Here is a 60238-nt window from a genome sequence, read left to right as displayed (position 1 = left end):
CAGAAATAAGGAATTGAGAACTAGTAACCATATTTAGCATTGTACACAGCTGTGTCAAAGAAAAAAAGTATGTGTATTAAAAACAAAACACACTGCTTTCAACATTTGGAGTAGGAAGAAAGCCTTAAAAGTAGCCTGATTAGCTTGTGACTGTATATATAAATTATAGAGAGGTCCACCTGGCACCTACACTGTACTCCTTTTGTCGCCAGCTGAAGAACTTTTTATTCTCTCAGTATTTTAACAATTAATTTTAACTTACACTTAAATTTTACTCTTTTAATTCTGTATTTTAATCTTATATCAACTTCTGCTGCGTGGTTTTATACTGGTTGTGCTTTTTATACTGTATTTTGTATTTGTGTTTTTAGATTGTTGGTTGTTTTATTATGTTCTTCATGGTTTTAATTTTTGTGAACCGCCCAGAGAGCTTTGGCTATTGGGCGGTATAAAAATGTAATAAATATACAGATACATTATACGCCTCCTTGTAATCTACATAGTGTAGTTCTACACTACAGCACTATGTATACTTTCTATAAGAGTGTCCTGAGAAGCAGACAATCAAAAATTCAATGTAAGATAAACAGCAAAGGAAGGGGGGAAGAAATAGAGGCAGGGGCCAGGGTTTATTCATTGTTAATTTATAAACTGCTTTTCAATTATGAAATTTTTCATTTCATATAACACTACATGTTAATATTAATTATAATGATTGTTACCCAACAACAATATTCTTTCCCTTCCTCCAAGGAGTCCAGGGTGACTTTTCCCTCTCTTCTTAAAACAGTTCTATTGTATTTAGTTTCTGCAGCCAAATTGAAGAAACCTTTACTTGTAAGAACTTAAACATGACAATAACAGGAAAATTGGTTTTGTACATTTTGCTTTATTTTCAGCATTAAAAATCTAAAGGAAGGTTTAGTAAATTGCTTTTCTTAGGAGCAAGCTCAGTGCCTATATTAAATTCATAGTAGGCCAGAATTAGAGTTCCACCCATCCTGATAGGCATAAGCACATACACATTTGTCTGAGACCTGAACATAGGTACTCAAGTAAGCTGCTATGGTAATGAAAGTGTTTATTTAATCAATTTGTACCCTTTTCTATAAAATAATAATACCTCTGGCCAAACATAGAATGGGATGAGATCAAAAGAACACTGGAGAAATAATCTAGACTTAGCAGGGTGGGGCAGGATTGTGCAAATAAAAAGTAGAGGGGCAGATTTAGCACATTCCAGACTTTTCGCTTGGGAGGTGTATATAATTTATCTTAAGAACCAAAATCATAGGCTGTCTCTTGTGGAAGACAATATAAAGAGCTCAGTTACAAGTTTCTCTACACTTAATTTCAATATTCCATTTACAAGCATTTAAAATAGCCATCCATTTATAAATTAAACTATTGTGATAGCAAATATTCCCTAACATTCTGTAATGAACATCAACTGAGCAACAGTTTTGATTGTGCAAATGATCTTCATTGTTATGCACCAATGTTTTACAATACTTGTACTTGAAGCACAGCATGAGTGTAATAGATCTGAAAGTAGCAGTTTTTAGTTGAAATTGCTATTATAGAGATTCAAACTTTTACATGCTACAGGCATAGGGCTGGTTTAGATGTGAGATGGCTTGCAGCATATCTGAGTTCATGGGGAAGGGCCATTACTCATTGTTAGAGCACATGATTTGTATGCAAAATGTTTCAGGTTCAATCCCTGACAGTACCAGATCAGGATGGAAAAGACTCTTATCTGAAACTCTGGAGAACTGCTGCCAATCATTGTAGACAGTATTAAGCTAGATGGACCAATGGTCTGACTCAGTACCAGGCATCTTCTTATCACAGCAATGTTTCTGTGATCCACCTGAGCAGCACATATGCTATTTGGCTGCAACAATTCTGATAACATGGCAGCACTTCTGACTTCTTGCCATTGTCAGAATCAAGGCAGCCAGATGTACACTACAGCAATATTGTGATCTGCCTTGCATAATTGTGGAATAAAGCTGCTTTAAATAAAATATCCATGTGGAGGTATTAACTGTACAGATGATCATGAGAGGGCTATCTGAACACAGCACATGCATCACAATTCCTTCTTTTCCCTGGGTTGTAGAGCTGCTGAAATAATCATACTATTGAACATCAAAGAACAAATCAAACTTGTCCCAAAATGAACAACCCGAAAAAGGTTTACTTTAAACAGGAAGCATCTGTTTAAAATGCTTGGTAGAGCACATGCTTTGCATGCAGAAGATACCAGGTTCAATCCCTGACCTCTCCAGGTAGGACTAGAAAACCCTGTCTAAAACCCTGTGGACAGCCTTTACCAGTCAGTGTTGGTAACAATGAGGTAGATCGCACAAAGGTCTGACTTGATAAAAGGCCATTTCCAACGTTCCTATGATCATGGACAAAGGTTTCCGGGCCTCTGAATCAGGTATTTTTTAACCAGTAGCCAGGAGAAAAAAGAGTATGAGGATATCAGCAAAGGGGTTTGAAGTCACAACAAATGTATCATACAACCATCTCTTAGTATCGCTGCAACAGTCTTAACAAATTCACATCATTTCTTCAGTGTCTTAATAATTTCATCATTTTCTGTTTGTGATTTTTTTAATAATTGCAGTTTATAAGACATGAACAGTGCAACACTGCATTGTTATATAGAACACTGATTTAGCCAATAAAGCAGAGGATGCAATGGAAATTTAAAAAATATGTAATACACAATTTATTATGAGTTGCATCAGGGAATTCAGGGAAGATTTTTTTTAAAAAAAAAAACATGATTTAAATTAGAATCTATAGTGCTTACAACGGATTTCTGATACATAATATATCTCCAAACTCTTTATGTCTTCTAAAAGAACTGAGCAGAATAAGTTTGTTTAAAGACCTATCCAAGGATACGTAGCATAAAGAGCAAAGATGCACCCATTGTTTACGTGTAATGATCAATCATGTGCACTAGCTATTTTCTGTAGTCATGTCCAATAGAGGTTTTATAGAATTATAATGTTCTCCTAATCCATATGCATGTCTCATATACCTAGAAGCAAAAATGACAAATGTTATAGAAATTACAAAGATTTCTTCCAAACTAAAATATTTATTTATTTATTTAAAACATTTATATCCCACCCTATATCAATAAGATCTCAGGGCGGCGTACAGATAAAAGCATATAGTATAAAACAGTAAATAGTCAAAGATAAAAACAAATTAAACCATAAACCAAGTTAAAATAATATATAATTTAAAAGCAGTAAAACTATTAAAACAGTTAAACCAATGTGCCAACTTAGTGAATTCAACCATTAAAAGCTTTGTTAAAAAGCCATGTTTTCACTTGGCTCCGGAATAAAATCAGTGTTGGTCCCAGTCGGGCCTCCAAGGAATGCCCTCCATTCCACATTTGGGGTGCCACAGCAGAGAAAGCCCTCTCCCTTGTCCCATCATAGCAAATGTGTTATGCTGGTGGGATGCACAGAAGGGCTCCTCCAAATAGTATATATATTACACAGAGAGAGAGAGAGAAACTAACTATGGGAGGGTTCACATGTCATGGCAACCCTTGAGTTTTTTAAACCCTGGGTTACCATGAGCAAGCCAGCATACTAGTGCATGGAGGTCAATCACTCCCACTTGGCGCATCCTGCCATCAGGAACAGCTAAATAAGCCATGAACTCTCTGTCCCTGGTTTAGTTATATCCAAGCTGGGAACTCTTGGCTTGTCTCTCCCTTAACAGCCAGAGTCACAAAGTAACCCAGGGTTTAAAAAAACCTTTGGTTGCTTTGACATGCAAAGCTGGCCTAAAAATCACTGCTTACTAGTGAAAATGATGTAACTTAATTTTATATTCATCACAGTTAATCTTAGGAATAACATTGTACATCTAATGAAAAACGTCAGTTCTCATCAGCAGAGCTAAACAAAAACCTCATCTTTTTTCCAGCACGTATACACAAATTATGGATACTGGAAATCCCTTCAGTTCCCCACCCACCCAATACTTTTTTTGTTAATTAGAGTTCAGCTTATATAAAAACAACTCAGGTACTGTACATGTTCTAGGAAATTTGCAAACAATTGCCATGATTGCTTTGTACTTTTATTACACCTTCACAATAACATAATAGATGGGTAGAAACAAGCCATCTACAAGTAAGGTGTTGGATTTGTTTCTCAGTGCCGGAAAGGCTGCAACCTAAGGCCAAGGAAGGCATTTCCAACCCAGAGAAAGCCCTGTACGGTTTAATCTTAAGATAAACTAATGCTGCATTTCTTACTGTATGTGTATCTCTACAGAGCTATAATATCAAAGTATAAATGAAGTTCTTAAAGTGACTTTAACCCACCTCCAGTTACATCAAAAAGCATTTTCACCTCTTTCCTTTTCTCTAAGCTTTCTTACAAGGAACAAAGTGAAAATGACTAATTTAGTAGAATCTGGTTTTGATATTCATATTATCAATGAAAATTTGTTACACTAACTTGAATCCTTTTTAAAAGGACTTTCCAATTCAAGTCAACAAGCAACATTTAAGGAGCAATGTGTGCACGTTTAGACAGAAAAAAAGGCCCTGCAACTCCCGGAATTCCCCGGTCAGCATCAGCAGAGCCCCCTTCTGCAATATTGTCAGGTATCAGCCACTTACGGAGCGTCCTTCAAACACAAAACTCCTTTGAACCCAGGCATTCAAAGTATCTACTTACACAAGTATTAGTGGTTTCCTACTGTATTCTTCACCAACAATAATAGGAGGTGAATCCATCTGAACAACTTCAATGGGTGTTTTCAAGATGTGTGACAGAGCCCTGAGCTGTAAGGCAAAATTTCATTTCTGATTTGTATTTTAAAATCTTTCCCTTAAAAAACAGAGACGATTCTGAAGACTATGGACTACATCAAACCGTGTTGGGGCTACACCTTCCTCTCCTCCTCCCTGCCTTCCTAGTCTGCTCCAGAAATCCCCTCACCCTCTGGAACAGTTTTGGAGGTACCCAAGGAGATGCAGTGGGGAGAACCTGTTCTGCCCTTGGAGTCTGCTTGTTGAATACAACTGGGGTGTCTGAGAAATCTGCAACAGATTCTAATATTCTAAAGTATATCGGCTTTTTCCAAGTCATGCTCCTTCCGTGGACTTGAGGACCAGTGTTGTGGGAAAGGTTTGCACTAATTCAGTTTAGTGCAAGGAGAATGAAATTTTGGTTCCAAAAAATCCAATTCCATCAATTAGCAGATGATGGAATGAAATACGTCTGGCCATGAAACACAGACAGGACGGATTTAACAAAATCCATACAATCTTTATTAATAAATAAATAAATTGTTAGCATTTAAGACATTAGTAAAGCACACGATACTATACTTACTTCTAACTGACCACCCCACGCTGCTGTGTTTGCTATATCGTAACAGTATTTTTCAAATTCCTCTGAGAGGAGAAAAAGGCATTGAATTAACTTTTAAAATCTCAATATTGGAAGATAAGGAAGCTTTAAAATGTAAAGGTTACAATAGAAATGAAATCCTCAAGAGCAACAGACGTTTGCATTGTAAAACACAAGGCAAAGGGGGGGAAAGGCTGACACAGCATTATCAAGTCATAAGAAACTAATGGGAAACTAATTTTAAGATGTCTTAAAAGATTTTAATAACGTATTGGTTTTATGTTTTTAATCATTTTTATGTATTTTTAATTTTTGTATTCAATGTTGTTCCCCGCCTCGATCCAGAGGGAGAGGCGGATAAGAAATTATTATTGATGATGATGAGGAAGATATGGCCTGGTTTGCATGATCATGGAGGAGAAATAAGCCACTGTGGCTTATTCCTCTACCACCACCACCCCTGCATGCAAGTTGCATGCCAAGGGGATTGGCATAATCACCCTTGGCAGCATAGGTTATTGCATGGTGCAAACCTCACGACGTGGCTTATTTGTGATATTTACGTAACACTAAATATAATAAAATCCCCATGTAGATCACATATAAATATTAAAATCACGTTCAAAATACAATATTAAAAACACAACATGAAAACTATTGCAATTACAATAAAAGTAATAAAGGAAGCAGTAAGATGGAGCAGCATGATTAATTTAATTACAGTGCAAGGAAAGCCTGGGTGAACAAGTGTTTTCAGGAGGCGTCTGAAAAAGGCCACATTTTCTGCCTCCCAAACTGCATGAGGGAGGTTTTCCAAAGGGTTGGTGCCACTCCTAAGAAGGCCTGTCACCGGGGCATTGCATGGTGACATTTTGTTAGTCTCGTAATGACTAGCAAAGTCTGCTTTGATCTTAAAGCGTGGTTCAATATGCATAAGGGAAGGAGGTTTGCTAGGTATCCTTGTCCCAAGTTTAGGGCTTTGTATAACAATAACATATCCTAGCACATGACGTGGTAGTTAATAGGCTGGGGGGGGGGGAGAACCCACTGTGGCTTATTTCCCTCTCCATGACTGTGCAAACCCAGTCACAATAAAAGCAAGGAATGGCTAGATTTGACAATCAAGTGTGATTCTCCCAAATTGCTATTTTGGAATACTTCCCTAGTTTACACAGATACAGTACAGGAAAAGCATTATTGCAGTCAAAGTTGTTAAGTCTTAGATTCTCAGTTGTTACCTAGTACTTAAGGTTAGAAATAATGTTTTTGTCTTATTAAAATTGGATGTTCCACCACCCCCTGCCCCGGACAAGGGTTGCAGTCACATAAACACTTATTTGGTAAGAACATCCGATGGAACTTACTTCTGACCAACATGCACAAGACTGAGTAACATGCGAAGCGCTAGTTGAGGTCCTTAAAGTTTTCAAAACACACCCATATAATATAACTGATGCTTGACTATCAGCAGTTTTGACATCAATATTGTCTCTAGCAGTGGCAGCTATTACTCTTGGCAAACATGTTGGTACTAATGGAAATAGTTTACCTACCTTGGCTGTACAAGTCTCCTGTATTTGGATTTGTCAGAAATGGGAGGAAGTCATCTCCATGACTTCTCATGTACTCTGCAGTCTGACTTCTAAGAGTTGCAACACTCCAGGAGTTTTGTTGCTCCTTGAGTTGATCTTCAATAGCTCTGTACATGCAATGGCCATCAGATGGGATCTGCTTAATTTCCAATTGCCTTATGGCTAAAATGTGTGCAAGTTTCTGGCTTTCAAGGTGCCTAGCTCCTGTTAAATTTTCTATTTCAGCTTCTGCTATTCTTTCTTCTCTTTCCTTCTCCAAGGCTGCTTTTTTATCCTGTTGTTTGAACGTAACACACATTGCAACTACACATTTGACCACATGGTAAATATAGTAAACATTCTTAAAAGGTCTCAAGTACTTCTGATACTCTTCCCAATTCTACCAACAGAATTGTGCAAAACGAGCAAAAAACAAGACGGTAAAGTTGCATAAACAAAGGAAAGTACTGTAATGTCTTCCAATATATCATCTGCATAGAGTTTTTCTTTCAAAAGGTTCCTGTAAATGGTGTAACTAGGAGGAATAAAGTCTTCTGTTCTTGAACTTAAGCACACATATCTACTTGCTCACTTAAACAAGTCCTTTTCAATTTATCTTAGAGCATTAGCTCACATCATGCTAAAAACAATTCCCAAAGCTAATGGAGATTTTCAAAAGTTACTGATGTGTTATAGCAAATATAATTTGTAATAGTTTTGTTCTGTTATTATTAAATGACAGGTGCATGTAAAGTACCAAGCAGAATTTTCAAGAAGTTTGCCCACCAAATATTGTAGACCATGCAATCAGTAGCACTCTCACAGGTAATTTATGAAGAAACTAATACACTGGGTTGGATCCAGAGTAGCGTTTAGCAGAGTTTCATTTGCACTGGAGGAAGGTGGTGAGGTGATTCCTCCTTCCCTGCTACTCTGAAGGGCTGGGGACCCAGGGATGCACAGGGAGAATTGGAAGATTCTTTCCCACCCTCTTCCTCCAGCACAGAGCCTCTGTAGGATGCTAGTATCTGCTGTGAACAGAAGGAACCCTGCTGTCATTTCTGAACGGCCAAGTTAGAGCCAGTCCACTGCAACTCATAGTAACAGATATCCATAGATTAATTTTCTAACAGATGAACAAATTCAAAGCAAATCCTGCATAGCTTTCTAATTGTGTGCGTGTGTTTCCCTGTCCCTCGATGCTTCTGAACTTCTCCCTGTCTCTGGGAAGCTATGTTCAGCCACATGGCTCAAATAAAGCCAGTTGTTGGGACAATTCAGGGAGGGAGGGTCAGGACGGTATCACATCTCAGCGTCACTGTGCAGACACCAGATCTCTCACCAGAGCGGACATCTTGCTCTTGGCCTTTCATATTGCTCACAAACAGTATGACTAAGGAAATATCCACATCCAAAAGAACCTTACCCGTCTCTTCTGTGCCTTTGATAGCCTAGGAGGCTGAATCTGTTCTGTGCCCTCAAGCTCCAATCTTGCAATATTTATAGTTGCTGAAAAGTCCTAAATGACAAATAAGAATTACCTGAAATGTGGGACCAATAGTTTCTTGTTCTTGTCATACTTCAGTTTCAGAGTAAATTGCAATGCAGTCATCTGGAGACTCATAATGGCCATAACTCCTTGATATTTCATACCATTCTTTCCACAGTCTATCATCCTCTATATATAATGTTTTTATGTAATTACATTCCAATTACATTTGGAATTTAGCTTTAGAGACCTCTTAACATTTCAAAAGCAACCTCAACAAGACAACTATTGTACCATTCCAGAGGTATCATTCAACCTACATAATTAAGCCTCCAGCAATGGAGGTGGCTGGCTCCGATGTCAGTGGGGCTCTAAGTATATTCTGGATTTCAATAAGAACTCTAAAAAAAGCTTTCCACGGTGCTAAACCCAATCCCTAGAATTAGTTCAGCACTTTGGATAGTTTCTCTAGTGTTCCAACTGAAACCCAGAGCAGGTTCACAGCCCCACTGGCATTGGTGCCACCAGCCTCCACTGGCCTCAGGTGTCCAACAGGTGTTACCTTGGCCTAAAGATGGTGTGAGCAATGTTTTAGGTAAGCGGCGTGTATGCACAAAATCCTGTCTCAGTCATTTACCTTAGCCACTAGCCAAGTCCCAAACACAGGATTTATGAAACAATTGGCAGATACTGCGTACAGTCTAGGGGTTACATATTGTGCAGGTACAGGAAAAGCAGTCATACTGCATTCTGACAACACAAAGGTCTACTGTTATCGGTCAAAATATTGTTTTGATTCCTTTATTTTTAAAACTAAAACTTTATTTTTAGGAGGAACTCAAGGCAGCTAACAAATAAGACACCACACACAAACAAATATAAGAAGAGCCATACTGGATCAGACCAAGAGTCCATGTAACTGAGCATTCTTTTCATACAGTAGCTAGCCAGCTGCCCATGGGAAACCCACAAGCAGGACATGAGTGTAACAGTACTCATGTTCCCCAGCGACTAGTGTACATAGGCATTCTGCTTCTGATACTGGAGGTAGCATATAGCCATCAGAACTAGTAACCATTGATAGCCTTATTCTCCATGAATTTGTCCAATCCTCTTTTAAAGCCATCCAAATTGGTGACCATCACTACATCTTGTGTAAGTGAATTCCACAGTTTAACAATGCGCTGTGGCAAGAAGTTCCTCCTTTTATCTGTCCTGAATCTCCCACCAATCAGCTTTCTCCACGCTGTGCATAGTTTTGTACACCTATATCATGACTTTCCTTATTCACCTTTTCTCCAAGCTAAACAAACCCAGCTGTTGTAACCTTCCCTCATTTATACAACTCTGCATTCTTAATAAGGACCATAAAAACACAATATTAACATAATAGACTACCAACAACAATTTCTAGGGACAGCAATCAAAACCAAGAAAATACTTAACATTAAAAATAAACCAGGAAAATATTCAGTCAAAGGCTATTTTAAATAACTCATGCCAGCTGCTTAACATAATAGAATGATGAGTGAGGCCTGTTGCACTTCAGTTGTGCCACTATAGAAAAAGCCCTACACCTGGTGGTGCAGCCAACCATGTTTCAAAGAGTCAAGGGATCTGAAGCAGAGCTTGAAATGATGATTAGAATGCTCAGGGAAGACCATATGGAAGAAGGCGGACCTTGAGATATCCACGTTCCAAAGCATTTAGAACTTTAAAGGTTAACACCAGCACACAGTGCAGATCAAATAAAACATTCATGATACGGTCAAAATCCCTGGCTTTGGTCAACACCCAGGTCACAAGTTGTAATTTCTGAACATTTTTTAAGGGTAGCCCAATGTAGAGATTGTATTATAACTGTCTAACCTGAAGGTATCTAGGACATGAATAACTATGACAAGATCCGACTTTGTCAGGAATGGTCATAATTGGCAAACCAGTCAAAGCTGGCAAAAAGAGTCCTTTGCTGCCGGCACCAGGACATCTATCAGGAGTGCAGGTTGAAGTTGCACCTCGCAACTATGGACTTGATATTTTAGCGGGGAGTAAAATGCCATCCAATTCAGGCTGCACACTCAAACCCAAGCAAGATGATCTTCCTATCAACAGTATCCTTTTGTTTGGATTACGTCCCACCTTGTTCTGACCCATCCAATCCCCTACAACCACTAAACAGCAGTTCAGCACTTCTACTGCCCCCCTAGAATCAGATGAAAATAAGTGAACCCTCTTACCCAAAGGGTAACAATGGCTTGAGGATTGAAACGCAGTTTCTTAGCTAATTGAAAGAAAAGCAAGGTTTACTGACAGGTATTCAGTGCAGTTTCGGTGGACATTATACCTAAACCCAACAAAGCCCTCGGGCTTTAAAAATAAAGCTCACCTCTACACATACTTTATTCTGTTCAGGTAACGTCTCCTTTAGCTTCTCCAGTTCTTCTCTGTGCCTCCGTTCCAACTCAGCCTCCAGTTTGGTGACATCATCCAACAGTTGTTTTCTTCTCTTTTTGTCATTCTTTGGAACAGTGTTTTTCATTCCTTGGATTTTTGCTTTAAAAGCACAAAGCAGTGAGACAAGTGGTAAGTAAATTATTCATAATTGAAAACAACAACTTAGCACTTGAATTTAACTAACAAAACTATATTCTACATGCATGTTAAATGGATGCCTATTCTAAAAATATATTCCAGAAAGTATGTTTCAAGTGAAAGAAAAAACAACTGCTCCAGCCACTTTACTGTTAACTGTAATGTTTATTATTATGAGCCTCGAACATTGGGCTGTTTAAATCATGACATGACAAGTGCGGGGGGGGGGGGGTGTATGTGTGTGTGACCACCCATTCGTGGGTTGTCACAAGGTGCAAATTTTAAACAACCCTCACCTAACCCATAATCTGTTTAAGGGTGACACAAGGATTAGTTAACCTTTCTATAACCCATGTCCGCATGACACGACAGCCCCCAAGTGGGCAGACACATGGCACTTGCAGGCACCAAGGGTCATCATGGGTTAAATGACATCCAAACCTGGTCAGTGTGACCTGATTCACATGTTCCACTAGTCCTTTAACACATGGTTAGTTGTCCTACCAAGAGTTTGTCTGGCAGTCAAACAAACTGTGGCTTGTTTTCTCAATCGCTGGGTTGTTTGTTACCCTCCTACTTTGCCTGCTCCCTGTATCCCATATGCCTTGCAGTGCTGTCAGAGTAGCATATGGAGCAGCTGGGTTGTTGTTTTTTACTGCTCTTTCCCGCCACCACTGTAGCCCTGCAAAACAACCTATAAGCAACCCATGGTTCTTGGATCACATGTAACAAAAACTCATGGCTTAAATAACACCAAGTTTACAACTCAACAACAAACCATGGGCCCTTTTTCAGGATTATTCATTGTTAAAAATATGGTTTGTTAGCACGGCTGGGTTCACACATCACAACAACCCATAATTCAATAACCCATGGGTTAAATAAACCATGAGTTAGCCAACCAGGTCTATATGGAATGTAATCATTGCTTTCTAAACACTGATTAAAAACTTAAAGCTCTTTTTTCAATGCTGGAATGAAATCTAATTAACTATTTTCAGTTATACAAGGATAGACTTCTTTTTTAAAAAGTTCTAAATGAAATTTGCACTTCCACAATTCAAAATGGATTTCATAAAAAAACAGTTGCTTTTAACTCTTATGCAGTGTTAGAGTGCACTTCAACTTCTTACTTTCAATGGGCTTAGGGGTGCCTAAGTTCACATAGAACTTGAGTGCATTTGAGTTCCTCAGCTGTGAATACACATATACACCTGCTCAGTTCCATGATGTGAAAAATATCCCTTTCTTTAATATGAACAAATTATTCAGTAGAAACTGAGGAAAAGTGATAAAGATATCCATGTTACTACCAGATACTGTAACACAACAAAACCCTCAGGATGAGTTCTTATGTCAGTGACCATCCAGGACGATTCATGATGCTACAGCACAGTCTCCTCCTGCACGGTCCCAGGCTTTTCCCATTACCTCAACAGAACCTGGAGGGTCAATACAGCTGCAACTTTCACACCATCAAGGTAATGTAAGAACCCCTTTGCAAAAGTGCTCAGAATATATCCAAAGGGACTGATTGCTAATGTTACATGAATGCAAATCAAGACTTCCAATCCAGAACGATTCCTCTAGAAACTGGCAATCCATCACATATACTGCAATGTCAACAGAGCATGTGACCCAGTATTAGGGACCCAACAAGGAAGCATGATTCTCCTTCTCCAATGCTGCAAGCTGGATTTGCTTGGCACCAGGACAACTGCTCCCATGGTTACAGCTGTACCACATTTCAGTCCCTTCCTCAATGTAGTGCAATTGTACCACACAAGGGGCAGAGTGCTAGTAGCACGTTGTGTCACATCCCTAAAGTCAATAGCAGCCCAGCTTCCCCAATTACAGACCCAGGTTTACAGTCTAAACATGGCAAGAGATGTATCACGCATGTCTACCAGAGGACACGTTTTTAGCATAGTAGGCAACCTAATGCCCTCCAGATGTTTGGACTACAACTCCTATAGCTCCTGATAATTGGGCATGTTGGATAGGGTTTATGGGAGTCGTAGTCCAAAACAACCACAGAGCACCAGGTTGTCTACCCCTGGCAGAAGCCTCTCAGCAACTGTAGTTAAGGCAATAGGAGAGAGTCAAGGAGCTCATGTCAGTTCTGCCATTTAAATCAGTAAGCAGCTTCTGGTGCCTTAAATATTAAAAGGGTTGTAATAGCATAAGCCAGCCAGCCAGCCCCAACTTGGTGCCTTCCAGAAGTTTTAGACTACAACTCCCAGCATTCCTATTATCCACCATGGCTGGAGCAGATAGAAGTTGCAGTCCAAAATATCCCAAGACTTTTGAGGGCCCTTGGGCAAGACACTTTCAATGGCCCACCTCCCTCAGTGTGGGGATCACCTTCTCACCACCACTGTGGCCAGCTACTATTGCTCCTCATCTTTCTCCAGGGCCGGGCAAAGCTGGTAATAGGCCCAGATGGGAAATGTAGGCCCCATTTCAAACTGCTCATTAAGTATTTTTAATCATTCTAAATACATATGAACTAGAACGATTTATAAACATTGCTTGATCTAGCCTTTTGTGATTGATCTCAGCCCCATTCATGTGCTTTTGTCTCATCTCTGCTGGAGATGGGGGGTGAAGACACCTTGGCTTTTTGGCTGTCTCAAAATGGAGTCAGTACTGCTCCCTCACAGGAGAGCTACTTTGTAACAAATCTTTACCAAAGGGTCCCCCTTTGCCTCTACTAGGGGGACTTGGAGTAGCCCCCCCCCCTCAAAATCGTAGTCCCATGCCAACTGGCCCCTCTTCTGCCCAGCCCTGTCTTTCTCAGCATTGCTACCCCTTGTGTGTGTGGCAGGCAGAAAGCCAATTCCACCCGCAGGCATCTCCTGATCCTCCTCCTCACTACCACCTTGGACTGGGCCAGAGCAAGAGGCAGGTGAACAAGCAGGTTGCCATGGAGATGAGAAGGCGCAGCTCCTGCCAGTGAGCCCCTGCTGGGTGTGGGCCCTCGACAGGTGCCCAACCCTGCCTACCCTTGATGGCAGCCCTGGGCACCTGGTGGAGAGGCGGGCATGAGCTTTCAAGGAGGCAATGGCACCAAAGCTCATGCCATAATAAATCTGGTCATCTTTAATGTGCCACACAAGCCTCGTTTTGCTTCTTTCTGGTGTCGGCATATAAAATCCTTTACGTTGCCCCTCCTTCCTCCTCCTCCTCCTCCTCCTCAGAACATAAGAGACCAGCTGGATCAGACCAAGGGTCTATCTAGTCCAGCATTCTGTTCACAGCGGCCGGCCAGCTTGTCACTGGAAACCCACAAGCAGGACACGAGTGCAACAGCAGCCTCCCTCCCGCCCCGGTTCCCTGGTGTACATAAGCGTACTAGCATAGAGCCACCTGGACGAGTAGCGTATAGCCCTCCTCCTCCCCCTCCCCCTTGGCCACTGGCCAAGCCTTCCACCCATCCCTGCCTTTTAGGGTCCTGCCTCAGCAGCCTGCGCTGTAGTCTCGCCCAGCCCGGGTCAACCTTCCGCCGCCCTCACCCTGCAGCTCGCGCTTCTCCTTGCGCTGCCGCCTCGCGAGCAGCTCCAGCTCGTCTTCCTCCTCGTCCTGCCGCCCTGCCGGCGGCGGCGGCTCTTCTTCGCCGGCCCTGTCCATGGCGGCCACGGCAGCTGCCTCCTGTGCCGGAGCGCAGCCAAGCTGCGGCTGAATCACGCGCAGTTCCAGCCTCGAAGGGGGCGGCGGTCAGTCCAAGACACGCCCCCGCTCGCGCCTAGCTCTAGGAAACGGTAGATATATAAAAAAGGAGCCACTCTGAGAGAGGCAGGGAGACAGATAGGCGGCCACCCATGGAGATACTGGAAACAAAACTTCCGAGTTCGTTTTAGCTCTATTTCCCCCCCCCCCCCAGTGGGGGAATTGACTGCTGCCTGCAGCTCATAACAAAAAACAATGGAAATAACCAGGATTTCAGCATAGCTGTGATTGGGCAGCAGCATGACTAATCAAAAAGAAAGATGCGATCCTAAACAGCACTAGTCTCATTGAACTCAACGAGACTTACTTCTGAGTAACATGGTTAAGACTGAGATGAGAAGACAGCAGCAAAAAAAAAAAAAAGTCATGCTGTAATTCGTTTCCGATTCCTTACACACACATAGAAAGACGCAATCATATGCATGTTTAGCCAGCAAAAGCCCCACAATTGGCAGGGGCATGCTGGGGGTTGTAGGGTTTTTTTCTGTCTAAACGTGCGCCTTTAAACATTTAAAGAAACTTCCCCACTAATGCAGTCCTTAATCCTTGAACGTTTTCGGGGAGGGGGAGAGATTGGGTTACAACAGCACTGCAGTGTAGCCCCCCTTTTTTTTTAGTTTAAAACTGCATATGAGGCTGATCTGAATTTCCAAGTCCTTTCACTCTGCAGTGAACATACTTAAACTGCTCTCTCAAACAGACTCCCAGTTTAAATCCAGATCCTGGGCTCTGTTGTATGCTAAGGCTTTATATGTGAGTAAATGCGTCCTGCTGCTAGAAGCTTTTTTTAAAAAAAAATCTCGCTCAAAACAAGACTTGCTTTAGAAAGACCAAACTGTCTATTACAAGTCTAAATTTTCCTATATTTGTGGTGACGAAGGCGGAAATATGGGGGTCGAGCGAGGAGGCAGCGCGCCACCCAGTGGCTCCTTGGAATATTTCGTCTCCAAGTGGTTCGCCGTTTTCGTTTTCTGCCTTCTTAGCTCATTGAACTGCGTCCCCTGACCCGCGTAATTTCTTATCAGGAGGTCTATGTTTTAGTAATTCAAAACACAAGCAATTTCTTGTTGATGTCTGTCTGTGAAATTCAATGGTCACTTTTAGGTCACTTACAGCACTCTGACCAGTTGAAATGTTCTAGTGGCTACCACTCTGGATATCCTAAAAATGCAGTAAATACCTAGGAAGATGTATAGCAACAGACTGTGGGCAAATGAGAGATACTAAGATCCACAATTTTCAGCCTATATAAAGCAACCTTTCTTCTTCCTCTGCTCCACTTCTCAGTCGTGTCTGGAACATGGGCTCATGGATCCTACATGTGGCAAGAACACCTGTGTGCTCTGGAGAACCTGTGGATTCTGCACTTCCAATTAACAAAATAGGGCTAAAACAGGACATAACACAGGAGATCTGTGATTGAATCTCCCAGTGTGTTTAAACGCAGTAACTTTTCCGCAGACACTGAGAGCCCCAATATTGTTTGGACTAGTAGCTCTGGGGGAAATTTGGGATGGTTTTTTTTTTTTAAAAAAAAATCTTTCCCTGTGTCCTTTTTCCATACGTAAATTGCACCTTCCAAGGGGGAGGGTTATTAATCCTTAGAAAGAAAAAAGCAGCACCAATGACAGATCTACAATGCCACCTTTGTTTTGGCCCTCAATCTGCTCTGACATCCAAATGATAGGATTTTAGGAACGTGAAGGCTTTTTAGTCCAATTTCTGTACTGAAAAGAAAAGACTGTTTACCTACATTTTGCAGACTCTGGTATAGATGGCAAGGTTTGTGGAATACAGTCAGTCAGTTGATTTTATCGCATATAACCACATGATCTTACAATTTTGCTAATAATTTAAAAAAGGCAGTCACACACACACACAAAAGGCTGAACATGCCACTCAAATCAGTTCATCATATAAACAATCTACAGCAACTGTTTCTAGGATCTTTGTTCTAACCTTTTCAGAAGGAACTGAAAATAAGCCTACTTCATTAGTTATATAAGGATCTGTATCTACAAGTAGTTTACAAATGTGCTCAGCCAAAGTTTTATCAGACATTTCTCCCAACAAAAGTTCAAAAAACCTTTTCCTGGGACTGGCATACAGTTCATGGGAAAATATATAATGAATAACATCCTCTATTTGTGGAGACCCACTCATACAAAGACGCATACAAAGATGTTGAAATATGCAAACATTTATATACCCCTCCCATCCAAATATATAGAAAACATGGTCTGGAAGCGTAATTCTGTAAATGCCCAAGTAAGTCAAGGAATTAAAACAATTAGGGAAAGATAGCTCACCCTTGCAGGAGGAAGAGTTAGACTGCCTTTTAGAAATGTATTCTGTACTAGTGTAAAGCCCATGTCCTGATGGGCACTAGCAGATCTGCTTCTTTCATACTTTTTTGCCCCTCAGTCCCCTTTCCAGAGAGGTTCATGAGTAATGTAAATGTGGCTCATGTAGTGAATCCTCCCTCCGAAATTTGCATGCAGTGTAGCCCCGCCTCCATCCCCTTCCTCCTCCCCACTGGAGGTGACAACCTAACTGTCCTCTAGCATGCAAGGCCTGCCTTCACACCACACTGATTGGCTTGGTAAGGCTGTCTGTCATCCTGCTGGCAGAGGGGCTGTCCTGCCTGTTTGACGCAGAGGAAATTAATTGCTATTAAAACTCGGGCTTTCAATTTTTTATTTTTTTTTTGGAATTTCATAATTTTCTACACATCTACACTGCTCAAACTTCAGTTTAAAACAAAAATGAGCAAAATTGGCCTGGAAGATATTGAATAATAAGCCTTACTTTGCTGTATTCTTATATAGACAACCTCTGGATAGTATCTTTTACCCAGCCCCAAAATATCTGCACTACACGAGGAGTCCCTAATAAGTAAGAAACAAATAAGCTTAGAAAAATCATATAGGAAAAAATAGAAAATATTAGTTTATTGAGAGTGATGGGGAATGTGTGAATAGATCTTCAGTGTTTGAGAACAGCTGATTCTCTATGGGAGGTGCTTAGGTGTGACAGTAATGCATTGGGCATGCCGAAAGGAAAAATGAATATTTTTAGGTGAAGACAACAGTTTTTCCCATCTGTTACACTTTATGTTTCCAATGAGAACACTTTAAGCCTTGAGACTGAACATCCATGTATTGTTCTAAAAATAAGGTTAAGAAAAATAGCAAAGGATTAGAAAATAAATGACAAGAGACGCCATATGGAATTGATCACGGGAACATTGCAAGTGCTCATGTTTCAAGATAAGAAGGCTCCCCTTTGTGTAAATGAAGATATTGACGGCTATAATAACTGCTGTCATGTTAAATCTGCCATAGTAAGAGGGATTGTGTTACAGCAGGGTATGCCAACTTTGTAACCCATATGGTCATTCATATAATGCACAGCTTTTACACTGTTAAATATTGCATTAGAAGAAACATTAGGGGCATAAATGATCTCAAAGATGTGTAGACATATTGGGCCAAATTCTTCCTTGTTGTTGATGTAACTGGAAGTTAGCCAGCAGGTTATACTGGATCACATTTAAAAATTGGACCAGGCATAGAACACTGGGGTCTTGAATCAGGGACTCTGGCAGGAGGGCAAAGATGCTTTACTCTCTGACATCAGGGTCGTTTTCAGGGAAGTGGTTCTAACCTTTGTTGTGTTGCAGCACCAGCCCTATAACAGCTAGGAGTTTGGGAGGGGGCTACCTGAAAGACTGTCTTCCCCCATACAATCCTACCCAGATTTGAAGATCTTCAGGGGAGGCCGTTCTCTAGATCCCATCACCATCAAAGGCACTTTTGGTGGGATGCAAGAGAGGGCCTTCTAGTGGCAGTTCCCAGGCTCTGGAACATTCTTCCGAGGGAGGATAGGTGCCCTTCCTTCTGTTGTCCTTCCACCAGCAGGCAAAGATAGTTATATTTTTAAGTCAGGCAGGGCTTTGACATATTGCTGAAGGGTTGTATTTTTAATTGTTTGGGTGCTCTTTATTTCTTTTAGTGTGCATTTTATTTTATTTTATTTTTGTTTTTATGTTACATTTTAAATAAGATGTTTTTAATCTGTATTTTATTGTTAGACACCCTGAGCACCATTTTTTGGTGAAAAGGCAGGATACAAATTAATTAATTGAGAGAGCAGTCCTATGGCACCTAGTCAGAGCCTTGCCGGGGGGGTGGGGGTGCGCACAGGATAGTCCAGATTTCTAGATCTGAGGTCTGAGACAGTGCTCCCACTGCAGATCCAGGAATCTGTGTTCTCTGTTGCAGCTGGCATGGAGAGAACCTCACCAGATGTCTCTTCAAGGTTGCAAAGGAACCTTGGATAGGAGGAAAAAGGGGCATGCTGGTAGGCAGAGAGGAGTGGACTGGAGAAGCTAGGATATGATTTGTCCCAAGACCTCCCCAGCCTTCTTCCCTCCTGCACTGATGTGCCCCAGCTAGATGGGCAAAAAGCCCATCTAGCCAAAATGCAGAGGGGGAGGAGCGGGGAGGTAAAGCTCACCTCCACCACTCCTCCTGCTCTCCACAGAATGCCCATAAGCCTCTGGGCTCAGAATCTTATGAACATCATCCTACAACTCCCAGCATGCCCCAGCAACCAAGCTGGCTGGGACAAGCTGGGAATTGTAGAACTTTTTTCTGTCTAAACATGTATTGGATTGCAGACTTAATAAGAGTAAATAAGGATGCATAGGATTGCATCATAAATAAATAATGATGACAGTACTGTGACTGCATCAGCCCAGCCTCGTAGACCAGGTGACCTGAGGTACCAATAGGAGGCTGGACAATCCTATATAACTGTTGCTCGAGGCTTGGCCCCTTGGTGCTGAGCAATGTGTCTGTCTGGGACAGTGCTAAACAAATACCCACCTGTCCCACATCCTGACCACCATCCTGTCTTAGACAATTTCCCATCTACTTCTGGCCCTTTGGATCCTTGTCTACCTGGATCCTGACTCTGGCCTAACTGGACTATGCTGTCTGCCTGGGACCCTACTGGGTCCAGTCACCAAGGAGACTTGGATTCAGATGCGACACCCTGGAGATACCCTGCCCTTTTCCAGGCTTGGGAGATGAGTGGACAGAAGTGTCATGATCATGCCTGTTCCCCTCAGTGTGGGGGAAGGAGTTTCAGGCTATCAATCAGAATCAGATTCTGAACCAGAAGAAACAGGACTAGAAATGTACCAGCCTACACAGGAAGTAGGGATGGAGATCCTTCCAGGCCCTTCAGCAACCAAGGATGAATCTTTACTGGACTTTATCAGTGAAAACACTAACAACTCAGAGTCTGTGGGAACTCAGCAATCCTCAGAGGGAGAAAGGACTTAGCGGCGAGCGGCAATTAGCTCAGCTAGCTTCTCACCAAAGGCTTCTTCAGAGGAACCCTCCCTGAAGTTAAGGGGCTTGGGGGACACACACATCCATTTTGTTGAAAGGATAATTATCTAGCTTAGTTAGCCAAGTTTTAGCCTAAAGGAAAGTTCCTAGTGTTTACACTCTCTTCAGGTGCGAAGAGATGTTGATTTGCTGCATTAGTGTGCTGTGGTTAAGGAGAACATAAGAACATAAGGGCCATGCTGGATCAGACCAAGGTCCATCTAGTCCAGCATTCTATTCACACAGTGGACAACTAACTGCCCATGGGAAACCTACAAGCAGGACACAGGTGCAACAGTACCCTTCCACCCATGTTCCCCAGCAACTGATGGACATAAGACTTATTGCCTCAGATACTGGAGGTAGCACATAACCATCAGGACTAGTAGCCATTGATAGCCTTCTCCTTCAGGAATTTATCTAACCACCTTCTAAAGCCATCCAAATTGGTGGCCATCATCATATCTTGGGGAGCAAATTCCATAGTTTAACTGTGTGAAGAAGTACTTTCAAATCTTAACAGAGAAGGAATCCAGGTCACCTGAATTGTCTGTTAGATCCACCAGGCTATGTCACCTTCCAGTATCCTACAACAAGCATAAGTTCTAAATTCTTTTATCTGCCCAGCCCTTTAAAAAATTAAGCTGAAGCAATCCAATATACACTTCAGTCCCAAAACTGCCTGTTTCTACAAATATGTGTTCAGGAGGAATTATTAGTCAAGAGATACATCAGTACAACACCGCAGAAGACATGATGTCGTAGTAGGAACACAGGATGTGACATTGACATTGCTGGCAGATAATACACACATATAAGTTCTGAGAGCCTTTCCAGGGAGTGGTTTTCCTTTACCTTGCAAGTCTTGTGTATTTTTCCTGTACTGAAAATATATTTCCATTTGTCCTTAATCTTATGGTTTTTTTCAATTCCATAAGGACTCTTTATCTACTCACTTCCATTTGTTCAAGACAGTGCAGGAGATAAACTCCTGCTAAGACGGGGCATTGTATAGCACAGCATGACATACTGGTACAAGCCTTGCGAGGTACAACAGGCTCATTTTCCTGTATGGTTTTCAGAGCCATGGTTAATGCAGATGTTTTATCACAGAGGAATGTCTAGGCCTGTCTTTCCCAATCTGGTGTCCTCCAGATGTATTAAGACTACAACTGCCATCATTCCCCACCAGCATGGCCAGTAGGTATAATGGGAGTTGTAGTTCAATACATCTGGAAGGTACCAGGTTGGGGAAGATTGTTTTAGGCTGAGAACTGATGGATGACCAGATCATCATGATCCATCCTTATCTACATTTGGTGCTTGAAAGATATTTAACATATAAAACAAATGAAACAATCCCTCTTCTTGTTGGTCAAAGCCAGCCATGAGAATCTGCTTGGTCTATTTACTTCAGGGCTCTTAAATAGTTTGAACAAAAGAAGACATGATCCTGGCATGATATTATTTTATTTATTTATTATATTTATTGGCCCCTTTATAGCAAAACTTTCAGAATAAAAAACAAAAACCACACGTTAAAAAGTCAATTTTCATTCTATTTTAAAACTGTATTTAAAGGCTAAAGGAGCCTTTAGTTCTGAAGGTGTTTGACCTACTTCTAAGTTAAAACCTGTGTATCATTAAAGAGCCACCCCACAATATAATTTTCAAGGTGTCCAGTTATCAGCCGAGGCACATCCAGAAACCGTCTTCTGTTTTTCCAATAAAAAAGTGAATAATTCTTCTTTTTAACTCTACTAAAGTATGTTAGGATTTTCACTCTTGATGTTCTGTTCAGCGCTCCAAAAGATAACAGTAACTTCAGCCCAGAGTGTTAAAACTGCAAGAAAAAACAGGTATGGTACTCATTTACCAAAATGGCATTCCTTGCATTAGAAGGAGGCTTTTATAATCCTTATCTTACCAACCTCACAACTTGCAAAACTCCTAAATCTGCCAATCATTTTAATCCTGTGTGCAAGGAGCAAGAATTTCCATCATAAGTTAAGTGACTCTTCCCTGAAGATACGGCTGGTACCCAAAATAGTTATCTCTTCATTACAACAACGCAATCAGCTTCTGCAGCTTCTCGTGACTGATAGCCAGAATCCTTTAAAACCCACTCTGTTGTTTGAGTTGCTTCAAGTTCAGATTATTAGAGCAAAATGAATTATTCACAGAAACCCCTTCTTTTTCTTTCTCCACTTCACCCTTGCCCTGCCTTTACTTGCCTCATCAAGCCAGCCTCTTCTCATCTGTCATTTGGACAAAATAAATCCCTTTGTGCTACATTTCAGACTCCTTTGCCACAACTACAGTCTAGCCTTGGAGCAGTACGTATGGAAGCATTCCAGTAGGTGCATTAAGGAAATGTGGCATAAGCTAGACTGTGTACACAGCATTAGGACTAGAAACTTGTCTTACTTAAGGAACAGGAGGGCCACTTCCCTGATTGTATTTTTAAATTACTAAAATGCATGTATTTTTTTTGATATGGACTGAAGCAGTGGAGTTGCCAAAGGAGGAATTCCAACTGTCAAAATCTGAGTTTTATCTCCTTTTTGCTCAGTCATAGTCCTGTGTTATGCGCATCCATTAAATGTGGCTTCGTTATGTTCAAGCATGATTCCAACCATTTCACGATGATGGTTGGAAACCATCACACCTACTTTGAGGATGGATTGTAAACAATAAAATTCAATATAACAGCAATATAAGCGCTAAACATGCTGAAACCATTGGCTGTTAAGTGATGGATCCCAGCCTCTGTATTAGCAACATCCCCCTGGTTGCCTTCAAGCTGTATCCAGTCCACGATGTCCCTGTGCAAAATGTTCCCTATGTGTTCTGGAATGGGGAAGGATGATGCAAGAGAAGACATGCATCTTCCAATCAGCTCCAGCAAGACCAACAGTGTAATGCTACATTTTGAAGATGTAGTGTTGGCTACCAGTTTGGATGGCTTTAAAAAGGGATTGGACATATCCCTAGGGGAGAAAGCTATCAATGGCTACTATTCCTGATGGCTATATGCTACCTCCAGTATCAGAGTCTATGTATACCAGTTGCTGGGGAGCACAGGCAGGAGGGTGCTGTTGCACTCATGTCCTGTTTGTGGGTTTCATGTGGGCAGCTGGTTGGCCACTGCATGAACAGAATGCTGGACTAGATGGACCCTTGGTCCCCATAGCCATGCCCCCAAGGAGAGTCCAAAATTGCAGGCAGCTGTGTTGACCCATACTAACAAACCAGTTCTAGAAGTTTCTGTCTCCGCTATTGGGTCTTAGATGCCCACTCAACACCAACACATCCTAAAATACTTTGCATTACAACAAGTAACAATATATTATTGCCCAGAAGATTCATTTGTTTAAATCACAGTGTGTGCTATCCCCAACCATTTATTCAGGCCTTTGTGGCAAAAGTGAAACTGTTCCTTCTTACAGTTCACCCACATTGCCTGCTCCTGTCAGGCCTTCTGGTTTGTCTCTTACAAGAGACAAGACAAAAGTGCAACACTTTTGCTGAATTATGGCCAGAGCAAGTGGTAGCAATGATGAGAAAGAGGAGGAGCAATAGCAGCTCTTGACATTGGCAGTAAGAAGGTTGACTCAGTGGAGGATAGAGCCCACTGAGGGTGTCTTGCCCAATAGCAGTCCAAAACTGGATCTGGCACTGGGTACATGTATTAAAAAATAATAATTTACTGCCTCATTAATTGGGGGCACCTCTTCTGTCAATTCAAAGGAGGAGGAGAAAGAAGAAGAAGAAGAAGCAGCAGCAGCAGCAGCAGCAGCTAACACAATTCACCTCCTATGTTTCAGGGCTAGGGTAAAATCCAACATAAGTCCTACTTAGAGTAGTCTAACATAAGTCCCATTTATTTCAATGCACCTACTCTAAGTAGGCCTTATGTTGGCTTGTAGCGCTGAACTCCCCCACTCCTCTTCCCTTCCCATCCCCTTTTCCTTGCGTGTCCTGTGTCTTTAGATTGCCAGCCTACCGGCAAGGACTAGTCTTATTTGTTTTGCTGCTTGCGTGTAAACTGCTCCGGGAGCCTTTTGGGATGAGCAGCGGGATAAAAATACTTCGAAGATAATAAACGAATAAACCCAATGTCCGCCGCATTCTATCATAATGTGGATGAAGTATACATATATACACACACACACCCCCAACTTTTACGTCGACTGCAGGGAGCTGGAGGAAGCGATTCCTCGGAGTCCCTCCCCCATTTCATTGATTAAACTCTGCCTTGGAAATAGCCTGGGCGAGCTTTTCCCATCGCCCCCCCCCCCGGTCCTCCTCCTCCTCCGGCTTCTTTCCCTCCCCTCCCCTCCCCTCTTCCCTGCCTCCGCTTGCCCTCTCCCCTCCCCCGCTCTCCCCTGCCTTGTGACACGCACATTGTGGGAGTGTGGGGCTGGAGCTCGGGCTCTTCGCTTGGCAGCAGCCTCTCCTTTGCCACCGCTGCTGTTGCTGCTGCTGCAGTAGTCATGGCTGCTGACGGGGTGGATGAGCGGTCCCCGTTGCTGTCAGCGCCTAGTTCGGGCAATGTGACGCCGACGGCCCCGCCGTATTTTCCAGACAGCAGCCCGAGAGGTAAGGCACAGCGCTCCCCATAGATCTCCAGGCTTCCTTCCCAGGGACTCATTTTTGAAGGCGTGTTTGCTCCCCAAACTCTCTCTGCCTCTTGGCCATTACTGCCAACTTAGGCTGAGGAGGAGGAGAAAAAGAAGCCTAGAGAGTCTTCGCCGTGTGGGTTGCATGACAGCAGCTGCTTCCAGGATTTCATGCCATTGCAGGGCTTTTCCCGGCATCTTAAAGAGGAGTGGGGTTGGGGGATGAGTTTGCAGTGTGTGTATCTCTCTCTCTCTCTCTCTCTCCTCCATCAGCCATAAGTGTGCATTGTTAATGGCAAGGGAGAGAATCAATCGCGCAGTTCTTTCACACCCTTCTCATTCGCAGCGGGCGGGGTGGGGCCCCCTGCGATTAGTGGGGAGGGGAGACGGGATGAGCATTCGCTCTGCACATGGCTCCCGTGTCCTTGAGGGAAGGTATGCGCTCAAGAGGCTTTCAGTCTGCATTGCTTCTAACTCCCCCTCCCCCAATTCTGCTGAATCAGGGGGCTTTCCTGAAAAGAAAAAGCAAGGTCAGGTACACAAGCAGATCTTGGATATAATTTATACTGCTCCCACCCCCCGTTCTTAATTTAAATATCCACTCACCCGTATTTTGGTTAGGAGGTGGGCGCAGGCGCCTCCCCCCCCCCCCAATAAGGACCTGCTTTGCACTGCACGAGTTAGCAAAAAGGAACACACGCACACACAATTTCATCAACCAACAAAGGTATCAGCAAAGGTTTTCATAAACCGACAAGTGCTAAAAGGGTCCACGAGGTTCGGGTGTTCCTGTGTGTATAGAGCAAGGTGGTGTTTGATCTCTAATAGAGACACCACAAGCGTTCCTGCCTGCTACGCCCTCTGACCTGGAAGCACTTACTCCCATTCTTAGATATATGGGGGCTCAGGTCTTGTTATACTGAAAGACACTCTACATATGCTCATGAAATTCGTGTTTATTAGTATATCATAAATTCCAGTGTGTAGTGCTATTGAAAGCAAGCTCTGATGCATGAGGAATGGGCCTCTGCCCTTATTCTTTGGTACCTGTTGATGATGGCATGTATAATTGATGGCCTTAACTTGCATCTAACTTTTGTATGGAGGACAAAGAATAAAACGGGGAGGAGGATTATGTACACTATCTTGGGTTCTTTGGAGGAAAAAGGCTGAATATAAATCCAATAAAATAAATATGGTGACATTCCCAACTTGATAGCTGCCTCTTGAGGGTGGTGAAGGAGTAGGACTGGACTTGGCCTCATTAGTGGCATGAGGAAAGGAAGGTTTACTGCAGTGCATGTTTACTCAGTAGTAAGTACCAGAGTTCAGTGGACTTACTCTCAAGAAAGTGTGTATAGGATTTCTTGGCCCGATAGAATTAAGTCTCTAGTTCTGCCTATTATTTACTGTCTTTTAGACAGGTCTCTCTTAGGCTCAGTAACAACAGGTAGTTCTTTTAAGAAAGCAAGAAGGATCTTGTTACCAGCAACTATATTTAGGTTCATCTTTGAACAGTGTTTTTTTGGTGTGTGTTTTTGAAGTTGTAAGGAAGACTTGCAACAGACTGATTATAATGTTCAATAAACATGTGAGGGCTTGAACAGTAATTCTTCCTTTTTAATGAGAGGTAAGGTTAAGTCAAACTGTGAATAGTTAAATTCAGTTATTCTGACAAGCAGGGCAGATTGATTTTAAATCTATGCAATTTAAGTCATTATTTAAATCACCAAGGATAATGGGCATTTTAAAATTGTTGTCTGAAGTTTTCCACTTGTATTCCATCTATTTCCTGAAAAAGGATGTGTGAATTGGTCATTCTAACCACTAAGGCTACAATCCTATACCCACTTACTGGAGAGTAACCCTTACTGAATTCATGGGCAGCTGGTTGGCCACTGGATGAACATGCTGCACACTAAATGAACTTTTGGTCTGATCCAGCATGCCTTTTCTTATGTCCCCGTTCTTAATTCATTGGCACTTCTGAGTAGACAAAAGAACATAAGAGACATGCTGGATAACACCAAGGTCCATCTACTCCAGCATTCTGTTCATACGGTGGCCAACCAGATGCCCATGGGAAATTCACAAGTAGGACAAAGGTTCTTCAGCAACTGGTGTACATAGGCATACCACCTCTGATACTGGAAGTAGCATATAGCCATCAGGACTAATAGCCATTCCTAGCCATCTCCATGAATTTGTCCAATCCAAATTGGTAGCCATCACTTCATCTTTTGGTAGTGCATTCTATAGTTTAACTATGTACTGTGTGAAGCACTTCCTTTTATCTGTCCTGAATCTCCCACCAATCATTCATGGGATGACCCTGAGAGGGAGAAAAATGTCTAGAATTACACTGTAAAAAACGTTAATTTGCAGCTCCAATCATAAGCATACTTATTAGGAAGTGACACAGTGGGATTTCTGAAACATCTATAGGATTGTGCTGTAAATTTGCCTGTAAATTTACCGTTGTAAATGTATAGGTGGAAGAACCGGAGCTCAGTGGTAGAGCACATAGTTTGCATGCAGAAGGTCCCAGGTCAATTCTCGGCCACTTCAGGTAGAGCTGGAAAACTCCTAATGGAAACCCTGGAGAAAGCTTAAGGAACTCTAGTTGGAAATCACTGAACTAAGAGAACATACTTCTTTCTGTTGTTCCTTTTTTGTTTTGTTTCATTTCCTCTTTTCCTTTTATAACTCTCCTGCCTTGCCCCAATCTCATCCACATCTCAGAAAAACAAAGTAGCTAACAAGCCAAAACTTTTGCTCCTTGCAGCCCATGTGCTTTTGGCCCAGTGAATGTGTCTGCCTAGAAACAGCTAGACGTGTCAAGAACTTTCCAGAAGCAAAGGCTGGTAATAACTAGTCAGAGCATTTTATTGCCATGGGGTGAAAAGGAATTGTCCTTGTTTGTGAGTATATAGACTACATAATCATAGTTGGAGGACTGAGCACATTGTAGAGCTTGTATAGCTGAAGAACATAGCAATAGAAGTATACAAGATCACCCAGGTGGGCTCAGTAGACGGTCCTCTTAATAAGATACAGGATGGATGCATCTTCTAGAGCCAGAAGCTGGCTCCCAATGCCTGTTATGGCTTGCTTGTCCCTGGCCCCCAGAATCAAACCCATACTAATGATATAGCATATGACCTCTTATGCAATATTTAAAAAAACTTGACCTCAGTACAATACTTTCCCCATGGTTCCTTATTTGCATAGATATGCACTTTTAATTGTGTTTGAGAACCTCAGATTGATTCAGTTTTAAGAGATTTTGTGCATGGGTTTAACATAGTTGTATCCAAATTTGCTTTTTAATAGGGCTATCTTTTTAAACAGAGATACAATATTTAAACGATTTGTAAAATAATAAGCAATGATTTAAATCCCCGAAAACATGTGTTACAAATATTTTAAGAGCTGGCAGTTTTTAGGCACCCTTATGGCAAGTACTTGGCCCTGAAGTAAACCTTCTGGAGTATAAGAGTACACTTACAGTGCAATCCTTATACATGTCTACTCATAGGTAAGTCCCATCGAGTTCAATGAGGTTTAGTCCCAATTAAGTGAGTATAGGCTTACACAAGAACTGAAGTAAATGAAGTAAAAACCCTCACAGTTTTCAATAGATAGAGATGATCAAAGCCATTGTAGCCCATTATTTAGGCCTGGAAATTTAGCAAGTAAATATTTGGAGTTTGAACTCAGTCAAAAGTTAAGCAGTTTTTGAGCTGCAGTGATCTCAGTGGAAGTGAGTTAAGCTTGCACTTAGTTTTTTCCTACTGAACTCAGGGGAGCCAACATTGTGCTTAACTTTGGGTGGATCATGTCCTTAATCATTTAATGGATCAAATTCTAATAAAAATGGATCAGATGTTTTATTAATATACCACAAAGCAACAACAAATACTGAGACTTCATTTTTACTTGAGATCACATGGGGGAAAAAATCTTAAAAATTGCCTGTCATCTTTCAAAACTGATTTCCAAATTTATGGATTAAATTTGCAAATAAAAGTTGAGCAATGATAAATTCAAAACTGGAAAGAGCATATAAGCAATACAAGGAAAGGATAGTGATTATCAGTGAAATGTGATATAGTCTCTCTGAGGCAGCCGTGACAGTCCTCTTGGGACAGGAAATTCTCTGACAGTAAAAGCCTATATACAGCCATGCTGATCTAGTAAACGTGTGAGTTACTAGGAACTCTGCTGCATGTGTAGCACACAAAAGGGTTTCTTCATTCATATCAATGGGACAAGTGAAGTTTTACGTGGATAATCTGAGCACCTGAGGGAGACTTGTATGCATTGAAGCTCTAGAAATCTTTGAATTAGAGCTTCTGTGTGCATCTGCTTTTAAAGACTTGTCTGCATGGACTATTTTCATGATGTTAGTATATAAATCAGTTTATCTCAGGGTTTTATTCAAGATACTGGTTTAGATTCAGACTTAGTCATGGTTATTTTTGTGAACCGCCCAGAGAGCTCCGGCTATTGGGCGGTATAGAAATGTAATAAATAAATTAAATAAATAAATAAATAAATAATTTTATTTATTATTGACATTTATGTACCACCTTATCTGCAAAAAGCTTGCAAGGCAGGGTATAATTTTAAACAATGAAACTTTAAATTATAAAAACAAAGACATTAAAACAGTAAAAGCATTAGAACTACATATCCTTAACAGATGTGTCTTAAATTGAAAAGATGTGTCTTCACAGCATTCCTAAAAGCCAAGAGATGGGGAGGAGGGCAATCATAGTTCTTGAGGGAATACATTCCATAGTTTGGGGGCAACACACCCCTTTCACGCATGCCTAGCAAACGGATCCCTGTGGGTAATGGTGCAGTCGAAAGGGCCTCTCATAACTAGCTTAAGTCCTATTGATTTCAATGGGTCTACTCTTAGCATGACTATGGTTGCAATCCTAAGAACATAAGAGCCATGCTGGATCAGACCATGGGTCCATCTAGTCCAGCAGTCTGTTCACACAGTGGCCATCCAGCTGTGGACCAGGGGCCCACAAGCAGGACATGGTGCATCCTATACTCCCTTATATGAACTCAATGGGATTACTTCTCAGTAGAGACATAGAGGATTGTACTCAAATTCTGGATTGAAACCTATGTTTTGATTCAAATGACTGTCTTGGATCACTTGAATCGAGGCACAGTAACCATTTCTCAAAGTTACAGCTGTCTAAAATTTTAAAAAGCTTAACTTAAACTATAGTGAGAAAGTTCTGCCTTCTCTCTTCAAAACAGCTCTGATGCGTTCTCCCTTTTGATGCAGCACCATTCTCTCGTCCTAGTCCCACTACGTTGGGCAGTTGTACAAAGCCATTGATTAAGATAAATTGGAGGGCTGTCTATGACATCATTTGTATCATGACCCTTCATCCAAGAAGCTCAAGATGACATACATTGATTGCATTTCGACGCCAAGTAAAAACATGGCTTTTTAACAAAGCGTTTGATGGTTAAACTCACTGGCACATTGTTTTAACTGTTTTAACTGCATCTATTGCTTTTAAATTATATATTGTTTTAACTTGGATTATAGTTTAATTTGTTTTTAACTGTGTATATTTATTGTTTTGTACTGTATGTTTTTATCTGTACGCCGCCCTGAGATCTTAGTGATATAGGGCGGGATATAAATATTTTAAATAAATAAATAAATAAAATAAATACATTGGGCAATACCATTTTCTCCTTGCAACAATGTCACAATTGAAGTAAAAACGAGAAGTAAGACTAACAAATTGGTTCTGACATGTTTTTGTGGAATATAGCCTACTTCATCAGATGCATGGAGTATTATGGAGAGTTCCAAGTTTATATACAATATATAATATATGGGGCGGGGTGGAGAGAGAAAATTGTAAACAGTGAGGTCAGAAGGAAACTAAATGCAGCAAGTGACAATCACATTAACAGTAATCATTTACATTACAGTTATTGCTGATAAAATAAAAATCCTGGCAGTAGGTAAGCCAATTAACACATGTAGGGCCTGTTCACATGCATTGGTGGCATTCAGCAGCAAATCATGGGTTAATTAATTGCACATTTTTTTGTGATTTGAGTTGGCTTAATAAAGGTATTATACTACATGGGTTTTGTAATAATCTCTTCATGTAATTCTGGGGTGTAGAACCTCAGGCCTGATCTGGTCCTCTGGGGGTCCCCAAAAAGCTACACCCTTTCCCCAGTCACCAGTCATTTTGTGGTTTCCCAGGTTTTTGTGTAATTTTTTTCCAGTTCTAAAAGATTTCAATGCTTCTCCTTAGGCTTAGTTACTGGCAGAAAGAGCTTTAAGCTCAAATAAGCTGGTATTTGATGGTAGCTTGACCTTTCCCTTTTGCGTTCAACTCCATCCAGCATGGAATGCTGCCCCTAAGAACTTCTCCAAAATGGAATTTTGACCTCACGCTGAAAGATGTTCTTCATAGCCAATGTAATTCCTGCCTGAAGAATGAATGTATGTCTTGAATTGTGCACAATCTAAATTGTGCACAATTGTGCCCAAGTGTCTTGCTTTTCTATTTCTTGCTAGATAATGAATTCTGTCTTCTTAGATTGAGCTCGGTAGCATTATACATCTTATACATATATAAAGTAATTGCTCCCACATAGGTAACTACACAAAACTGAAGCTTCAAAACACATTATACTGAAGACCGCTTCTGTGGGACCAGTTGAGCAATCTATCTATTTTTTTAGAAAAGATACACTTGCAAATGCTTTTATCCTCTATATTGCAATGCTTTTGTTAAGGCTGTAGTTTCTCTGTAGCTATTTCAAATTATTTTGAGCAGTGAATGCTTGTAGTGGCCTTGATTGCAGAAGCCTTGTCTTTGTGCGTCTTGACAATGAGATTGCTGATTATTTTAACGGAAGCATGTTGAAATTGGCATACACATGCTAACCTGCTTCAATCCAATATCTCTTTTCATAGAATCAGAGAATACTAGAGTTGGAAGGGGCCTACAAGGCCATCGAGTCCAACCCCCTGACAGATGGCTGTCCAGCTGCCTCTTGAATGCCTCTAGTGTGGGAGAGCCCACGACCTCCTTACGTCATTGGTTCCATTGTCATACTGCTCTAATAGTCAGGAAGTTTTTCCTGATGTCCAGCTGGAATCTGGCTTCCTGTAACTTGAGCCCATTATTCTGTGTCCTACACTCTGGGAAGATCAAGAAGAGATCTTGGCCTTCATCTGTGTGACAACCTTTCAAGTATTTGAAGAGTGCTATCATGTCTCCCATGCTGCTGCTGCTGCATTCTACCTTGCCATAAGAAAGGGCTACATCATGCATGGATTTTGTTTAAGCAGAGGTCCTGCTACTAGAGATGTGCCTTGCTGCAGCTGAGCATCTCTGTGTACATCAAGAGGAAGTTAATGGTAGGATAGCTGGTTGGCTTGTGGTAACTACCCACGGTTACACGAAATGGTAACAAATGGATTCTGCATACTTTATATTTTATAAGATAAAACATATCTTATACTTTATATACTGACAAATTTAATATTGAATATTTTTATTTTAATATTTTTCTATACTGACAAATTTAATATTTTAATTAATTGTATTAAATCTTGGGAATCTACAGAATCTTCAGAGTATGTTCCCTTATTCACTTTTCTCCTCCTCCACTGTGGCACTCTTAAACAAGCAAGTCTACTTAAACAATGACAATGTACTCTTTTTACTGCCAGTATTTATGTAAGTGTGAATAAGCTGCAGGCTAAGTGATTTGATAGACCTGGCATTCTATTTCTTTTCACTAGGGGATCCTGCTTTTTTCACAATTTGGCTTCTTTTTTTAAATTGGAGAAGGTGTTTTCAATGTCAGAGGAAACACAATACTGAGTTCTTTTGTATTTTGTCTCTTAATACAGTTGTCTCTGAAAAAATATTTTAAAAAAATAGAATAGGAATATTTTGGAGCATGTTAATTTGAAGCTGCTATCACATGTAACAGTGGCAAATAGTGGGTTAATTAATCCATCATTTAATTAACCTACAATTTGGCATGGCATGTACTGGGTGCATTCTGCAGCAATGTTGAATATTCAACCCCCGATCTGGCTGACTGGGGGTTGTGATGTGACATCTGAACCTCGATACTGTAGGCTAATCGTGGGTTAAACTACCTACTGTTAATCTACAATTCATAGTTAAACTAACTGTTGTTAGTTTAACCCACAATTATCTTGCAGTGTCCAGGTTCAGAAATCACGTAGTAACCCTAAACTAAGTAATGAATACTCAAAAAGGCTGTAGAGCATGTCTGGCATGCACAGTGGCAAATTGTGAGTTAATTAACCCATGATTTCCCACCATTATGTGTGAACAGGCCCACAAGGAATTCTGTGTTGTAGCCATATCCTCTAGACTATTATAATTATGTTCAAACAACTTCCAGAGGGGTAGTCCATGGTAGTCTTGCAGCAAAAGCAGCAGAATTTTCTGGCACCTTAAAGAGTAACATTTTTTTAATAGCATAAGATTTCATGGATTGTAATACTGAATTACAACTATATATACATGGATGGAAGGGGCCAGGGATTGTAAACAGTGAGGCTAAAGAGAAATGAAAATTACCTTAGTAACACTGGCCATTCACAAAACAGTTGCTGAGTGATAGCAGTCATGCTTGCATTGGTGACACAACACATATATGATTAAAAAAATCTATGTCTCTCTTCAAGCCACAGGAGATATCGTTGGACCTCTTGATAAACTGTAGTTCATTTTTTTCATAATCGATTTTTGGGGCCAGTGATCTGTGGCCCTTGGACCTTTTCTAGTATGCCTTATTGCCACCCTTGAGACAAAAGAGATGTAGTATCTACGCCAGGAATGGGGAATCTTTTTAGCCTGAAGGCTGAATTCAGTTTTGGAGAAACTCTTGGGGGGCACAACCCAGGGTTAGGGGCAAAGGCAGCAGAGCTGAATGCAAAAGGGTGGGGCCAGCATATTGTAGCATATAGCTCCTACTAACTGCTAGTAACTAAGCCTCAGGAGATGCTTTTAGAATGGGGGGGGGGGGAACTGGGAAACCATCAAACGTTTGTGGCCGAGCCAGGGGAAGTGGGAAAGGCCAGTTTTGGATCTCAGGCTGACTGGATTTGGCCCTCAGACCTGGTGTTCTCTGCCCCAGTCTATGGCAACAGAACTTACTGTCAGACCAGAGATGGGGGATAAGGCGTTAGCCCTCTACCATCACCTCTTTCTCAAAGTGGCTCTTTAGGAATCTTGTTGCTGACCAGAGCGCAATACACAATTAACTCCTGCACTGTTCACAGTATGAGAACTATTAAATGTGAATAGAAATAGAAGTATGGAATCTACTATGAAAGAGAAGTAGTAATTCTGCACTCTATGTCTGTATTAAGCTGGGCATGTTATTTCTCTTCCTAAGGTGCCATCACATGGCATCAACAAACTCTACTGCATATAGGAAGCAGGAGAGGGTATGGGATATTCCTACAAGATCTCACTGATTATGATCTTCCATGAAAGAAAAATATAATTATGTCCCCATCTTAAAATGTGTGCGCATATTACAGAAATAAGGCACATGTTCTTGAATAATTTCTATAGAACTGCCTAACACTTTTTTGCTTACTTTAATGTGAGCATTAAAGTCACCCTAGCATCTCTGCTCATTGTAAATTTTGAGCTTGTTCCAATGTCAGATTTTCCAAGATAAAAAGAGATCTAGCAAACTGTTAAACTTGGTAAACGTTATACATATTTATTAACTGTGCATGTACTATCTCACCTGTGGGATAACACTGAAGGCATGACAGTGAAGAGCCACTGACAAACCAGAGTTTTAGCTTTCAGAGTGTTTCTGACTCTGCTATATACCTTTCACTGCACAAAGAAAAATAATTAGAAGGCTGTCATCTCAACATAAGGTGGCAACTTCAGCATTATGAACTGAAACTCCTTGCTCACTTGTTTTGGTTCTCCAAGCTTATCTTTATTTAAGCTGACAGTCAGGTTGGAGGGAGAGAAGTGTGCCTGCCAAGTGAGTCATGTGATGACTCAGACTCCTTTGCTTGAATAGAAGCAAGACAAGTCCCTCCCTGTGCTGGCATTTTTGTTGGAGCTATTTTCTCCCAGCCCAAGCTTTGCAGCTAAAATCCTGGCTGCCTATTGGTTCTTCTTCCCCGCCTTCCCCACTGTCTCTTGGGCTGAGAGAAAACAGCCCATCGCCTGCATGACTAGACCTGCAGGCAAGGCAACTTGAGTTAAGGAATTTTAGTTGTGGTTTGGTGTGAAGTCTGAATTGGCAAACCATGGTTTGTGATCAGCCACAGAATGAAGGAGCATGATTTAAGGTGGGTTTGCAAAGCACAGTCCATGCTATCAGAATATTTTCTTGAAACAGAAAAGTGAGGAAATAAATAATTTTGAAATAAATTCATTAACTGTGGTCTGAATTGACAAACTAGTTCCAGAGGCCACAGCACCTATACCGTTGAGTATCTAGCAGGTGGAAAGTGGAAGCCAACAAATGGCTCTAAACCATGGCTTACCTGTTGCATGTTCAGAAGTTCAAACCATGGTTTCGGGTTCTGATCTATGACTACTATATGGAGACACCCTGTGTACAAAATTCCCACCTTCATGAGTGCTGCTGGCTTGAATTTCACCTACACGTTACGGCTTATTTCAGCCTGGGTGAATCTCTGGATCCTGTTTCCCTGGCCTGTGTCGAAGACCCTCACTCCCAGCTCGATGATGGTCCTCAATTCTATGTTCATTTCAGTTCATCATTCTTCATTCTTTAATGCATTACTTAGGGGATAGAGAGATTGCAGCTGACTTTTTTTTTGTAGTGTGCAAAGGTTTTCCCAAGTTACATTCTACTCAGGGGTGGGCAACTTGTGGCCCTCCAGATATTGTTGGATTGCACCATTGTTTATATTCAATTTCCTGTGGTTTGAATAAGGACAAAGGTGTGTGTGTGGGTGTTTTTTTGTTTGGGCCACACTACATATGTGAATCGGCCTACCATAACAATGATGTCTGTGTTATGACCCAACAGCATTTTGTGAATGGCAACTGTTAGATAATCATCACTGTCTATAGGTTTTGCATTTGTTTCCTCTGCCAACACAGTATATATATTCCCTGGCATTCCAGCACGGGTATATAAACCTGCCCATTTCAAATTAACACTTTAAGCATCTGATGAAGGGGCCAGTGTCCATGAAACTTTATGCCAGAATAAATGTGTTAGCCTTTAACTTGAATGTGCCACAAGACTTTGTTTTGTTTGTTTATTGTCATAAGGGTTCTTGCATTCTAGAGCAGCCTCCATCTATTTTCTGATTACGCTAGACCAGTTACTTCCATTTTACCTAAAAAAAGGTTTTAAACAGTCATTCTGTCCCCTTCTTAATTCTCTCTTGTCCAAAGCCCAGACTCCTTCATAGCAATCAAATATTAATTCTATAATTCCACTGCTACCTAAAAGTATGATTGACACTTCACAATTTGGACACAAGTCTTAACCCTTTAAATCACCAACTAAAACTGGAGATGTAGCAGCTGCAGCTTGTCCTGGCCATTCCTTCCATGATCCTGTCCCCCTACTCATCTGTTATGAAGAAGATTCTAGATCAACCATCCAGAACTGACAGAAAGGGTAGACAATAGAATGAGAGTAAATATGTAGGAGGAGTCATAGGTTCATTTTCTCCAGCTTTAGTATGACACTTGAAAGCCTGTGTTTAGTTATGAGATGGAAACAAGCTATTATTGTTTTTTCTTGTCCCCAAAGTAGGTGTTGTATTCACTAAATTCGTTTAATGGCTTAAAGGATCTGAGTAAAAGCAAAAGATCCTGGCTAAAAAAAAGCTAAGAAGAGCCATGCTGGATCAGAGCAAGGGTCCATCTCTTCCTGAATTCTGTCCATAGAGTGGCCAACCAGCTGCCCACAGGAAACCCACAAACAGGACATGTGTGCAAAAGCATCCTCCTGCCCATGTTCTCCATTAACTGGCGTACGTAGGCATACTGCCTCTGATACTGGAGTAGCGAGTTCAATTATGTATTGTGTGAAGAAGTACTTTTTCTCTCTCTTGAATGTCCCACCAACCAATTTCATGGCATGACCTCAGATTCTAGTACTGTGAGTGAGAGGGAGAAAAGTGGATCTCTGTCTACATTCTCTATACCATGCATAATTTTTTTTACACCTCTATCACGTCTCCCCTTACCCTTTTTATAAGCTAAATAGTCCCACACATTGTCACCTTTCCTCATAGAAGAGTTGCTCTAGCCCCTTGATCATAATTTACAGTATTTGCTGATTCTACAGTTTTTTCCAATTCTGCAATACCCCTTTTAGGTACGGTGACCAGAATTGTAAGTATTATAAGTGTAGTCGCACGGTAGAGTTGTATAAAGGCAGTACGATGCATTTTCAAATCCTTTCCTGAGTGAAGCTTGGAATAATATCCTTGGATACAGCTTTGGTTCTTCTGATCATGAAGCCAAGGAAAATATAAGTGCTTCATAATAGCATGGCTTCCATGTTTCTTGGAGGGCTGAGCACATCCTTCCTATCCTTTGCTTAATTCCTGACCAAGCAGGAAAATGTCTACCCATAACTTAATTAGATCTGAGATAAAGGTTCTGTTTTCCTTCTTGCTTGACCTAATTATTCTCCCTTCAGCCCTACATTTTGAAGGAATGGCTGATTGACGTCAAGAATCAGCTATAAATCTCTGTAAACCTTACTGCCAATAAGATGAATCAAACTTTATTACTCTAAGAACGCTGGAGAGGCTTGTAGCTTGTAAAATGTAGACTTACTGGAGATGACTAAAACGCAGGAATAAACGAACCACTTCTGTGCATATTTTCATAGCTTCCAGGATATTGCCTTGCAAATAAAATATCTATCTATTTTCACATTTCAGGTTACTGGCAAATCTTGATTCATGTTCTTGGAAAAGATGAAATTCTATTTACTTTTTTCTCCCAATAAACGCCTTTGGAGTGTTGCTAACATGTTGATGCTGGAGCCCCTCCAATTGCATATTGTATCGTGACAATTGTTGTCACAAGGTTCCGTCAAGCTTGGACCGATCTTTTGCCCAGTTTGCAATCCACTGTGTTCAGCTTAGGTAAATGTTGTCTCCGGGGCCACTGGAGGTGACCAGGATTCCTGTTTGTAACATGTACGAACAGATGGAGTGGAGTGGGCAATGTCTAGCACAAGTGGAGACAGAGAATTGGTGAATCTTGTTTTACTATGAATGACCTGCATACTGGTGCAGGCAGTCTGTTCGGTCTTGTTTGGCTCTTCCCACTAGTGTGGGTAGCTGAACAAACTAGAAATGGTTTTCTTAGTGTATTATCTGAACCTAGTATTGTTGCTTGTTGCTGTCTTTACAAGCCAGTGTTCTGAGAACAAACCCTGGCTTAGAAAGGATGCATCAAACTAGGTTCAAACAACATACCAAGCAAACAGTTTGTGGCTTGTTTAGCTGCTCACACTAGTGGAAGTTCCAGGTGTGAGTGAACAGGCTGCATGCATCGGCACACAGACAGAATCCTGGTGTGTACTGCAATTCAATTGTGGCCCTACAAAAAAAAAAAAAAACTTTAGTGAATGGGTTGGTAGAAAGTAGATCTCCAGATGTTTTGGACTCAAGTTCCCAGATCATTGCCACTGCTGGTAGCAGCATCTGGGAGCTGAAGTCCAAAATATTTGGAGTCCTTGTTGTTCTTCTGGGATTTTTTTTTTTTAACCTTTTGGTGGGGGGATAAAATAGATTATAAAATCTAGGGCACTGTGTATTTCTAATTGCCTGTCATGCCCCATAAGTAAGCCTACAATACTGTTTTGCTTTTCAGGTATATAATTGTTTTTAAACATACTTGATATACAAGCTGATAGAATGTCATTGAGTATCCTCCTACACCTTGCCTCTTAACAGTCTACTTGGCCCACTGCTTGTATTCGTTTACACTATTGCAGAAATGCTTGCAGTGTTACTGAAGCTGTTCTGTCACATCATATTGCTTTCCTGTGTAGTGATGGGATCCTCATATCTCTTACATTCTCATGCTCTAGTTTTGTATCCTATGTGGTGCACAACTTTATGGAGAAAAATAAGCTATTTCAGTCTTGCACTTAAATGCAAAAGTCTGCAGTTGTAAAGTAACACTGTACCTAGGACCTAGTTTGAACCTAACAACAACCCATTGGTTTAAAAAATAATGTTATTGTTCACAAGCAGATGTGTTGCCTGCAGCACGACAGCGTCTTCTGCTTTACTGCACAAGCCATGATCGACTCCTTCATAGGTCCTGTAACATGACATGGTAACCCAGAATGCTGTATTGTTTAGGGGCTAAACAAACCAGCAGTTTGGGGTTCTGCGTCGTGCTGCACAACCTACGAAGGAGCTTATCATGGCTCTGCAGTAGCACACCTACTTGAGCAAAACAACCAAACTCTGCCACCTCTATGCCACATCGAGGTAGCAGAAACGGGCCCCCAAAGCACCTATACCTATTCAAATGTTTAAAAAATCTCATACTAAAGATTTTTAGTATCTCATCCTCCCAGGACACTACTGTTTCAAAATGCTGGAGAGAGAGCATGTGGTTGATTGTTACACTAATATTAGAACAGGCAAAATGGCTTCAAAAGCAAGTAAGTTCAAGCCCCATCAATATTTTGAGAAATCTAGGTTTAGGAAGCTTTATTGACATTGTTTCAACCAATGCCAATAAAGATCTTTTTGTAGAAGAAAAGACATGTTAATTTTATTTTAAAATAATCAAATTTTCTTCTATTTTTGGATATGCCAGGAGTGAAAAGAGATAGTTACATTTCTTTCCCCGTTTTTTGGCTCAGGGGAGAGAGAGCTTGCATATCTATGCAGCTTGTATGGTTGTATGCCTTCTGTACTCTCAAGACTACTTGCTTTCAGACCCATCATTTAATTAAAGTGGAAAGTTTGGAATTTAGTGGATATATGAATTAATCAGGCACATCAAAGTTTGCAATCATGCTGCAAGATGTCGCTACTTCTGCCTTAGAGCGATTTTGTTAAGTCTGTTAGTGTTGACTTTGCAGTTGATAGGATGAGGCCAGGATGACATTAGCCCTTATACTTTATTTCAAGCGCACCAGATCAAGGAAATAATTCTGAAATAGTGTGGCTTGAGTACTGGGGTGGTTTGTTCTTTGACCAAAAGGTGCTGCTCTTCATTGTGGACAAGTGACTTAACTACAAGGCTGTGTAAGCTATTAGTTTAATGTTCACTGTGTATGAATTGACTTGTTGATGCTTTGCCTTTAATTATTTTTATTGCTCGGATAGTTTCAACCCTTCCAATATGCATTCCATCATTTTTTCTTTTTCTTTTTTTGTAGCAGAACTCCCACCACCTTACACTGCCATTGCCAGCCCAGATGCCAGTGGTGTTCCTGTAATAAATTGCCGCGTGTGCCAATCGCTAATCAATTTGGAAGGGAAGCTTCACCAGCATGTTGTCAAATGCACAGATTGCAATGAAGCTACGGTAAATGACTTTACAGGTTTTTCGCTCTGTGGCATGCTTTATTATTTCTTTCTGTTTTGAAAAAGATGTCAAAGTTAGTCCTGGGCTGCCAAGAATTCTCATGCAGTTATAAGGATAACTGGTATAAGGGAAATCACTATTATTCAACCTTTTAGCAGCAAACAATAATTGGATGATGTCTGTGTTGTCTAGGCTTCCAGGAATCTGGTTCTTAATATTGTTCCTTAGTGAGAACAACTGTCATATATAGAGTTGAGAGATTAGAGTTTGTTCTGTATCAGTAACATCTCAACATTATACAAGTTGAGTTCATGTTCCAGGCTACTTCACAGGCACTACATTCATGAAGATTGTCTAATTAGGTTTTTAATGAGTATCTCCTCTGTTTGTGGTCCAATCCAAGAGTGGCCAGCTTCTGTATTTTGGAGACCTACTCTGTCCTTCACCAATGGCAGAGGCTTATTTGGAGTGTATAGCTTCCCAAATCCAAATAAGAAAAACAAGGTTCACAATAACAATATGACTATACACACTCTTGTTGTAAGAGACCAACAAGACAACCTGGGCCTGTTAATTGCCAATAATGCTTTTGTGCAATTATGCTGGGGTGGCTGGCAGGTGCACCTAGAGACAGATTGTTACCCTGTGTCTTCATCTATGCACGTCTGCAAACACAGACAGGAGGAACATGTGCTTTGGCATTGAAGTAAGAGTCACAGCACACTACAGGAAAACTGGGCCTGCAAATTCGTTTAGCATCATTACTATTGTTTCTGAAGTTTACTTTATGTTTACTATATTTTAAAGGCATTTTTAGAATTGTCTGGCACTTCATTAACTTGTTGAAAAAGTAGTCTGGAAGCATTGCTAAAATACCATTACAACTTAATGGTACTTATCTTCAACAGCTGTTTCTGTATGATTTGTACCTGGCCATATCATGATTAGCTTCCAGAGTCCCCAGAGTGAGGGAGGAAGCAGCAGCCAGGCACTTCTCCATCGTGCCTGGGTCCAGCTCCAGCTGAGAGCCCCCTCCCTCCTGCTGTCAACTGTAACTGCTGAACTTTGCAACTAAGATTGTAGTGCCTGAATTTGCTTTCCTTTTCCCCCTCCTCCTCCTCCTCCCTCCCAATCCCCTTTCCTTTTGTGTCATGACTTTTAGATTGTAAGCCTGTGGGCAGGGACTGTCGAGAAATACTTTTGTAAGCCGCCGTGAGAGCCTTTTTTGGCTGAATGGCGGCATAAAAATCCTTAAATAAATAAAAAATAAATCAATATTATCAAATGCTCATTCTGTCCCAATTAGAACTCTTTTTAAAACAAATAAGCATACAAGTGCATACTTCGTTACATTTTATACATTCTCCTTGAGCGTGTATGCACCGGGGTGGGCAACTTGTGGCACTCCAGATGTTTTGTGCTACAACACCCATGATCCCTCACCATTGGCAATGCTGACTAGGGCTGATGAGAGTTGCCCAATCAATTTTAGCAGAATACTGCAATGTCTGGTATGCCAGTTATTGCCCTGATGCTTTTCCTCCACTACAGAGCACTTTTTCTTTGATTTTTTAAAAAGTAATTATTTTATTGAAAATATATATGCCTCGCCTTTCCATTAAAATATTCAAGGCAGCCTACAACATTAGAACATTAGAAAATTAAAAAGATTAGAAACGTAAAAGCCAGAGAGAAAAATCAGGCTTCTGAGCCCTCCTAGATAGTTGGCTGCTGTTTGTTACTGTCTGTTATATTGGGGTGTGTGTGTGTGTGTTTGTGTGTTTGTGTGTGTTTAGTGTACACTGCTTTAATCTCCTCAGGGAGGAAGTGTGGGATATGTTGGGAGTGGCATTTTATTTTTTAAACAGAGTGGATATAGAATTTGGAAGCTGGCATGTTAGGAAGATTAAAAACGAGATCTGGCCACTAAAGTTTACAGAAAACAAGGCTAGAACACAAAATAATAAGAGCCATAATAATTATTTAACAGAAAGCTCTGTTTTGTAATAATGTTTTAAATGTTTCTTAAACTTCATTGTTTACATGTGCACCTATTCATCTACTATGAATAATCTTCATGCCATTTGTTTGGTGGTTTCCTAAATATTGTAGTGGGCCAGCTATTTCCAGGTCTAAAGAGAGGGACCCCATGTCCTGCACTTCATCATGGGTGTTTTTCAGCAGGGCCCCCACTCCTATGGAATTCTTCCCCTTCCCAGGAAATGTGTGTGGCCCCACCCTTGAAAAGTCTAAGTGTCAAATGTTTTTATTTAAATCTGCTTTTTATCAATTGTTGGAATTGCTCTCCCTCAATGTATTGAAGTATTCTTTTATGATTATATTTTTAATAAAATTTTGTACACTGCTTTGGGAAGGAAGTTATGCCCTGAAAGGCAGCTTATAAATCATTTAAATAAGCATAAGCCCTTCTGAACATTTAGCTCTTTTTAAAAAATTGCCCAATCCATGGCGCATAGTTGCACAAAGAATAGTAAAGAGTGATTGAAAAACGAAGTAAAGCAAAAGAAAATGTTAAGTGCTGTAACAAAAGGGGAGCTGGTACAGACATACTTCAAAATGTTTAAAATGTGAACATGCCAGAAATAATCACTGTGCCAAGAATAACTGTTTAAACTTCTGCTAGAGTTGTATCGTTTCTGTGTTTTAAACACTGTAGTGTTTTTTCCCCAGTCAGAACATTATATATGTAATTTCTTTTTCTTGTTTTGTGTAGCCAATCAAAAACCCTCCTTCAGGGAAAAAGTATGTTAGATGTCCATGTAATTGTCTGCTTATCTGTAAGGATACATCACGGAGAATAGGATGTCCAAGACCCAATTGGTAAGAGCTAAAAAAGTTACAATCATGCTTTCTCTCTTCTCTTTCTGAAAAAAGTCAGTTTATGCTGATAGCAATGTTATAAGTAAATGAATAATGTATCTTTAGCTATTTCTCTTCTTAATGTTTCACTTAAACCTGTGTCTGCTAGCCTATGTGGACCTAAATCAATAACAATGAAGTTGTCAGAAGAGTATTTACTACGAGGCCTAGTGATTAAAAGAAAAGGTACATTTGCAAAATAAGAGGAAAAAAACTTTAATTTGGGGCAAATGTGTGTGCATAAAGTCTTGCAAATGTAAGGTAATGGTACTTCCATGGGAAACTGCTGAATATACTTTATTATTATAGTATCATCCTGCTTCACTTTTTTTCAATAAACACTTGTGTACTTTTTTTTTTTACTTTATTAAAAAAAAAAAAACTTTAAAAAGTACCATTTTGCATTACAGAAAGAATACAAATACAAGGCCAGAAAAGATTTCTGTCAAGTATCTACAGTCAGGGAGAGACCAAATAAATGAGAATTGAATAGTCCTGCTGAACCATTAATAAAAATGTATTGTTAGGTTGATCAAATGGGTTTTTTTCTTTATATTCCTTGTTGGTTTATAATACAAGAAATATCTGTCTGTCAAAAAGATACTGGCTCTGTTCAGACAATACATTAGTCATCGGTGATTTTAGAACTCCACTGTGGAGTTCATACACCACCGTTGAGAAATATGTTGTCTGGTGGGAATACTCCACACACGGTGGAGGGTTTTATGGAAAACACTCCACGCAGTATATCCACACTGTGCAGAGGAGAGTCCCTGCAAAACCATTGTGTTGCATATTGTGTGGCAGGCTCCGTGGAGTTTCCATTGCCTTAAGTTGACATTTCCCACTGGGTTCAGAGTTCCCTGGCAAGAGTGGCAAAAGAAGTGAGTGCTGCTCTATGAAAGCCGCTGGGATTGTTTTTTTGCAGCATTGGCTGATGGGATACCATCGAGAGAACTGGGGGAGGAGGAACTGTCAATCAGATGTCACAACTCCAAAGTAGCCCACAGTCACACAATGTTGTGTGGGGACTACCCCCTAGAAACTCAACCGTTGAGTGGAATTTTCAGTGTTGACTAACGTGTTGTCCGAACTGAGCCACTAAAAGCGCAATCCTATGCATGTTGAAGGACTTTTTTGTCGTATTTTTTCTGTCTAAACCCTAACAGTGCAATCCTAAGCATGTCTACTGACTTGTAAGCCCTATAGAGTTCAGTGGGACTTACTCCCAGGTGTGTATAGAATTGTAGCCTAATAATGAGTCATATGTATTTACTTGGAAGCCATTGTGGGGCTTATCCAGTAATTACTTTGTTTATAATTGCAGCCTAAATGACCCTATACTTAAATGCAGTACAGCAAGATGAAGGAAAAATATGAGGTTAATTGGTATAGGACCAGTGCAAATTAGAATTGTGCTGGGTTCCATCTCAAAATAGGAGAACACTTTGGGACAGTTCACATGATTGAATGGGTTGCAGTGTGTACCGGTATCCATTTTGAATATTCAAGCCCTGGCTGCAGCTTGCTTTATCATCTGAACTGAGGGACCATGGGTTATGTTAGTTTTAAATAACCCTCACATCACATAACCCATGGTCACTGGGTTCAGACAATATGACAAGCTGCGGCTCGGACTTCAATATTCAAAACCCATGCAACATGCACTGTAGCGCACAGTGGGCTGTTTTGATTGTGCAAACTGAGTTTTTATCTTTTCCCAGTAAACGGGATCTTCCCTTGCTTGCTGTGTCTGGGCAATAGCTGGTGACCTTTGGGGCAATAGAGAGTCTCTATTCAATGCAGGATGTATTTTCTGATCAGAGCAATTCCCAGCCCAAAGTACTCATGCATCACTAGAAATGATGCAACCTACAGTAGCATTTGATGAAGTGTTCAGTGAAGGAGTAGAATGGTGGTTTATGAGCTATTTTGTATCTTAAAACGTTGCTTTGGGTTTGCTACAACTGGTCCAATTTAGATGGCCCAAACTGGAATGAACTTACATTGCAGAAGTTATTTGGCTACAGAGCACCCTTTTCCTATTTTATAATGAATGGGATGATCTCTTTTACTTTTCTTCCTACAGTAGACGCATCATTAATCTTGGTCCAGTTATGCTGATTCCAGAGGAGCAGCCAGCACAGCCTGCAATACCTGTTCAGCCAGAAGGCACCAGAGTGGTGTGTGGGCACTGTGGAAATACATTCCTAGTAAGTACAATTTATGCACAGCGACATAGGATTACCTTCCCAAATTACCTTCCTCATTGCTGCTGCCTTATACAAGGGGCACCGTCATGGGACAAAACACTTCCATCAGTTATTGGCTTCCTTAGGATATTGTATCTGTATTTGAGTTTTCTCTTTTACCATTTTCAAGAGTTGTCTTTGATGGATACAGTTGTTTATCATCTGAGAATGTTTTATGGTTCTAAGTGGTTTGTATCTTAAGTCTGTGATGGGCAGGGACCATCGCTCAATGGCAGAGTACATGCTTTGCATGTAGAATGTCCCATGGTCAGTCCCTGGCAGACGATGTGAAAGACCTCTGCTTATATTTTGGAATACTTGGCATAATTTATTTATTTATTTATTTATTTAAGGATTTTTATACCGCCATTCAGCCAAAAAAGGCTCTCACGGCGGCTTACAAAAGTATTTCTTGACAGTCCCTGCCCATAGGCTTACAATCTAAAAGACATGACACAAAAGGAAAAGGGATTGGGAGGGAGGAGGAGGGGGAAAAGGAAAGCAAATTCAGGCACTACAATCTTAGTTGCAAAGTTCAGCAGTTACAGTTGACAGCAGGAGGGAGGGGGCTCTCAGCTGGAGCTGGACCCAGGCACGGTGGAGAGGTGCCTGGCTGCTGCTTCCTCCCTCACTGGCATAAGGTTTGAAGATTATAACCAAAATGGCCAATATAAGTCTTGACATGCTTTTGGTGATGCTATGCAGACATACATGTTTTATAACATAAAAAAGCCATGCTAGATCAGACCAAAAGCCTATCTAGTCCAGCACTCTGTTCTCATATTGTCAAACTAATGCCTATGGGAAGCTCACAAGCGGATAGCACTCTCCTGTTATTCAGAGGAAATGTGTCTATCAGTCCTTGCCCCATCACAGCTGCTCTCCTCAGGATGAATTGTACATTACATTAAATGTGTGGTTTGCACTTAAATTGTGTGTGTGTGTGTGTGTGATCTAGATTATCAACATGGTGGGAGTGGTTCTTCCCCACATTGCAAAAATACCTTCTCTGAAACTATTTGCCCCAGGATGGAAGCTGCTATTGACAAGAACAGCTTCTGAGGCATTTTAATCAGGACTGTAGTGCAGAAAGAACATACAGTTTGAACATCACCCCCACAGACGCAGCGTAAACCATGCAATTAATGGAATGTATAAATTAGCCCTCTATACATTCTGTTATAACAACTCTTATCACCAAATGGCCATGTAAGCTAGCATAAGGGCACAACCGACTTCCTTTCGGGCAGTAGTTGGGCAAAAGGAGGGGTACAAATAAAAATAAAATAATAATAATACTCTAGGCACACACAAGGGGGTGGTCATAACAAGTGGGATTCTTTTTTACTTTGAAGAGATTCCTTCATGCCATGTTGCTAGCTGCTTTTGAAAGTCCCTTCTGTTTCTAAAGCTCTTTGGTATGTGGCATAAGGCTGCTGTTCAGGGGAAGAAGAGGGGGAAAAAACCAAGTCCAATGCCCACATGGCTTGCAGAACCAATTGTGAGGTTCTTCGGATTCTGATTTAATATAAAAAAAAATACGATGGAGTGAACAAGAGAAGTGGAAACTTCTCAGCATGTAACTCCTTTGCTGAGGGAACTACACTGGCTGCCTATTCGTTGCTGGGCCAGGTATAAGGTTCTAGTACTAGTGTACAAAGCCCTAAACAACTTGGGACCAGGATACCTGAGAGCACTTTCTCCCTCACCAACCTGCCGGGCCACTGAGGTCGTGTTCCTGGTGGTTCCACATGGCCCTACGGACCAAATGGAGTCCACTAGGAAAAGAGCCTTCACTATGTGGCCCCTTTTTTATGGAACTCCTTGCCATTGCAAGTCAGGCAGGCACCAACCTTTCTATTGTTTTTGGTGCCTCCTGAAAATTTTATCGTTTCAAGATGCTTTCCTGGAATGAGCAGCCATTGTTCAATCTGTACCTGTTCTTTTAAAATGTATTTTAATGATGTTTTTATTCTGTTTTTATTCTTTTACCACTTGTTCACCGCTCCAAAATCCTTGGATAAGGAGAGGTATATAAATAGTGTAAATAAACAAATAAAAATAACCTGATCTTGAATTCTCCAGGAATTACATCTGAACTGGGAACAGTCATTTGGCCAATCCTGCTACAGAACCAGGGGGATCATTTAGGAAGGACAAGTGAGGATAATCCCCTACCTATAATTGTTTTAGAGCACATGGGATTACGCCTCAAGAGTATCTATACTCATTGTTCTACAAACGTAGTAGTGCTTATTATAAAAAATGAATTTAGCCAATGTAAGAAGCATACATTCCAAAGAAATAACTCTTTTGCTTTAAAAGTAAAATGATTATCTTGTGGTATTAAAGATTTTTATACATCCTTTAATTTCAACAAATAATATTATCACAGCAAATGCTCTTAATGCACTAATATAAACTTGAATGTGTCTAACATTATAGGAGGCCTTTCAGCCTCCCTGAAATTTTCCCTTATACTCTCTATCCTTCACTCCCCACCACTGAAATGTGTCCCTGTACATAAGATCTTCTGAAATTTTCTCAAGATCTTCTGAAATTTTCTCAAGTTCAATCAAACAGGCACCTTTTATCTATACTGAAAAAATTAACTTTCCTATCATGCACTTTGCTCCCATGGCTATGTGTCTCCATAAAGTTTCCATGTACTTAAGGGTTTCGCCATTTGCTGAAGAGGGGTAAACTCTGTTTCACAGAGTTTAATACCATACAACACATTGTCCATTTTTTAAATCTTTAAACACAAGCAACCTCTGACATTCTTTTTGGAGAGGCAAGATCCCAAATTCTTACAGCAAACTCATTCTCAATGCGCTAGTCCTTATGTAGCTAGAACAGCACCATCCATTCACAAAAGGGAGATATTAGTAGGGTTGGAAGAACCTCAGGTTTGCATAATTTTTTTAAAAAAATGTAGGGGTGGAAACTAAAGGGGGATCCCCAAAACAACTCAATGAAGACCTAAGTATGCTCACTGTCCACATAATGCTGAGTTTCTGTTGTATATGGAGGTGGAAGATGGGGGAGTGGAATGGCATTTTCTGGAAGTGGGCATAGCTGGCTGGAAGTCCAAATAGAAGCATGCCATACTGCAACATTTTGTTGCATGTCCGATTTGTATAAATTTATTAAATAAATGACTGCAATTGCTGAAGTTGAAACTATGATAGCTACAGCTAACAATGGTAATCATCTCAAGTGGTCTTTGTTCCCAAGTATTCCAGTACTCTATCCGCCTCTGCAGAAACTCAGTCATTAAACTTCCAGTAACTTCTGAAAATGGCAATATGAAATATCTAGCAGCTTTGTCAATTAGTTTCTTTCCTTTCTTCCCTATCAGATGATTCCATTTTTTTCTTTCAGTTTCTTTATCGGTGTTCATTTTGTAAGGAATTATGAAATGGGTTAACATGACAATGCTTGTTAAATTCACATTTTCTTTTTTTAAAAAAAAGAGGCTATGGACATTCATAGAGGCTGAATGTCCATAGTTCAAAATTAGAGTAATAGCTTTATTAATGACATCAAAGTGTTGCTGCCACATTTGTAAACACAGCTTATACTACATCAGACAACCTTGTAACTAGCAAGTCATGGGAAATTATTTTGCATAGAAATCCCAAAGCACAGAGTGTGGGGATAATGCTTGCAAAAGGGCATCCCAGTGACGAAAGAAAACAAGGAACAAAGTATAAGTGAAGCATGAGAAGTAAAATATTTTGCTGTGATCCCCAGTGACATTTAGCATGAAGCAAAATAAAAAACTTTTTTTTTCATGCTGGCATTTTTTCAACACTTCCCCCTCCTTTTTTATTGCAGTGGATGGAACTGAGATTCAACACTTTGGCAAAGTGCCCACATTGCAAAAAAATGTAAGTACCAACAGATGTTTCTATTAATTTTTTATTTCTAGGGATACATTTATTTCAAATATTAATCTGCAGTCCTTAGGCATAACCTTGCTTTTACATCTGAAAATCGTTATAATGAATGCTATCTGACATTTGTTTCTCATTTCTCTCTTTACTGAGTCAAAAGATACATTCTTGTTTGATTATAAAAGCTTCAAATGGTCATTTGAGATGGTTGCTAAAATTAATAGATCCTGATTTTTTAACTTTCTTGAAATGTTAGCAGTCCATACTAAAAAGAAATGTTTCTTAAAAGTGCAGTCTTGATGACAGGAAATGAAACAGCAAATAAGCTATTTGTTTATTGGTATAAAACCTATGCCTACTGCTTTCTTCAGTGCAACGACTATCTTAAACTGTAATCTCTAATACAAGATTGAGTTGATGCCTATTTCAATTAATTAGATACTATTACAATTATCATTTTGAAAATTCTTACAGACTGTTCTAACTAGTTAGTGAAATATTTCTTCAAGATGAATAAGAGCACAATCCTACGCATGTTTAGACAGAAACAAGTCCTACAACTCCCAGTATGCCCCACTGCCCCAGCCAGCAGTTGGATTGTTGGGAGTTCTTGGGTTTCTGGGAGTTGTAGACATTTTTCTTTCTAAACATGCATAGGATTGTGCCATAATAGGCTTAGATTCAAGACCCACTTACTGCCACTCCAAAATCAAGTAAGAAAATCCTTCTGCAATAGTAGTAGTAACATCCAATAGTATTACTGAAATGAGTGAATACTTAGTACTGTTAACATTCTTACAAATAAAAGTGTCTAAAAGAAACATAGTTTATTCCTCATATTTTCTGCTAGTCCATATATTATCTTCTCATTAAATCATAACAAAACCAAAGTCTCTGTGATACAGAGTGAATGATGTGTGCACATATATACAGTAAGAGATATTGGAGGTTCATTTACCTTTTTCTGAAAAAGTTCATGATCCCCCACCACATGAATACACAAATAAACTACTGTATTTTATTAAGCTACTGTGTGTAATTTGACTCTCACATACCCGTCCTGCTGCAGTCCTCCTTCCCAAGCAGTGACACTGTTTCATCCTAAAGTGCTGGAAGTTTGCAGTCAATAGGCACCCGGTCCAACATCAAAACCCTGCATGACTACACACCAAGGAGCAAAACTCCCGAGTGCACCAAAAAGGAGGCAACGGCTATAAAACCTTGGGGCTTTGCAGGATCAGAACAAAACTTCACATATAGCCTCTCCTAATCAGGTGGCACCCAATCCAACAACTAAACCCTGTGCAATTACACCTGGAGGAGGGAAAATCCCGGGTACACCGAAAAGGGGGCTGCACAAATAAACCCTTGGAAGTTTGCAGGATTGGGGCCAAACTTTATACACAGCCTCCTCTAGTTGGGAGGCACCTGATCCACCTTTAAAACCCTGCACAAGTACATCCAGGGGAGGGGAAATCGGGATGCATCAAAAGGAGGGTGGCACAAATAAACCTTTGGGAAAAAAGCAAAAATAAAGAAAACAGCCCAAACTGCACATTTCCCCTAAAGCTTAAAGTGCACTATTATGCAAGGTAGGCCATGGGGAAAATACACATTTTTTTACTGTTTTCTTTATTTACTAGGGGAGGCTGCCTATGAAGTGTGATCCCAATTCTGCAAACCTTCCAGAGTTAAGACAGAGGCAGTAGCTATATGATCCTGACTTGCTGCATGACTTTATAGGCGAGCAAATTAACCCAGTGTGCCTGACAGATGACACGATAAACCACAGTGGGATAAATAATCCCTATAGCAGACCATGGGTTTGCCCAAAGTAACCCAACCTGGTTTAAAAAATTCCTGACAGACAATACAATAACTCACGATGGGTTAAATAATACACAATGGGTTATCATCCCACCATCGTGAGTTAGCATGTCATCCAAACCCAGTCTCTGTGTATGACTGACTCTTGTGCAGGTTCAGAGAGAAAGCTGATGTCTTCATTGGGGGAAGGGGGAGCAATGGGACGGACAAAAACTAAGGCTACAGCAGAGGAAAGAGGGATATGGAGATGGTTGGTTCAGAGATTTCTGGGAGAGGCAAGTGTTGTACCTCCCTTCAGAAAATACGATGCATATAAAACACCTATAAATAACTACAGAATTCTCAAATAACCTTGCTTGACTGAAGTGTAATGCATCAATAGAACAATGGAAAGCCAGGCTAAAAGCCTCAATAAATAGCACCCAGGGAATTTCATTTTTTTAGTTTGAAAACATGGAAATTCCTTATTGTAGTAAAGCTGCTTAAGGCAATCAACTTAAATGCATTCCACAAGCTAGCCATGTGGGCCCTGTCTGGGCTTTTAGTTAACTTCAGCCTTAGAGCTTCCGATTAATCACATGTCAGCTTACTGATTTGTTATTGCTGCTCTGAATTTTAACTAAAATATATGGCTAGAGTTGTAACAAGGAAGACTACTTTTCACAGTGGTCACAGAATGTGCTATAACTTTGGAACCCAACCTGAAATTATAATCTGACAAATTTAAACTGTTATTTAATTGCACAGTTTAATTAATCTTCAAAATTGTTTGTCAAAACTGGCTTTGTGCTTAATCCTGGACCGGGCACACTGTTCATTTGCAGTTCTTCTGTTGGATGTGCACTCCCACGCAGACGGTGTTGTGCATATATTACCATTGGAATGATATTTATCTTCATTGGAGTTGGATTAACTGTGAGTAACATAAATTTAATATCATTATTGGTATCAAGGGGCTGCTTTTGAAGACAGTTTGGAAGGTGCAATTTTTGCAAAATGCAGCAGCCAGATTGATTGTGGGGACCAAAAGGTCTAAATATATAACACCAATTCTGGCCTACTTGCACTATTTGCCTGTATATTTGAGTCCAATTCAAAGTGGTGGTTTTGACCTCTAAAGCCTTACACAGTTGGGACTGAACAAAACACCTGATGGAGCACATTTCTTGGTATGAAGCTGCCAGTATACTACAATTGTCATCTGAGGGACTCTTCCAAGTGCCTACTCCAAGGGAGGTTCAGAGGATGGCAATAAGAGAGAAGGCCTTCTCAGTGCTGGCCCCTTGATTGTGGAATGCTTTATCCACTGAGGTCTGCCTAGCACCAAGACTCTAATCTTTTCAGCACCAGGTTAAGGCTTTCTCCTTTCTCCTTCCAAGCATTTAACAGCATATGGTAAGATTATAACTGGACTTGGGATTTTAATTATTGAGTGTTTAAAACTGTTTTGTAAATCTTTTTCATATTATGTTATATTTTAAATATTTTATTTTTTTGTAAAGTATCCAGAGAGCTCAAACTATTGGGCAGTATAAAATTATGATTGTTGTTGTTGTTATTCTGAACTTAGTGGATCCTCAAAATTTTGGAATCTCTGCTTCTTTAATGTAAAATAAAGTATTTGTAAAGAAACACACACAAAAATATATATTTTTAAGCCTCATGTCACTGGGAAAGACCCCTTACTATGGCCCCAACAACTCATATAGGTAGCTGACTCATATGTTTAAATATAGTTCTGCCCAAATCAAATCTACATTGGGAATAACATTGTAATTTAACATGCCAAAGGGTGCATGGGAGATGTTTCCCTGTGCACATGCAACCCCTCCTCCCTCCTCAGTCACTTTCCTTCTGATGGGCTGACTTCTAGTATTGGAGCTCTGCAGGGGTAAGAGGGACAGAGGACAGAGTCAACACTTCTATCCCACACACAGCCCAAAGAACATGCAATGACAGCAAACCTGTACAAAGAAGTGGATCTGCCATTGTTTCATGTAGTTTAAGGCTATCCAGATGGGCCACCTTTTTTCCTTTTGAAGCCTACTTAGCAAAGAGAAAAGTAGTTAATATAGGTAAACATGGCGAACGGAATGCTTAAGAACATTTGTTTATTCAGAGAAATTCTCATATGATTTGGATGCACAAACGCTCTTGCTAATGTCAGCAGGAAGAAAGGAAGTGCAAAGTGTCTGTCATGCAAAAGAAATGTGATTCCTGGGTTCGTTAACTTCTATTTTGATCAGGAGCAGAATTAATTACCTGCCACCAAATAGTATACAGATGCATCTATCTACATTTTCATCTAATTTGTTCTCCAAGTTGTATGAATTCCTCTGTGATGCTTGGAAATACAGTATGAATTTACTGCACTAACTTAGGCTACAATCCTCAACACACTTACTTAGAAGTAAGTCTCATTGGACTCCAAGTAAGTATGCAAGAGGTTGGACTGCAAATATATTGAAGTACTGTGACTCCTACTGTGGAAGGATCATTTCTCATTGAAGTCTTTATGGTAATTTTATAGCATATAAACAAAAGCTGCATATACAATAAATTCCAGAGAGGTATCTATGTTAGCCTGCAACAAAAACAATACTCTTGTGGCATCTCAAGGACTAACAAATGTATTTATTCTGGCATAAGCTTTTCATGGACATTTTCACTTTGTCGGATGTATGAAATGTCAACTTCAAATTGGCCAACCTATATACACATGTGGGGGTGGGAGGATGTAAACAATGTTGTCAGAGGATGGGATTTAAGTTATCCACTACTATATCAGATTGATCTCAATGGGACTAGTCTGACTAAACCATCCCATTTAAAGGAGTGGGAAATTGTTATACTGTAAAGGCATGTAAAACTATAAAAGGGAGACCTTGAGACACTACAGGCAGAATTGAATGACTGTGCACAGTGCTATGTAGATAAACATAAACTTATGAAAATAACATTTTAGCTATTCAAAAAATTTGGGTTTTGTATTATAAGTGCTGAAGGAAATTAATGGTAAAATGCTTGGTTAGCATGCCATTGTGGTTGACTTAATAAACTCAATACTAAGCTTTATAGAAGAATGGATAAAAGATAATGACTATATTAGCCATTTTATAAAATTAAGGCATTTTCTAAATTTGATTTTTTTAAAAAGTTCTGCACCTCTTAAAATAATTGTGGCAGATATAGCAAAATTCCTCCGAGGGGGAAAAAGGAGCTGGAATATTAGTGATAGTCCCCCACCCACTTCATAGAGATAGGTTAATGTAGGGCACTGACTGGGAAATGCTGGGAGTTATAGGATCCTTTTCTGTCTAAACATGCAAAGGATTGTGGCCTTAGTGTCCAAATTGATTCATTTACTTCTCAACTAAAATAAAAATCAATTCTGTGGTAATTAGGGTTGTATTTACTGTTATGTTAAATATGCTGTAGATTAAGGTTTCCCAAACAAATTTGAGGATTGTTTATAGTGCAATTCTTTATAGTTTTAAAGTTCTTCCATTTTTCAGAACATAACTGGTATTTATTTGTCATAAATGGTGTGTTCTTTATGGGGAATCTTTTAAAATAATAACTTGTTGAATATGGAATGCAGAATAACTATTCTCTATATAGCAACAGATTTCAGAAATGTAATTAGAAGGACAGAACAGTCTGTGTGTTCACGCAGAGCAGATTGGAATTCCATCAGAAAGCTGTACTTGGGTTACATTTATCTTAAATTTTTGACATTAATTTTAAATAAACTCTTAATTTTAACCTCAAAGACTTAAATTCCAAGTATTAATTATTTGTGCTTTCCCTGGTTTTTTTTTTTTAACAGGTTGGTACGCAAGATTTTGCCAGGAACTTTCATGCCACATATGTTTCTTGGGCTATCGCTTACCTCTTAGGCTTAGTCTGCCTAATTCGAGCCTGCTACTGGGGAGCCATAAAAGTCAGTTATCCAGAACACAGTTTTGCATAGACTCTTAATAGTATCTTATGTAGGAAATGGAGCTTTCTAGAGGGCCTGATGATGATATGAGCTGAGTAATTTAAACCTTTTTCCTTTTCATGTTTCCATTCTGTTACAAATAATGTTAAGGCTGGGGATCCTTTAAGAACAAATGTTCATTGCACTACATTATATGCAAATAGTTTGTTTTGCTGCTAGATTCCCAAGCTCTGAATACTAAAGCTTTGTTTACACTATCATACATCTGTCTTAAAAGTACTGCTGAATTCAATTCCAACCTGCAGTATTCTTCTTTCTGTACTAAACATCAGCCTGTGCCATTTGAGGATGAGTACGCAAAAGCAAGATGTGTTTATAGGTGTTTCTACAATTGCTTCACATATGTACACTTTTAAAAAACTGTCAAAGCAGCTTGCTTTAAAATGTTAAGCAATAAGCATTTTGCTTGAACTGTTTACTGTAAACTTTACTTAAGATCAGAGTGACCTTACTGAGTGTGCATCATTTTTGAAAAGTGGAGCTTTTGCTAGGGAGACATTATTGTAAACACAGCATGCTTTCATATTTTCAGGTTGAGAGATGCAATATTTTGGTAGTCCAGTTTAAGAAAAAAGTTCATGTATCCACAACTGAAATTCAACTTGGGTGATTTTTCTTTCTTTCAAGGATCCTGGGACTTAAAACTTTTTATCTTTCTACAGGCAAAGCCATGATTGGATTTATGGAACTTATCTCCAGTTATTTGTAAGAGTTCCTTTACAGGGTCTAAGTAAGGGAAGTATTTGATATGACTTGTTTTATAAATTTAGATGACTATAGGGTGATGTTGAGTTACCTCATAGTTTGCTTGGACCGTAGTTTATTTTCCATAATGGGAGAATAATTCTTCAGTCACTGCAAAGGGAGATACTAGAGCTTTACACTAACTGTTATGAAATGAAATAAGAGTAAATACTTACTCTGATCATTCCATCGATGTATAGCTGATCAGTATAAAACTAATCTAATGGTACAAAAACTAAAGATAACTTTATCAAGGTCTGTTCACAAATGGATTATGGGACCAGTTATTGCACTGCCCATCTTTGAAGTTTTACACAGAGTGTTTTTCTAAATTCTGAATACCGTGAGCTCTTTAGATTATAGTAGTCCTTAGATAATGGGGGTCAAGAAAATAGATTAATGTGGATGTTCCAAGATTGTGTATAATATTTTCAATGATCTGTATTCCCGTGTGGGGGCCAAGTGATGCTTGGATGAAGATTTGGAGCACAATAAATGTATCCTTCAAACTGTAAATGAAAGTCTTTGTATAATGCTAAATGTACAAAAGCAGTAGCTCAGGATTACCATGTACCTTTTAAAATACACTAATAAAAATTATTATTCAAAGCTAGTATTTCTGGTCATAATGGATTTTGCTTTTTCTGTGAAATACTTCAAATTTACTTATTTATGTGAAAATCCCTGCCTCTTCAGAGAAACTTGAATAATACTGATTTAGTTCTGAGAAGCATATGTGAAATTAGCAAAGGTTACACTATGAACTGCCATTTTGTGACTGAAGTAAACCATATGAAAGAAAAATGAAGATATGTATTCTCAAACATTACGAACTCCAGAGGACAGTAAAAACAAAAAACAAAAACTGAATATTAGGTAGTATGAGGTAAACTGTAGCACATGATATATGGTCTACTATGTTGCTTGAATGGACATGTACTAAATATAGTAATTTCAGTTGAATGAAACTGGCTCCTCTTGGAGAACAAATCAAGCAAAGAAGAGATAGCACATCCCACCAATTTGCTCTCTTCCTTGCTCCCATGTTTCCCTTAACATCCATGCTGTACAAAGTCTTTCTATGTAATGATGACAACGTTATAAGTAGGAGTTAGAATGGACACATGAGATCTGCAACAAAATGGTGCAGTCTGATGAGCTCCTGTTCAATCTTCCAGGCGGTATTTCCAATATTCTTTCAACATACTCCTCCCCATTCCCCCTCCTAGTAAAATGTCCTTCAAGTCTCAGTTGATTGTACTGATCTCTTTCCAATTAGTGAAATTCAAGTTGTTTCATTATCTCCTGACCTATATGAAAATGTTTTCAACAGAAATAGTCCATTTTTCTCCCTCCCCACCTGCTTTTAATTTTCAAGACAGAGATCTATGTTTCAACCCCTCTCCAGAAAACACAATTTTATCTGTATCAGTTTCTAAATATACCCATAAAGTATCACTGTTAAATAACAGAGTACAATACATTTTCTCCAAAACACAATAAGGATTCAATTTCATGCACGTTTAGACAGAAAAGGTCCTACATCTTCCAGCATTCCTCAGCCAGCCCTACTAGCTGGGGAATGCTGGAAGTTGTACGATGTTTTTCTGTCTAAGGATGTACAGAATTGTGCTTTAAAGTTATTATATAAAGGAAGGCCTTGCTATGAGTTTTAAATTGCTGCACAGTTGAACTGTGGCATTATTTAGAAAGCCACTTCGCATATGAATAATATAGAAGTAAAAGATGCCAAAACTTTCTACAAATAACCATTATACAAAATCAATTCTTAATAATCCATTTACCTTTACATTTAGGTCTGTTACAACAAATAAAAATTACCTAAAAGCATTTTGCTATAAATAATCTTATTATTTGCCTGAGGTAGTAATGTATAAATAAAAATGTCTATTGGTCTATTACCAAGGCCAAATGTAAGAGAAGTAATCAAAAGGTCTTGTATGTAGGTAGAGAAAATAAAGTGTCAGGCTGGCTGGGAATAAGAGAATGAGGTGAACCAACGTGTAACCAAAGAACAAGAAGGTCCAACCCTGCAAAAAAGAGAAGTGAAAAATTAAACCAGTTCTAATCTGAATTAACAATAACAAGAGTATTAGAGATCTCACTACATATTAATGACCTAAATCAAGGGTAAGCAACATTTTTGGGCCTTTGGACACATTTTACATTTTGAAACGTGTCCATGAGAATAAAAAATATGGTTGACCGGGTACACATTCTTTCTGTTTCCCACCTTTCTATTTCCTTCCTCCTCTTCCCCCTCCCTGCACTCATAACCCCCCTTCTACTCCCCACCCCAACACCTGCTACATGCATCTTATCTCCTGATCTGAGGGAGCATGGCAGGAGAGAAGAAAAAGGGTGTGGGGGGGAAGGATGGAAAGACCTTAAGTGGGGACGGGGGTGCACACAGCAGCCCTAAGGGGAGAAAAAGGGAGGGGGAAAGAAGAGTCTGGAGCAGAACTCAGGGAAAGAAAGGCTGTAGTAGTGGCAGAAAAAGAAAGGCCAGTGTCACAAAATGGTACAGTGTAACAATTACCATGATTATAAATCAAAGGGGAAAAGACGTAAGAAGCAATTCAGACCCTAGACTGAAGTTAGAAAAGGTAATCAGAAGTAGCTCATTATTACTCTACCTTCTGATTATTTAAGTTATTTTAAGACAAATACATAGATTCTTCATTTTGTTGTTGGCTTCTGTTTTGTTACATGCCATTAAGATGGTGTTCAGAGTTTTAGCACTAAAGAATAAAGAGAAATATAATGTTTTGCACTTTGCACCGCACTTGTATTGCTGTATTGTGCGAACTCAGGCAACAGGGTTTGTTTGAGGGTTAGACAACTCTCAAATAACCCTAAAACAATGGGTTATTTGAGTGTTGTCTAATCCTCAACAACCCCTGCCACCTGGGTTCGCACATGACAAGCCACACAGCAAGCTGGGTGTTCAAGGACACCATACAAAAAATGCCACATGTGGGTACCTGACACAATGCAACAGCCCCTGCAGGTAAGCCACAGTGGGCTGTTCTGTTGTACAATCCAAGTCTCAGATAGATTTCAATAAAGGCCTTGTTCACAGCATTTGATGATTTTATTTCATGCAGAGTAAACAGAGCAGGTTCCTGTTAAAAATAGAAAAGATGGCATGCGGTGGCAAGTCATGAATGCACAAACAACTCAACAGGCAGGGATGGAGAAGTTTAAACTTTCCCTGCCTGCCCCCTGGGATGTCGACTGCTTGGTGTGGGGAGATTAAAACCTCTTCCACTCGCTAGTGGTACCCTCTGAGATGGCTATCCCCAGAATCACTGGGACATGGAGGCTTTAACCTCCAAACCCACAGAGATCTTGGCAGTAATGGGATCACTTGGGGGTGGGTAGGTGTAACAAACACAGAGCCATATAAACATGTGTTTGAATTGTAAGATTTTATTCAGGTAAGATAGTTAATGGAATGTTGGTGTGTGAGTGAGGAGAGTGTTGACAGTTTAATGGTCAGTTAGGGTTTAGGGCTTCAGCTAATATCATTAAACAAAAAAACTACGGTTTACAAAACGTACAGGCTCTACAGTTTTCAACCAAGCACCAAAAAACAGGGAAATTGGGAATTAAGGCTCACAAGCCTTAACGCCACACCCTCCTTAAGGAGGCAGAAAGTGCAAGTGAAATTCCCAAAGCAGATAAATCATGAGGACAGGATGGAGAATAAGATGTGCAGAGGTGACTGTGGGTTGTGGAAAACTGATGATGAACAACGTAGGGCCACCTACTTCTTTTTTTGTTTAGAGCAGCCCTTCCCCAACCTGGTGCCCTCCAAAGGTGTTGGACTACAACTCCCATCATTGCAAGTCAGTATGTCCCATGGCCAGGAATGCTGGGACTTGTAATCTCAGACATCTGGAGGGAAGCAGGATATGCAGAGGTGATTGTAGGGTCATGGAAAACTAATCACGAACAACTTTGGGCCACGTACACATAGAAATGACTTTTAATAGCGTGGTCACTCAGAACCTTTTTTTAAAAAAAGTCTTATACAGGAAACTGGAAAGAAGTGCTCTGCAACCCTATGCTTATTTCTGAGGTCTTAGTTCTGTTTACTCAGAAGTAAGTTTCTCTCTGTTCAATGGGGTTTACTCAAAGGTAAGCATGCATAGGATTTTAGTATGACTTGGGTGTAAATGCATTTAAAATCAATGGGATTTACTCTTG

At 40.1% G+C, this 60238-nt stretch overlaps 2 protein-coding genes across 3 annotated transcripts; one reads left to right on the top strand and one right to left on the bottom strand.

Moving 5' to 3' along the window:
- Nucleotides 1–869: 869 nt before the first annotated feature.
- OTUD6B (OTU deubiquitinase 6B) lies at nucleotides 870–14735 on the bottom strand. Of its 2 annotated transcripts, none has more exons than XM_063130922.1 (7): nucleotides 14576–14735; nucleotides 10855–11021; nucleotides 8406–8498; nucleotides 6962–7274; nucleotides 5391–5452; nucleotides 4731–4837; nucleotides 870–3061 (listed from the first exon to the last, which is right to left on the bottom strand). In XM_063130922.1, exons 1-7 carry the CDS (start codon nucleotides 14688–14690, stop codon nucleotides 2980–2982), a joined length of 939 nt encoding a protein of 312 aa, XP_062986992.1. In that variant the 5' UTR covers nucleotides 14691–14735; the 3' UTR covers nucleotides 870–2979. The 2 variants fall into 2 exon arrangements, with proteins under 2 accessions (XP_062986992.1, XP_062986993.1); XM_063130923.1 differs by having other exon boundaries at nucleotides 10867–11021.
- Nucleotides 14736–24593: 9858 nt separating this feature from the next.
- PIP4P2 (phosphatidylinositol-4,5-bisphosphate 4-phosphatase 2) lies at nucleotides 24594–56611 on the top strand. The gene is made up of 7 exons (XM_063130925.1): nucleotides 24594–24790; nucleotides 40252–40400; nucleotides 43135–43241; nucleotides 45370–45493; nucleotides 49373–49425; nucleotides 52083–52173; nucleotides 55088–56611. The coding sequence occupies exons 1-7, from the start codon at nucleotides 24685–24687 to the stop codon at nucleotides 55229–55231; spliced, it is 774 nt and encodes a 257-aa protein (XP_062986995.1). The 5' UTR covers nucleotides 24594–24684; the 3' UTR covers nucleotides 55232–56611.
- Nucleotides 56612–60238: the final 3627 nt, after the last annotated feature.

Source organism: Elgaria multicarinata, chromosome 7 (genome assembly GCF_023053635.1).
Source record: "Elgaria multicarinata webbii isolate HBS135686 ecotype San Diego chromosome 7, rElgMul1.1.pri, whole genome shotgun sequence".
Lineage (NCBI taxonomy): Eukaryota > Metazoa > Chordata > Lepidosauria > Squamata > Anguidae > Elgaria > Elgaria multicarinata.
This window is presented reverse-complemented; position numbering and strand designations above follow the sequence as displayed.

What these genes read in the sequence shown, in the direction of transcription:
- PIP4P2 (XM_063130925.1), top strand. Translation starts at nt 24,685, where the DNA reads ATGGCTGCTGACGGGGTGGATGAGCGGTCCCCGTTGCTGTCAGCGCCT. An exon ending in TGCCCACATTGCAAAAAAAT is followed by an intron (nt 49,426 to 52,082) that starts GTAAGTACCAAC and finishes GTTCATTTGCAG; the next exon opens with TTCTTCTGTTGGATGTGCAC. An exon ending in TCATTGGAGTTGGATTAACT is followed by an intron (nt 52,174 to 55,087) that starts GTGAGTAACATA and finishes TTTTTTTAACAG; the next exon opens with GTTGGTACGCAAGATTTTGC.
- OTUD6B (XM_063130922.1), bottom strand. Translation starts at nt 14,690, where the DNA reads ATGGACAGGGCCGGCGAAGAAGAGCCGCCGCCGCCGGCAGGGCGGCAG. An exon ending in AGGAGACTTGTACAGCCAAG is followed by an intron (nt 5,453 to 6,961) that starts GTAGGTAAACTA and finishes TTCTCCTCTCAG; the next exon opens with AGGAATTTGAAAAATACTGT. An exon ending in CGTGGGGTGGTCAGTTAGAA is followed by an intron (nt 4,838 to 5,390) that starts GTAAGTATAGTA and finishes TTTGCCTTACAG; the next exon opens with CTCAGGGCTCTGTCACACAT.